The sequence below is a fragment of the Idiotropiscis lumnitzeri genome, chromosome 18, assembly GCF_059441095.1.
Source record: "Idiotropiscis lumnitzeri isolate Australia: NSW breed Sydney's pygmy pipehorse chromosome 18, RoL_Ilum_1.0, whole genome shotgun sequence".
NCBI classification, from domain to species: Eukaryota; Metazoa; Chordata; class Actinopteri; order Syngnathiformes; family Syngnathidae; genus Idiotropiscis; species Idiotropiscis lumnitzeri.
This window is the reverse complement of record NC_142408.1, coordinates 16,344,968-16,415,079: the sequence shown is the minus strand read 5'-3', so window position 1 is coordinate 16,415,079 and position 70,112 is coordinate 16,344,968.

Sequence of the window (70,112 nt, the reverse complement as noted above, 5' to 3'; positions counted from 1 at the left end):
CGTTGCGTTCAGGTCGCAGTAACCCCAGGAGGCGTGGGTTCGAATCCCACCTCAGACAGAGCCCATTGAAAGTAGCAAGCAAGAAAAAAGCAAACACAGTCAAGAGAGCATTACCAGGTGCCAGGATGGCAGAGCGGTCTAAGGCGTTGCGTTCAGGTCGCAGTCTCCCCAGGAGGCATGGGTTCGAATCCCAACTCAGACAGAGCCCATTGAATGTACCAAGCAAGAACAAAGCAAACACAGTCAAGAGAGCATTACCAGGTGCCAGGATGGCAGAGCGGTCTATGGCGTTGCGTTCAGGTCCCAGTCTCCCCAGGAGGCGTGGGTTCGAATCCCACCTCAGACAGAGCCCATTGAAAGTACCAAGCAAGAACAAAGCAAACACAGTAAAGAGAGCATTACCAGGTGCCAGGATGGCAGAGCGGTCTAAGGCGTTGCGTTCAGGTTGCAGTCTCCCCAGGAGGCGTGGGTTCGAATCCCACCTCAGACAGAGCCCATTGAAAGTACCAAGCAAGAAAAAAGCAAACACAGTATAGAGAGCATTACCAGCTGCCAGGATGGCAGAGCGGTCTTAGGCGTTGCGTTCAGGTCGCAGTAACCCCAGGAGGCGTGGGTTCGAATCCCACCTCAGACAGAGCCCATTGAAAAGAGAGCATTACCAGGTGCCAGGATGGCAGAGCGGTCTAAGGCGTTGCGTTCAGGTCGCAGTCACCCCAGGAGGCGTGGGTTCGAATCCCACCTCAGACAGAGCCCATTGAAAGTACCAAGCAAGAACAAAGCAAACACAGTCAAGAGAGCATTACCAGCTGCCAGGATGGCAGAGCGGTCTAAGGCGTTGCGTTCAGGTCGCAGTCTCCCCAGGAGGCATGGGTTCGAATCCCACCTCAGACAGAGCCCATTGAAAAGAGAGCATTACCAGGTGCCAGGATGGCAGAGCGGTCTAAGGCGTTGCGTTCAGGTCGCAGTAATCCCAGGAGGCGTGGGTTCGAATCCCACCTCAGACAGAGCCCATTGAAAGTACCAAGCAAGAACAAAGCAAACACATTCAAGAGAGCATTACCAGGTGCCAGGATGGCAGAGCGGTCTAAGGCGTTGCGTTCAGGTCGCAGTCTCCCCAGGAGGCATGGGTTCGAATCCCAACTCAGACAGAGCCCATTGAAAGTACCAAGCAAGAACAAAGCAAACACAGTCAAGAGAGCATTACCAGGTGCCAGGATGGCAGAGCGGTCTAAGGCGTTGCGTTCAGGTCGCAGTAACCCCAGGAGGCGTGGGTTCGAATCCCACCTCAGACAGAGCCCATTGAAAGTACCAAGCAAGAAAAAAGCAAACACAGTCAAGAGAGAATTACCAGGTGCCAGGATGGCAGAGCGGTCTAAGGCGTTGCGTTCAGGTCGCAGTCTCCCCAGGAGGCATGGGTTCGAATCCCAACTCTGACAGAGCCCATTGAAAGTACCAAGCAAGAACAAAGCAAACACAGTCAAGAGAGCATTACCAGGTGCCAGGATGGCAGAGCGGTCTAAGGCGTTGCGTTCAGGTCCCAGTCTCCCCAGGAGGCGTGGGTTCGAATCCCACCTCAGACAGAGCCCATTGAAAGTACCAAGCAAGAACAAAGCAAACACATTCAAGAGAGTATTACCAGGTGCCAGGATGGCAGAGCGGTCTAAGATGTTGCGTTCAGGTCGCAGTCTCCCCAGGAAGCGTGGGTTCGAATCCCACCTCAGACAGAGCCCATTGAAAGTACCAAGCAAGAAAAAAGCAAACACAGTCAAGAGAGCATTACCAGGTGCCAGGATGGCAGAGCGGTCTAAGGCGTTGCGTTCAGGTCGCAGTCTCCCCAGGAGGCATGGGTTCGAATCCCACCTCAGACAGAGCCCATTGAAAAGAGAGCATTATCAGGTGCCAGGATGGCAGAGCGGTCTAAGGCGTTGGGTTCAGGTCGCAGTCTCCCCAGGAGGCGTGGGTTCGAATCCCAACTCAGACAGAGCCCATTGAAAGTACCAAGCAAGAACAAAGCAAACACAGTCAAGAGAGCATTACCAGTTGCCAGGATGGCAGAGCGGTCTTAGGCGTTGCGTTCAGGTCGCAGTCTCCCCAGGAGGCGTGGGTTCGAATCCCACCTCAGACAGAGCCCATTGAAAGTACCAATCAAGAACAAAGCAAACACATTCAAGAGAGTATTACCAGGTGCCAGGATGGCAGAGCGGTCTAAGATGTTGCGTTCAGGTCGGAGTCTCCCCAGGAAGCGTGGGTTCGAATCCCACCTCAGACAGAGCCCATTGAAAGTACCAAGCAAGAAAAAAGCAAACACAGTCAAGAGAGCATTACCAGGTGCCAGGATGGCAGAGCGGTCTAAGGCGTTGCGTTCAGGTCGCAGTCTCCCCAGGAGGCATGGGTTCGAATCCCACCTCAGACAGAGCCCATTGAAAAGAGAGCATTACCAGGTGCCAGGATGGCAGAGCGGTCTAAGGCGTTGCGTTCAGGTTGCAGTCTCCCCAGGAGGCGTGGGTTCGAATCCCACCTCAGACAGAGCCCATTGAAAGTACCAAGCAAGAAAAAAGCAAACACAGTATAGAGAGCATTACCAGCTGCCAGGATGGCAGAGCGGTCTTAGGCGTTGCGTTCAGGTCGCAGTAACCCCAGGAGGCGTGGGTTCGAATCCCACCTCAGACAGAGCCCATTAAAATTACCAAGCAAGAACAAAATAAACACAGTCATAAGAGCATTACCAGGTGCCAGGATGGCAGTGCGGTCTAAGGCGTTGCGTTCAGGTCGCAGTTTCCCCAGGAGGCGTGGGTTCGAATCCCGCCTCAGACAGAGCCCATTGAAAGTACCAAACAAGAACAAAGCAAACACAGTCAAGAGAGCATTACCAGCTGCCAGGATGGCAGAGCGGTCTAAGGCGTTGCGTTCAGGTCGCAGTCTCCCCAGGAGGCGTGGGTTTGAATCCCGCCTCAGACAGTGCCCATTGAAAGTACCAAGCAAGAACAAAGCAAACACAGTCAAGAGAGCATTACCAGGTGCCAGGATGGCAGTGTGTTCTAAGGCGTTGCGTTCAGGTCGCAGTCACCCCAGGATGCGTGGGTTCGAATCCCACCTCAGACAGAGCCCATTGAAAGTACCAAGCAAGAACAAAGCAAACACAGTCAAGAGAGCATTACCAGTTGCCAGGATGGCAGAGCGGTCTAAGGCGTTGCGTTCAGGTCGCAGTAACCCCAGGAGGCGTGGGTTCGAAACCCACCTCAGACAGAGCCCATTGAAACTACCAAGCAAGAAAAAAGCAAACACAGTCAAGAGAGCATTACCAGTTGCTAGGATGGCAGAGCGGTCTAAGGCGTTGCGTTCAGGTCGCAGTCTCCCCAGGAGGCGTGGGTTCGAATCCCAACTCAGACAGAGCCCATTGAAAGTACCAAGCAAGAACAAAGCAAACACAGTCAAGAGAGCATTACCAGGTGCCAGGATGGCAGAGCGGTCTAAGGCGTTGCGTTCAGGTCCCAGTCTCCCCAGGAGGCGTGGGTTCGAATCCCACCTCAGACAGAGCCCATTGAAAGTACCAAGCAAGAACAAAGCAAACACATTCAAGAGAGTATTACCAGGTGCCAGGATGGCAGAGCGGTCTAAGGCGTTAGGTTCAGGTTGCAGTCTCCCCAGGAGGCGTGGGTTCGAATCCCACCTAAGACAGTGCCCCTTGAAAGTACCAAGCAAGAACAAAGCAAACACATTCAAGAGAGTATTACCAGGTGCCAGGATGGCAGAGCGGTCTAAGGTGTTGCGTTCAGGTCGCAGTCTCCCCAGGAGGCGTGGGTTCGAATCCCACCTCAGACAGAGCTCATTGAAAGTACCAAGCAAGAAAAAAGCAAACACAGTCAAGAGAGCATTACCAGGTGCCAGGATGGCAGAGCGGTCTAAGGTGTTGCGTTCAGGTCGCAGTCACCCCAGGAGGCGTGGGTTCGAATCCCACCTCAGACAGAGCCCATTGAAAGTACCAAGCAAGAACAAAGCAAACACAGTCAAGAGAGCATTACCAGCTGCCAGGATGGCAGAGCGGTCTAAGACGTTGCGTTCAGGTCGCAGTCTCCCCAGGAGGCATGGGTTCGAATCCCACCTCAGACAGAGCCCATTGAAAAGAGAGCATTACCAGGTGCCAGGATGGCAGAGCGGTCTAAGGCGTTGCGTTCAGGTCGCAGTAACCCCAGGAGGCGTGGGTTCGAATCCCACCTCAGACAGAGCCCATTGAAAGTACCAAGCAAGAACAAAGCAAACACATTCAAGAGAGCATTACCAGGTGCCAGGATGGCAGAGCGGTCTAAGGCGTTGCGTTCAGGTCGCAGTCTCCCCAGGAGGCGTGGGTTCGAATCCCGCCTAAGACAGTGCCCATTGAAAGTACCAAGCAAGAACAAAGCAAACACAGTCAAGAGAGCATTACCAGGTGCCAGGATGGCAGAGCGGTCTAAGGCGTTGCGTTCAGGTCGCAGTCTCCCCAGGAGGCGTGGGTTCGAATCCCACCTCAGACAGAGCCCATTGAAAAGAGAGCATTACCAGGTGCCAGGATGGCAGAGCGGTCTAAGGCGTTGCGTTCAGGTCGCAGTCACCCCAGGAGGCGTGGGTTCGAATCCCACCTCAGACAGAGCCCATTGAAAGTACCAAGCAAGAACAAAGCAAACACAGTCAAGAGAGCATTACCAGCTGCCAGGATGGCAGAGCGGTCTAAGGCGTTGCGTTCAGGTCGCAGTCTCCCCAGGAGGCATGGGTTCGAATCCCACCTCAGACAGAGCCCATTGAAAAGAGAGCATTACCAGGTGCCAGGATGGCAGAGCAGTCTAAGGCGTTGCGTTCAGGTCGCAGTAACCCCAGGAGGCGTGGGTTCGAATCCCACCTCAGACAGAGCCCATTGAAAGTACCAAGCAAGAACAAAGCAAACACATTCAAGAGAGCATTACCAGGTGCCAGGATGGCAGAGCGGTCTAAGGCGTTGCGTTCAGGTCGCAGTAACCCCAGGAGGCGTGGGTTCGAATCCCACCTCAGACAGAGCCCATTGAAAGTACCAAGCAAGAAAAAAGCAAACACAGTCAAGAGAGCATTACCAGGTGCCAGGATGGCAGAGCGGTCTAAGGCGTTGCGTTCAGGTCGCAGTCTCCCCAGGAGGCATGGGTTCGAATCCCAACTCAGACAGAGCCCATTGAAAGTACCAAGCAAGAACAAAGCAAACACAGTCAAGAGAGCATTACCAGGTGCCAGGATGGCAGAACGGTCTATGGCGTTGCGTTCAGGTCCCAGTCTCCCCAGGAGGCGTGGGTTCGAATCCCACCTCAGACAGAGCCCATTGAAAGTACCAAGCAAGAACAAAGCAAACACATTCAAGAGAGTATTACCAGGTGCCAGGATGGCAGAGCGGTCTAAGGTGTTGCGTTCAGGTCGCAGTCTCCCCAGGAGGCGTGGGTTCGAATCCCACCTCAGACAGAGCCCATTGAAAGTACCAAGCAAGAAAAAAGCAAACACAGTCAAGAGAGCATTACCAGGTGCCAGGATGGCAGAGCGGTCTAAGGCGTTGCGTTCAGGTCGCAGTCTCCCCAGGAGGCATGGGTTCGAATCCCACCTCAGACAGAGCCCATTGAAAAGAGAGCATTACCAGGTGCCAGGATGGCAGAGCGGTCTAAGGCGTTGGGTTCAGGTCGCAGTCTCCCCAGGAGGCGTGGGTTCGAATCCCAACTCAGACAGAGCCCATTGAAAGTACCAAGCAAGAACAAAGCAAACACAGTCAAGAGAGCATTACCAGGTGCCAGGATGGCAGAGCGGTCTAAGGCGTTGCGTTCAGGTCGCAGTAACCCCAGGAGGCGTGGGTTCGAATCCCACCTCAGACAGAGCCCATTGAAAGTACCAAGCAAGAAAAAAGCAAACACAGTCAAGAGAGCATTACCAGGTGCCAGGATGGCAGAGCGGTCTAAGGCGTTGCGTTCAGGTCGCAGTCTCCCCAGGAGGCATGGGTTCGAATCCCAACTCAGACAGAGCCCATTGAAAGTACCAAGCAAGAACAAAGCAAACACAGTCAAGAGAGCATTACCAGGTGCCAGGATGGCAGAGCGGTCTATGGCGTTGCGTTCAGGTCCCAGTCTCCCCAGGAGGCGTGGGTTCGAATCCCACCTCAGACAGAGCCCATTGAAAGTACCAAGCAAGAACAAAGCAAACACATTCAAGAGAGTATTACCAGGTGCCAGGATGGCAGAGCGGTCTAAGGTGTTGCGTTCAGGTCGCAGTCTCCCCAGGAGGCGTGGGTTCGAATCCCACCTCAGACAGAGCCCATTGAAAGTACCAAGCAAGAAAAAAGCAAACACAGTCAAGAGAGCATTACCAGGTGCCAGGATGGCAGAGCGGTCTAAGGCGTTGCGTTCAGGTCGCAGTCTCCCCAGGAGGCATGGGTTCGAATCCCACCTCAGACAGAGCCCATTGAAAAGAGAGCATTACCAGGTGCCAGGATGGCAGAGCGGTCTAAGGCGTTGGGTTCAGGTCGCAGTCTCCCCAGGAGGCGTGGGTTCGAATCCCAACTCAGACAGAGCCCATTGAAAGTACCAAGCAAGAACAAAGCAAACACAGTCAAGAGAGCATTACCAGGTGCCAGGATGGCAGAGCGGTCTAAGGCGTTGCGTTCAGGTCCCAGTCTCCCCAGGAGGCATGGGTTCGAATCCCACCTCAGACAGAGCCCATTGAAAGTACCAAGCAAGAACAAAGCAAACACATTCAAGAGAGTATTACCAGGTGCCAGGATGGCAGAGCGGTCTAAGGTGTTGCGTTCAGGTCGCAGTCTCCCCAGGAGGCGTGGGTTCGAATCCCACCTCAGACAGAGCCCATTGAAAGTACCAAGCAAGAACAAAGCAAACACAGTAAAGAGAGCATTACCAGGTGCCAGGATGGCAGAGCGGTCTAAGGCGTTGCGTTCAGGTTGCAGTCTCCCCAGGAGGCGTGGGTTCGAATCCCACCTCAGACAGAGCCCATTGAAAGTACCAAGCAAGAAAAAAGCAAACACAGTATCGAGAGCATTACCAGCTGCCAGGATGGCAGAGCGGTCTTAGGCGTTGCGTTCAGGTCGCAGTAACCCCAGGAGGCGTGGGTTCGAATCCCACCTCAGACAGAGCCCATTAAAATTACCAAGCAAGAACAAAATAAACACAGTCATAAGAGCATTACCAGGTGCCAGGATGGCAGTGCGGTCTAAGGCGTTGCGTTCAGGTCGCAGTTTCCCCAGGAGGCGTGGGTTCGAATCCCGCCTCAGACAGAGCCCACTGAAAGTACCAAACAAGAACAAAGCAAACACAGTCAAGAGAGCATTACCAGGTGCCAGGATGGCAGAGCGGTCTAAGGTGTTGCGTTCAGGTCGCAGTCTCCCCAGGAGGCGTGGGTTCGAATCCCACCTCAGACAGAGCCCATTGAAAAGAGAGCATTACCAGGTGCCAGGATGGCAGAGCGGTCTAAGGCGTTGCGTTCAGGTCGCAGTCACCCCAGGAGGCGTGGGTTCGAATCCCACCTCAGACAGAGCCCATTGAAAGTACCAAGCAAGAACAAAGCAAACACATTCAAGAGAGCATTACCAGGTGCCAGGATGGCAGAGCGGTCTAAGGCGTTGCGTTCAGGTCGCAGTCTCCCCAGGAGGCATGGGTTCGAATCCCAACTCAGACAGAGCCCATTGAAAGTACCAAGCAAGAACAAAGCAAACACAGTCAAGAGAGCATTACCAGGTGCCAGGATGGCAGAGCGGTCTAAGGCGTTGCGTTCAGGTCGCAGTAACCCCAGGAGGCGTGGGTTCGAATCCCACCTCAGACAGAGCCCATTGAAAGTACCAAGCAAGAAAAAAGCAAACACAGTATCGAGAGCATTACCAGCTGCCAGGATGGCAGAGCGGTCTTAGGCGTTGCGTTCAGGTCGCAGTAACCCCAGGAGGCGTGGGTTCGAATCCCACCTCAGACAGAGCCCATTAAAATGACCAAGCAAGAACAAAATAAACACAGTCATATGAGCATTACCAGGTGCCAGGATGGCAGTGCGGTCTAAGGCGTTGCGTTCAGGTCGCAGTTTCCCCAGGAGGCGTGGGTTCGAATCCCGCCTCAGACAGAGCCCACTGAAAGTACCAAACAAGAACAAAGCAAACACAGTCAAGAGAGCATTACAAGGTGCCAGGATGGCAGAGCGGTCTAAGGTGTTGCGTTCAGGTCGCAGTCTCCCCAGGAGGCGTGGGTTCGAATCCCACCTCAGACAGAGCCCATTGAAAAGAGAGCATTACCAGGTGCCAGGATGGCAGAGCGGTCTAAGGCGTTGCATTCAGGTCGCAGTCACCCCAGGAGGCGTGGGTTCGAATCCCACCTCAGACAGAGCCCATTGAAAGTACCAAGCAAGCACAAAGCAAACACATTCAAGAGAGCATTACCAGGTGCCAGGATGGCAGAGCGGTCTAAGGCGTTGCGTTCAGGTCGCAGTCTCCCCAGGAGGCATGGGTTCGAATCCCAACTCAGACAGAGCCCATTGAAAGTACCAAGCAAGAACAAAGCAAACACAGTCAAGAGAGCATTACCAGGTGCCAGGATGGCAGAGCGGTCCTAAGGCGTTGCGTTCAGGTCGCAGTAACCCCAGGAGGCGTGGGTTCGAATCCCACCTCAGACAGAGCCCATTGAAAGTACCAAGCAAGAAAAAAGCAAACACAGTCAAGAGAGCATTTCCAGGTGCCAGGATGGCAGAGCGGTCTAAGATGTTGCGTTCAGGTCGCAGTCTCCCCAGGAGGCGTGGGTTCGAATCCCACCTCAGACAGAGCCCATTGAAAGTACCAAGCAAGAACAAAGCAAACACAGTAAAGAGAGCATTACCAGGTGCCAGGATGGCAGAGCGGTCTAAGGCGTTGCGTTCAGGTTGCAGTCTCCCCAGGAGGCGTGGGTTCGAATCCCACCTCAGACAGAGCCCATTGAAAGTACCAAGCAAGAAAAAAGCAAACACAGTATAGAGAGCATTACCAGCTGCCAGGATGGCAGAGCGGTCTTAGGCGTTGCGTTCAGGTCGCAGTAACCCCAGGAGGCGTGGGTTCGAATCCCACCTCAGACAGAGCCCATTAAAATTACCAAGCAAGAACAAAATAAACACAGTCATAAGAGCATTACCAGGTGCCAGGATGGCAGTGCGGTCTAAGGCGTTGCGTTCAGGTCGCAGTTTCCCCAGGAGGCGTGGGTTCGAATCCCGCCTCAGACAGAGCCCACTGAAAGTACCAAACAAGAACAAAGCAAACACAGTCAAGAGAGCATTACCAGGTGCCAGGATGGCAGAGCGGTCTAAGGTGTTGCGTTCAGGTCGCAGTCTCCCCAGGAGGCGTGGGTTCGAATCCCACCTCAGACAGAGCCCATTGAAAAGAGAGCATTACCAGGTGCCAGGATGGCAGAGCGGTCTAAGGCGTTGCGTTCAGGTCGCAGTCACCCCAGGAGGCGTGGGTTCGAATCTCACCTCAGACAGAGCCCATTGAAAGTACCAAGCAAGAACAAAGCAAACACAGTCAAGAGAGCATTACCAGCTGCCAGGATGGCAGAGCGGTCTAAGGCGTTGCGTTCAGGTCGCAGTCTCCCCAGGAGGCATGGGTTCGAATCCCACCTCAGACAGAGCCCATTGAAAGTACCAAGCAAGAACAAAGCAAACACATTCAAGAGAGCATTACCAGGTGCCAGGATGGCAGAGCGGTCTAAGGCGTTGCGTTCAGGTCGCAGTCTCCCCAGGAGGCATGGGTTCGAATCCCAACTCAGACAGAGCCCATTGAAAGTACCAAGCAAGAACAAAGCAAACACAGTCAAGAGAGCATTACCAGGTGCCAGGATGGCAGAGCGGTCTAAGGCGTTGCGTTCAGGTCCCAGTCTCCCCAGGAGGCGTGGGTTCGAATCCCACCTCAGACAGAGCCCATTGAAAGTACCAAGCAAGAAAAAAAGCAAACACATTCAAGAGAGTATTACCAGGTGCCAGGATGGCAGAACGGTCTAAGATGTTGCGTTCAGGTCGCAGTCTCCCCAGGAAGCGTGGGTTCGAATCCCACCTCAGACAGAGCCCATTGAAAGTACCAAGCAAGAAAAAAGCAAACACAGTCAAGAGAGCATTACCAGGTGCCAGGATGGCAGAGCGGTCTAAGGCGTTGCGTTCAGGTCGCAGTCTCCCCACGAGGCATGGGTTCGAATCCCACCTCAGACAGAGCCCATTGAAAAGAGAGCATTACTAGGTGCCAGGATGGCAGAGCGGTCTAAGGCGTTGGGTTCAGGTCGCAGTCTCCCCAGGAGGCGTGGGTTCGAATCCCAACTCAGACAGAGCCCATTGAAAGTACCAAGCAAGAACAAAGCAAACACAGTCAAGAGAGCATTACCAGGTGCCAGGATGGCAGAGCGGTCTAAGGCGTTGCGTTCAGGTCCCAGTCTCCCCAGGAGGCATGGGTTCGAATCCCACCTCAGACAGAGCCCATTGAAAGTACCAAGCAAGAACAAAGCAAACACAGTATAGAGAGCATTACCAGCTGCCAGGATGGCAGAGCGGTCTTAGGCGTTGCGTTCAGGTCGCAGTAACCCCAGGAGGCGTGGGTTCGAATCCCACCTCAGACAGAGCCCATTAAAATTACCAAGCAAGAACAAAATAAACACAGTAAAGAGAGCATTACCAGGTGCCAGGATGGCAGAGCGGTCTAAGGCGTTGCGTTCAGGTTGCAGTCTCCCCAGGAGGCGTGGGTTCGAATCCCACCTCAGACAGAGCCCATTGAAAGTACCAAGCAAGAAAAAAGCAAACACAGTATAGAGAGCATTACCAGCTGCCAGGATGGCAGAACGGTCTTAGGCGTTGCGTTCAGGTCGCAGTAACCCCAGGAGGCGTGGGTTCGAATCCCACCTCAGACAGAGCCCATTAAAATTACCAAGCAAGAACAAAATAAACACAGTCATAAGAGCATTACCAGGTGCCAGGATGGCAGTGCGGTCTAAGGCGTTGCGTTCAGGTCGCAGTTTCCCCAGGAGGCGTGGGTTCGAATCCCGCCTCAGACAGAGCCCACTGAAAGTACCAAACAAGAACAAAGCAAACACAGTCAAGAGAGCATTACCAGGTGCCAGGATGGCAGAGCGGTCTAAGGTGTTGCGTTCAGGTCGCAGTCTCCCCAGGAGGCGTGGGTTCGAATCCCACCTCAGACAGAGCCCATTGAAAAGAGAGCATTACCAGGTGCCAGGATGGCAGAGCGGTCTAAGGCGTTGCGTTCAGGTCGCAGTCACCCCAGGAGGCGTGGGTTCGAATCTCACCTCAGACAGAGCCCATTGAAAGTACCAAGCAAGAACAAAGCAAACACAGTCAAGAGAGCATTACCAGCTGCCAGGATGGCAGAGCGGTCTAAGGCGTTGCGTTCAGGTCGCAGTCTCCCCAGGAGGCATGGGTTCGAATCCCACCTCAGACAGAGCCCATTGAAAGTACCAAGCAAGAACAAAGCAAACACATTCAAGAGAGCATTACCAGGTGCCAGGATGGCAGAGCGGTCTAAAGGCGTTGCGTTCAGGTCACAGTCTCCCCAGGAGGCATGGGTTCGAATCCCAACTCAGACAGAGCTCATTGAAAGTACCAAGCAAGAACAAAGCAAACACAGTCAAGAGAGCATTACCAGGTGCCAGGATGGCAGAGCGGTCTAAGGCGTTGCGTTCAGGTCGCAGTCTCCCCAGGAGGCGTGGGTTCGAATCCCACCTCAGACAGAGCTCATTGAAAGTACCAAGCAAGAAAAAAGCAAACACAGTCAAGAGAGCATTACCAGGTGCCAGGATGGCAGAGCGGTCTAAGGTGTTGCGTTCAGGTCGCAGTCACCCCAGGAGGCGTGGGTTCGAATCCCACCTCAGACAGAGCCCATTGAAAGTACCAAGCAAGAACAAAGCAAACACAGTCAAGAGAGCATTACCAGCTGCCAGGATGGCAGAGCGGTCTAAGACGTTGCGTTCAGGTCGCAGTCTCCCCAGGAGGCATGGGTTCGAATCCCACCTCAGACAGAGCCCATTGAAAAGAGAGCATTACCAGGTGCCAGGATGGCAGAGCGGTCTAAGGCGTTGCGTTCAGGTCGCAGTAACCCCAGGAGGCGTGGGTTCGAATCCCACCTCAGACAGAGCCCATTGAAAGTACCAAGCAAGAACAAAGCAAACACATTCAAGAGAGCATTACCAGGTGCCAGGATGGCAGAGCGGTCTAAGGCGTTGCGTTCAGGTCGCAGTCTCCCCAGGAGGCGTGGGTTCGAATCCCGCCTAAGACAGTGCCCATTGAAAGTACCAAGCAAGAACAAAGCAAACACAGTCAAGAGAGCATTACCAGGTGCCAGGATGGCAGAGCGGTCTAAGGCGTTGCGTTCAGGTCGCAGTCTCCCCAGGAGGCGTGGGTTCGAATCCCACCTCAGACAGAGCCCATTGAAAAGAGAGCATTACCAGGTGCCAGGATGGCAGAGCGGTCTAAGGCGTTGCGTTCAGGTCGCAGTCACCCCAGGAGGCGTGGGTTCGAATCCCACCTCAGACAGAGCCCATTGAAAGTACCAAGCAAGAACAAAGCAAACACAGTCAAGAGAGCATTACCAGCTGCCAGGATGGCAGAGCGGTCTAAGGCGTTGCGTTCAGGTCGCAGTCTCCCCAGGAGGCATGGGTTCGAATCCCACCTCAGACAGAGCCCATTGAAAAGAGAGCATTACCAGGTGCCAGGATGGCAGAGCAGTCTAAGGCGTTGCGTTCAGGTCGCAGTAACCCCAGGAGGCGTGGGTTCGAATCCCACCTCAGACAGAGCCCATTGAAAGTACCAAGCAAGAACAAAGCAAACACATTCAAGAGAGCATTACCAGGTGCCAGGATGGCAGAGCGGTCTAAGGCGTTGCGTTCAGGTCGCAGTAACCCCAGGAGGCGTGGGTTCGAATCCCACCTCAGACAGAGCCCATTGAAAGTACCAAGCAAGAAAAAAGCAAACACAGTCAAGAGAGCATTACCAGGTGCCAGGATGGCAGAGCGGTCTAAGGCGTTGCGTTCAGGTCGCAGTCTCCCCAGGAGGCATGGGTTCGAATCCCAACTCAGACAGAGCCCATTGAAAGTACCAAGCAAGAACAAAGCAAACACAGTCAAGAGAGCATTACCAGGTGCCAGGATGGCAGAGCGGTCTATGGCGTTGCGTTCAGGTCCCAGTCTCCCCAGGAGGCGTGGGTTCGAATCCCACCTCAGACAGAGCCCATTGAAAGTACCAAGCAAGAACAAAGCAAACACATTCAAGAGAGTATTACCAGGTGCCAGGATGGCAGAGCGGTCTAAGGTGTTGCGTTCAGGTCGCAGTCTCCCCAGGAGGCGTGGGTTCGAATCCCACCTCAGACAGAGCCCATTGAAAGTACCAAGCAAGAAAAAAGCAAACACAGTCAAGAGAGCATTACCAGGTGCCAGGATGGCAGAGCGGTCTAAGGCGTTGCGTTCAGGTCGCAGTCTCCCCAGGAGGCATGGGTTCGAATCCCACCTCAGACAGAGCCCATTGAAAAGAGAGCATTACCAGGTGCCAGGATGGCAGAGCGGTCTAAGGCGTTGGGTTCAGGTCGCAGTCTCCCCAGGAGGCGTGGGTTCGAATCCCAACTCAGACAGAGCCCATTGAAAGTACCAAGCAAGAACAAAGCAAACACAGTCAAGAGAGCATTACCAGGTGCCAGGATGGCAGAGCGGTCTAAGGCGTTGCGTTCAGGTCGCAGTAACCCCAGGAGGCGTGGGTTCGAATCCCACCTCAGACAGAGCCCATTGAAAGTACCAAGCAAGAAAAAAGCAAACACAGTCAAGAGAGCATTACCAGGTGCCAGGATGGCAGAGCGGTCTAAGGCGTTGCGTTCAGGTCGCAGTCTCCCCAGGAGGCATGGGTTCGAATCCCAACTCAGACAGAGCCCATTGAAAGTACCAAGCAAGAACAAAGCAAACACAGTCAAGAGAGCATTACCAGGTGCCAGGATGGCAGAGCGGTCTATGGCGTTGCGTTCAGGTCCCAGTCTCCCCAGGAGGCGTGGGTTCGAATCCCACCTCAGACAGAGCCCATTGAAAGTACCAAGCAAGAACAAAGCAAACACATTCAAGAGAGTATTACCAGGTGCCAGGATGGCAGAGCGGTCTAAGGTGTTGCGTTCAGGTCGCAGTCTCCCCAGGAGGCGTGGGTTCGAATCCCACCTCAGACAGAGCCCATTGAAAGTACCAAGCAAGAAAAAAGCAAACACAGTCAAGAGAGCATTACCAGGTGCCAGGATGGCAGAGCGGTCTAAGGCGTTGCGTTCAGGTCGCAGTCTCCCCAGGAGGCATGGGTTCGAATCCCACCTCAGACAGAGCCCATTGAAAAGAGAGCATTACCAGGTGCCAGGATGGCAGAGCGGTCTAAGGCGTTGGGTTCAGGTCGCAGTCTCCCCAGGAGGCGTGGGTTCGAATCCCAACTCAGACAGAGCCCATTGAAAGTACCAAGCAAGAACAAAGCAAACACAGTCAAGAGAGCATTACCAGGTGCCAGGATGGCAGAGCGGTCTAAGGCGTTGCGTTCAGGTCCCAGTCTCCCCAGGAGGCATGGGTTCGAATCCCACCTCAGACAGAGCCCATTGAAAGTACCAAGCAAGAACAAAGCAAACACATTCAAGAGAGTATTACCAGGTGCCAGGATGGCAGAGCGGTCTAAGGTGTTGCGTTCAGGTCGCAGTCTCCCCAGGAGGCGTGGGTTCGAATCCCACCTCAGACAGAGCCCATTGAAAGTACCAAGCAAGAACAAAGCAAACACAGTAAAGAGAGCATTACCAGGTGCCAGGATGGCAGAGCGGTCTAAGGCGTTGCGTTCAGGTTGCAGTCTCCCCAGGAGGCGTGGGTTCGAATCCCACCTCAGACAGAGCCCATTGAAAGTACCAAGCAAGAAAAAAGCAAACACAGTATCGAGAGCATTACCAGCTGCCAGGATGGCAGAGCGGTCTTAGGCGTTGCGTTCAGGTCGCAGTAACCCCAGGAGGCGTGGGTTCGAATCCCACCTCAGACAGAGCCCATTAAAATTACCAAGCAAGAACAAAATAAACACAGTCATAAGAGCATTACCAGGTGCCAGGATGGCAGTGCGGTCTAAGGCGTTGCGTTCAGGTCGCAGTTTCCCCAGGAGGCGTGGGTTCGAATCCCGCCTCAGACAGAGCCCACTGAAAGTACCAAACAAGAACAAAGCAAACACAGTCAAGAGAGCATTACCAGGTGCCAGGATGGCAGAGCGGTCTAAGGTGTTGCGTTCAGGTCGCAGTCTCCCCAGGAGGCGTGGGTTCGAATCCCACCTCAGACAGAGCCCATTGAAAAGAGAGCATTACCAGGTGCCAGGATGGCAGAGCGGTCTAAGGCGTTGCGTTCAGGTCGCAGTCACCCCAGGAGGCGTGGGTTCGAATCCCACCTCAGACAGAGCCCATTGAAAGTACCAAGCAAGAACAAAGCAAACACATTCAAGAGAGCATTACCAGGTGCCAGGATGGCAGAGCGGTCTAAGGCGTTGCGTTCAGGTCGCAGTCTCCCCAGGAGGCATGGGTTCGAATCCCAACTCAGACAGAGCCCATTGAAAGTACCAAGCAAGAACAAAGCAAACACAGTCAAGAGAGCATTACCAGGTGCCAGGATGGCAGAGCGGTCTAAGGCGTTGCGTTCAGGTCGCAGTAACCCCAGGAGGCGTGGGTTCGAATCCCACCTCAGACAGAGCCCATTGAAAGTACCAAGCAAGAAAAAAGCAAACACAGTATCGAGAGCATTACCAGCTGCCAGGATGGCAGAGCGGTCTTAGGCGTTGCGTTCAGGTCGCAGTAACCCCAGGAGGCGTGGGTTCGAATCCCACCTCAGACAGAGCCCATTAAAATGACCAAGCAAGAACAAAATAAACACAGTCATATGAGCATTACCAGGTGCCAGGATGGCAGTGCGGTCTAAGGCGTTGCGTTCAGGTCGCAGTTTCCCCAGGAGGCGTGGGTTCGAATCCCGCCTCAGACAGAGCCCACTGAAAGTACCAAACAAGAACAAAGCAAACACAGTCAAGAGAGCATTACAAGGTGCCAGGATGGCAGAGCGGTCTAAGGTGTTGCGTTCAGGTCGCAGTCTCCCCAGGAGGCGTGGGTTCGAATCCCACCTCAGACAGAGCCCATTGAAAAGAGAGCATTACCAGGTGCCAGGATGGCAGAGCGGTCTAAGGCGTTGCATTCAGGTCGCAGTCACCCCAGGAGGCGTGGGTTCGAATCCCACCTCAGACAGAGCCCATTGAAAGTACCAAGCAAGCACAAAGCAAACACATTCAAGAGAGCATTACCAGGTGCCAGGATGGCAGAGCGGTCTAAGGCGTTGCGTTCAGGTCGCAGTCTCCCCAGGAGGCATGGGTTCGAATCCCAACTCAGACAGAGCCCATTGAAAGTACCAAGCAAGAACAAAGCAAACACAGTCAAGAGAGCATTACCAGGTGCCAGGATGGCAGAGCGGTCCTAAGGCGTTGCGTTCAGGTCGCAGTAACCCCAGGAGGCGTGGGTTCGAATCCCACCTCAGACAGAGCCCATTGAAAGTACCAAGCAAGAAAAAAGCAAACACAGTCAAGAGAGCATTTCCAGGTGCCAGGATGGCAGAGCGGTCTAAGATGTTGCGTTCAGGTCGCAGTCTCCCCAGGAGGCGTGGGTTCGAATCCCACCTCAGACAGAGCCCATTGAAAGTACCAAGCAAGAACAAAGCAAACACAGTAAAGAGAGCATTACCAGGTGCCAGGATGGCAGAGCGGTCTAAGGCGTTGCGTTCAGGTTGCAGTCTCCCCAGGAGGCGTGGGTTCGAATCCCACCTCAGACAGAGCCCATTGAAAGTACCAAGCAAGAAAAAAGCAAACACAGTATAGAGAGCATTACCAGCTGCCAGGATGGCAGAGCGGTCTTAGGCGTTGCGTTCAGGTCGCAGTAACCCCAGGAGGCGTGGGTTCGAATCCCACCTCAGACAGAGCCCATTAAAATTACCAAGCAAGAACAAAATAAACACAGTCATAAGAGCATTACCAGGTGCCAGGATGGCAGTGCGGTCTAAGGCGTTGCGTTCAGGTCGCAGTTTCCCCAGGAGGCGTGGGTTCGAATCCCGCCTCAGACAGAGCCCACTGAAAGTACCAAACAAGAACAAAGCAAACACAGTCAAGAGAGCATTACCAGGTGCCAGGATGGCAGAGCGGTCTAAGGTGTTGCGTTCAGGTCGCAGTCTCCCCAGGAGGCGTGGGTTCGAATCCCACCTCAGACAGAGCCCATTGAAAAGAGAGCATTACCAGGTGCCAGGATGGCAGAGCGGTCTAAGGCGTTGCGTTCAGGTCGCAGTCACCCCAGGAGGCGTGGGTTCGAATCTCACCTCAGACAGAGCCCATTGAAAGTACCAAGCAAGAACAAAGCAAACACAGTCAAGAGAGCATTACCAGCTGCCAGGATGGCAGAGCGGTCTAAGGCGTTGCGTTCAGGTCGCAGTCTCCCCAGGAGGCATGGGTTCGAATCCCACCTCAGACAGAGCCCATTGAAAGTACCAAGCAAGAACAAAGCAAACACATTCAAGAGAGCATTACCAGGTGCCAGGATGGCAGAGCGGTCTAAAGGCGTTGCGTTCAGGTCACAGTCTCCCCAGGAGGCATGGGTTCGAATCCCAACTCAGACAGAGCCCATTGAAAGTACCAAGCAAGAACAAAGCAAACACAGTCAAGAGAGCATTACCAGGTGCCAGGATGGCAGAGCGGTCTAAGGCGTTGCGTTCAGGTCGCAGTAACCCCAGGAGGCGTGGGTTCGAATCCCACCTCAGACAGAGCCCATTGAAAGTACCAAGCAAGAAAAAAGCAAACACAGTCAAGAGAGAATTACCAGGTGCCAGGATGGCAGAGCGGTCTAAGGCGTTGCGTTCAGGTCGCAGTCTCCCCAGGAGGCATGGGTTCGAATCCCAACTCAGACAGAGCCCATTGAAAGTACCAAGCAAGAACAAAGCAAACACAGTCAAGAGAGCATTACCAGGTGCCAGGATGGCAGAGCGGTCTAAGGCGTTGCGTTCAGGTCCCAGTCTCCCCAGGAGGCGTGGGTTCGAATCCCACCTCAGACAGAGCCCATTGAAAGTACCAAGCAAGAAAAAAAGCAAACACATTCAAGAGAGTATTACCAGGTGCCAGGATGGCAGAACGGTCTAAGATGTTGCGTTCAGGTCGCAGTCTCCCCAGGAAGCGTGGGTTCGAATCCCACCTCAGACAGAGCCCATTGAAAGTACCAAGCAAGAAAAAAGCAAACACAGTCAAGAGAGCATTACCAGGTGCCAGGATGGCAGAGCGGTCTAAGGCGTTGCGTTCAGGTCGCAGTCTCCCCACGAGGCATGGGTTCGAATCCCACCTCAGACAGAGCCCATTGAAAAGAGAGCATTACCAGGTGCCAGGATGGCAGAGCGGTCTAAGGCGTTGGGTTCAGGTCGCAGTCTCCCCAGGAGGCGTGGGTTCGAATCCCAACTCAGACAGAGCCCATTGAAAGTACCAAGCAAGAACAAAGCAAACACAGTCAAGAGAGCATTACCAGGTGCCAGGATGGCAGAGCGGTCTAAGGCGTTGCGTTCAGGTCCCAGTCTCCCCAGGAGGCATGGGTTCGAATCCCACCTCAGACAGAGCCCATTGAAAGTACCAAGCAAGAACAAAGCAAACACAGTATAGAGAGCATTACCAGCTGCCAGGATGGCAGAGCGGTCTTAGGCGTTGCGTTCAGGTCGCAGTAACCCCAGGAGGCGTGGGTTCGAATCCCACCTCAGACAGAGCCCATTAAAATTACCAAGCAAGAACAAAATAAACACAGTAAAGAGAGCATTACCAGGTGCCAGGATGGCAGAGCGGTCTAAGGCGTTGCGTTCAGGTTGCAGTCTCCCCAGGAGGCGTGGGTTCGAATCCCACCTCAGACAGAGCCCATTGAAAGTACCAAGCAAGAAAAAAGCAAACACAGTATAGAGAGCATTACCAGCTGCCAGGATGGCAGAACGGTCTTAGGCGTTGCGTTCAGGTCGCAGTAACCCCAGGAGGCGTGGGTTCGAATCCCACCTCAGACAGAGCCCATTAAAATTACCAAGCAAGAACAAAATAAACACAGTCATAAGAGCATTACCAGGTGCCAGGATGGCAGTGCGGTCTAAGGCGTTGCGTTCAGGTCGCAGTTTCCCCAGGAGGCGTGGGTTCGAATCCCGCCTCAGACAGAGCCCACTGAAAGTACCAAACAAGAACAAAGCAAACACAGTCAAGAGAGCATTACCAGGTGCCAGGATGGCAGAGCGGTCTAAGGTGTTGCGTTCAGGTCGCAGTCTCCCCAGGAGGCGTGGGTTCGAATCCCACCTCAGACAGAGCCCATTGAAAAGAGAGCATTACCAGGTGCCAGGATGGCAGAGCGGTCTAAGGCGTTGCGTTCAGGTCGCAGTCACCCCAGGAGGCGTGGGTTCGAATCTCACCTCAGACAGAGCCCATTGAAAGTACCAAGCAAGAACAAAGCAAACACAGTCAAGAGAGCATTACCAGCTGCCAGGATGGCAGAGCGGTCTAAGGCGTTGCGTTCAGGTCGCAGTCTCCCCAGGAGGCATGGGTTCGAATCCCACCTCAGACAGAGCCCATTGAAAGTACCAAGCAAGAACAAAGCAAACACATTCAAGAGAGCATTACCAGGTGCCAGGATGGCAGAGCGGTCTAAAGGCGTTGCGTTCAGGTCACAGTCTCCCCAGGAGGCATGGGTTCGAATCCCAACTCAGACAGAGCCCATTGAAAGTACCAAGCAAGAACAAAGCAAACACAGTCAAGAGAGCATTACCAGGTGCCAGGATGGCAGAGCGGTCTAAGGCGTTGCGTTCAGGTCGCAGTAACCCCAGGAGGCGTGGGTTCGAATCCCACCTCAGACAGAGCCCATTGAAAGTACCAAGCAAGAAAAAAGCAAACACAGTCAAGAGAGAATTACCAGGTGCCAGGATGGCAGAGCGGTCTAAGGCGTTGCGTTCAGGTCGCAGTCTCCCCAGGAGGCATGGGTTCGAATCCCAACTCAGACAGAGCCCATTGAAAGTACCAAGCAAGAACAAAGCAAACACAGTCAAGAGAGCATTACCAGGTGCCAGGATGGCAGAGCGGTCTAAGGCGTTGCGTTCAGGTCCCAGTCTCCCCAGGAGGCGTGGGTTCGAATCCCACCTCAGACAGAGCCCATTGAAAGTACCAAGCAAGAAAAAAAGCAAACACATTCAAGAGAGTATTACCAGGTGCCAGGATGGCAGAGCGGTCTAAGATGTTGCGTTCAGGTCGCAGTCTCCCCAGGAAGCGTGGGTTCGAATCCCACCTCAGACAGAGCCCATTGAAAGTACCAAGCAAGAAAAAAGCAAACACAGTCAAGAGAGCATTACCAGGTGCCAGGATGGCAGAGCGGTCTAAGGCGTTGCGTTCAGGTCGCAGTCTCCCCAGGAGGCATGGGTTCGAATCCCACCTCAGACAGAGCCCATTGAAAAGAGAGCATTACCAGGTGCCAGGATGGCAGAGCGGTCTAAGGCGTTGGGTTCAGGTCGCAGTCTCCCCAGGAGGCGTGGGTTCGAATCCCAACTCAGACAGAGCCCATTGAAAGTACCAAGCAAGAACAAAGCAAACACAGTCAAGAGAGCATTACCAGGTGCCAGGATGGCAGAGCGGTCTAAGGCGTTGCGTTCAGGTCCCAGTCTCCCCAGGAGGCATGGGTTCGAATCCCACCTCAGACAGAGCCCATTGAAAGTACCAAGCAAGAACAAAGCAAACACAGTATAGAGAGCATTACCAGCTTCCAGGATGGCAGAGCGGTCTTAGGCGTTGCGTTCAGGTCGCAGTAACCCCAGGAGGCGTGGGTTCGAATCCCACCTCAGACAGAGCCCATTAAAATTACCAAGCAAGAACAAAATAAACACGGTCATAAGAGCATTACCAGGTGCCAGGATGGCAGTGCGGTCTAAGGCGTTGCGTTCAGGTCGCAGTTTCCCCAGGAGGCGTGGGTTCGAATCCCGCCTCAGACAGAGCCCACTGAAAGTACCAAACAAGAACAAAGCAAACACAGTCAAGAGAGCATTACCAGGTGCCAGGATGGCAGAGCGGTCTAAGGTGTTGCGTTCAGGTCGCAGTCTCCCCAGGAGGCGTGGGTTCGAATCCCACCTCAGACAGAGCCCATTGAAAAGAGAGCATTACCAGGTGCCAGGATGGCAGAGCGGTCTAAGGCGTTGCGTTCAGGTCGCAGTCACCCCAGGAGGCGTGGGTTCGAATCCCACCTCAGACAGAACCCATTGAAAGTACCAAGCAAGAACAAAGCAAACACAGTCAAGAGAGCATTACCAGCTGCCAGGATGGCAGAGCGGTCTAAGGCGTTGCGTTCAGGTCGCAGTCTCCCCAGGAGGCATGGGTTTGAATCCCACCTCAGACAGAGCCCATTGAAAAGAGAGCATTACCAGGTGCCAGGATGGCAGAGCGGTCTAAGGCATTGCGTTCAGGTCGCAGTAACCCCAGGAGGCGTGGGTTCGAATCCCACCTCAGACAGAGCCCATTGAAAGTACCAAGCAAGAACAAAGCAAACACATTCAAGAGAGCATTACCAGGTGCCAGGATGGCAGAGCGGTCTAAGGCGTTGCGTTCAGGTCGCAGTCTCCCCAGGAGGCATGGGTTCGAATCCCAACTCAGACAGAGCCCATTGAAAGTACCAAGCAAGAACAAAGCAAACACAGTCAAGAGAGCATTACCAGGTGCCAGGATGGCAGAGCGGTCTAAGGCGTTGCGTTCAGGTCGCAGTAACCCCAGGAGGCGTGGGTTCGAATCCCACCTCAGACAGAGCCCATTGAAAGTACCAAGCAAGAAAAAAGCAAACACAGTCAAGAGAGCATTACCAGGTGCCAGGATGGCAGAGCGGTCTAAGGCGTTGCGTTCAGGTCGCAGTCTCCCCAGGAGGCATGGGTTCGAATCCCAACTCAGACAGAGCCCATTGAAAGTACCAAGCAAGAACAAAGCAAACACAGTCAAGAGAGCATTACCAGGTGCCAGGATGGCAGAGCGGTCTAAGGCGTTGCGTTCAGGTCCCAGTCTCCCCAGGAGGCGTGGGTTCGAATCCCACCTCAGACAGAGCCCATTGAAAAGAGAGCATTACCAGGTGCCAGGATGGCAGAGCGGTCTAAGGCGTTGCGTTCAGGTCGCAGTCACCCCAGGAGGCGTGGGTTCGAATCCCACCTCAGACAGAGCCCATTGAAAGTACCAAGCAAGAACAAAGCAAAAACATTCAAGAGAGCATTACCAGGTGCCAGGATGGCAGAGCGGTCTAAGGCGTTGCGTTCAGGTCGCAGTCTCCCCAGGAGGCATGGGTTCGAATCCCACCTCAGACAGAGCCCATTGAAAGTACCAAGCAAGAAAAAAGCAAACACAGTATCGAGAGCATTACCAGCTGCCAGGATGGCAGAGCGGTCTTAGGCGTTGCGTTCAGGTCGCAGTAACCCCAGGAGGCGTGGGTTCGAATCCCACCTCAGACAGAGCCCATTAAAATGACCAAGCAAGAACAAAATAAACACAGTCATAAGAGCATTACCAGGTGCCAGGATGGCAGTGCGGTCTAAGGCGTTGCGTTCAGGTCGCAGTTTCCCCAGGAGGCGTGGGTTCGAATCCCGCCTCAGACAGAGCCCACTGAAAGTACCAAACAAGAACAAAGCAAACACAGTCAAGAGAGCATTACCAGGTGCCAGGATGGCAGAGCGGTCTAAGGTGTTGCGTTCAGGTCGCAGTCTCCCCAGGAGGCGTGGGTTCGAATCCCACCTCAGACAGAGCCCATTGAAAAGAAAGCATTACCAGGTGCCAGGATGGCAGAGCGGTCTAAGGCGTTGCATTCAGGTCGCAGTCACCCCAGGAGGCGTGGGTTCGAATCCCACCTCAGACAGAGCCCATTGAAAGTACCAAGCAAGCACAAAGCAAACACATTCAAGAGAGCATTACCAGGTGCCAGGATGGCAGAGCGGTCTAAGGCGTTGCGTTCAGGTCGCAGTCACCCCAGGAGGCGTGGGTTCGAATCCCACCTCAGACAGAACCCATTGAAAGTACCAAGCAAGAACAAAGCAAACACAGTCAAGAGAGCATTACCAGCTGCCAGGATGGCAGAGCGGTCTAAGCCGTTGCGTTCAGGTCGCAGTCTCCCCAGGAGGCATGGGTTTGAATCCCACCTCAGACAGAGCCCATTGAAAAGAGAGCATTACCAGGTGCCAGGATGGCAGAGCGGTCTAAGGCATTGCGTTCAGGTCGCAGTAACCCCAGGAGGCGTGGGTTCGAATCCCACCTCAGACAGAGCCCATTGAAAGTACCAAGCAAGAACAAAGCAAACACATTCAAGAGAGCATTACCAGGTGCCAGGATGGCAGAGCGGTCTAAGGCGTTGCGTTCAGGTCGCAGTCTCCCCAGGAGGCATGGGTTCGAATCCCAACTCAGACAGAGCCCATTGAAAGTACCAAGCAAGAACAAAGCAAACACAGTCAAGAGAGCATTACCAGGTGCCAGGATGGCAGAGCGGTCTAAGGCGTTGCGTTCAGGTCGCAGTAACCCCAGGAGGCGTGGGTTCGAATCCCACCTCAGACAGAGCCCATTGAAAGTACCAAGCAAGAAAAAAGCAAACACAGTCAAGAGAGCATTACCAGGTGCCAGGATGGCAGAGCGGTCTAAGGCGTTGCGTTCAGGTCGCAGTCTCCCCAGGAGGCATGGGTTCGAATCCCAACTCAGACAGAGCCCATTGAAAGTACCAAGCAAGAACAAAGCAAACACAGTCAAGAGAGCATTACCAGGTGCCAGGATGGCAGAGCGGTCTAAGGCGTTGCGTTCAGGTCCCAGTCTCCCCAGGAGGCGTGGGTTCGAATCCCACCTCAGACAGAGCCCATTGAAAAGAGAGCATTACCAGGTGCCAGGATGGCAGAGCGGTCTAAGGCGTTGCGTTCAGGTCGCAGTCACCCCAGGAGGCGTGGGTTCGAATCCCACCTCAGACAGAGCCCATTGAAAGTACCAAGCAAGAACAAAGCAAACACATTCAAGAGAGCATTACCAGGTGCCAGGATGGCAGAGCGGTCTAAGGCGTTGCGTTCAGGTCGCAGTCTCCCCAGGAGGCATGGGTTCGAATCCCACCTCAGACAGAGCCCATTGAAAGTACCAAGCAAGAAAAAAGCAAACACAGTATCGAGAGCATTACCAGCTGCCAGGATGGCAGAGCGGTCTTAGGCGTTGCGTTCAGGTCGCAGTAACCCCAGGAGGCGTGGGTTCGAATCCCACCTCAGACAGAGCCCATTAAAATGACCAAGCAAGAACAAAATAAACACAGTCATAAGAGCATTACCAGGTGCCAGGATGGCAGTGCGGTCTAAGGCGTTGCGTTCAGGTCGCAGTTTCCCCAGGAGGCGTGGGTTCGAATCCCGCCTCAGACAGAGCCCACTGAAAGTACCAAACAAGAACAAAGCAAACACAGTCAAGAGAGCATTACCAGGTGCCAGGATGGCAGAGCGGTCTAAGGTGTTGCGTTCAGGTCGCAGTCTCCCCAGGAGGCGTGGGTTCGAATCCCACCTCAGACAGAGCCCATTGAAAAGAAAGCATTACCAGGTGCCAGGATGGCAGAGCGGTCTAAGGCGTTGCATTCAGGTCGCAGTCACCCCAGGAGGCGTGGGTTCGAATCCCACCTCAGACAGAGCCCATTGAAAGTACCAAGCAAGCACAAAGCAAACACATTCAAGAGAGCATTACCAGGTGCCAGGATGGCAGAGCGGTCTAAGGCGTTGCGTTCAGGTCGCAGTCTCCCCAGGAGGCATGGGTTCGAATCCCAACTCAGACAGAGCCCATTGAAAGTACCAAGCAAGAACAAAGCAAACACAGTCAAGAGAGCATTACCAGGTGCCAGGATGGCAGAGCGGTCTAAGGCGTTGCGTTCAGGTCGCAGTAACCCCAGGAGGCGTGGGTTTGAATCCCACCTCAGACAGAGCCCATTGAAAGTACCAAGCAAGAAAAAAGCAAACACAGTCAAGAGAGCATTTCCAGGTGCCAGGATGGCAGAGCGGTCTAAGATGTTGCGTTCAGGTCGCAGTCTCCCCAGGAGGCGTGGGTTTGAATCCCACCTCAGACAGAGCCCATTGAAAGTACCAAGCAAGAACAAAGCAAACACATTCAAGAGAGTATTACCAGGTGCCAGGATGGCAGAGCGGTCTAAGGTGTTGCGTTCAGGTCGCAGTCTCCCCAGGAGGCGTGGGTTCGAATCCCACCTCAGACAGAGCCCATTGAAAGTACCAAGCAAGAACAAAGCAAACACAGTAAAGAGAGCATTACCAGGTGCCAGGATGGCAGAGCGGTCTAAGGCGTTGCGTTCAGGTTGCAGTCTCCCCAGGAGGCGTGGGTTCGAATCCCACCTCAGACAGAGCCCATTGAAAGTACCAAGCAAGAACAAAGCAAACACATTCAAGAGAGCATTACCAGGTGCCAGGATGGCAGAGCGGTCTAAAGGCGTTGCGTTCAGGTCACAGTCTCCCCAGGAGGCATGGGTTCGAATCCCAACTCAGACAGAGCCCATTGAAAGTACCAAGCAAGAACAAAGCAAACACAGTCAAGAGAGCATTACCAGGTGCCAGGATGGCAGAGCGGTCTAAGGCGTTGCGTTCAGGTCGCAGTAACCCCAGGAGGCGTGGGTTCGAATCCCACCTCAGACAGAGCCCATTAAAATTACCAAGCAAGAACAAAATAAACACAGTCATAAGAGCATTACCAGGTGCCAGGATGGCAGTGCGGTCTAAGGCGTTGCGTTCAGGTCGCAGTTTCCCCAGGAGGCGTGGGTTCGAATCCCGCCTCAGACAGAGCCCACTGAAAGTACCAAACAAGAACAAAGCAAACACAGTCAAGAGAGCATTACCAGGTGCCAGGATGGCAGAGCGGTCTAAGGTGTTGCGTTCAGGTCGCAGTCTCCCCAGGAGGCGTGGGTTCGAATCCCACCTCAGACAGAGCCCATTGAAAAGAGAGCATTACCAGGTGCCAGGATGGCAGAGCGGTCTAAGGCGTTGCGTTCAGGTCGCAGTCACCCCAGGAGGCGTGGGTTCGAATCTCACCTCAGACAGAGCCCATTGAAAGTACCAAGCAAGAACAAAGCAAACACAGTCAAGAGAGCATTACCAGCTGCCAGGATGGCAGAGCGGTCTAAGGCGTTGCGTTCAGGTCGCAGTCTCCCCAGGAGGCATGGGTTCGAATCCCACCTCAGACAGAGCCCATTGAAAGTACCAAGCAAGAACAAAGCAAACACATTCAAGAGAGCATTACCAGGTGCCAGGATGGCAGAGCGGTCTAAAGGCGTTGCGTTCAGGTCACAGTCTCCCCAGGAGGCATGGGTTCGAATCCCAACTCAGACAGAGCCCATTGAAAGTACCAAGCAAGAACAAAGCAAACACAGTCAAGAGAGCATTACCAGGTGCCAGGATGGCAGAGCGGTCTAAGGCGTTGCGTTCAGGTCGCAGTAACCCCAGGAGGCGTGGGTTCGAATCCCACCTCAGACAGAGCCCATTGAAAGTACCAAGCAAGAAAAAAGCAAACACAGTCAAGAGAGAATTACCAGGTGCCAGGATGGCAGAGCGGTCTAAGGCGTTGCGTTCAGGTCGCAGTCTCCCCAGGAGGCATGGGTTCGAATCCCAACTCAGACAGAGCCCATTGAAAGTACCAAGCAAGAACAAAGCAAACACATTCAAGAGAGCATTACCAGGTGCCAGGATGGCAGAGCGGTCTAAGGTGTTGCGTTCAGGTCGCAGTCTCCCCAGGAGGCGTGGGTTCGAATCCCACCTCAGACAGAGCCCATTGAAAAGAGAGCATTACCAGGTGCCAGGATGGCAGAGCGGTCTAAGGCGTTGCGTTCAGGTCGCAGTCACCCCAGGAGGCGTGGGTTCGAATCTCACCTCAGACAGAGCCCATTGAAAGTACCAAGCAAGAACAAAGCAAACACAGTCAAGAGAGCATTACCAGCTGCCAGGATGGCAGAGCGGTCTAAGGCGTTGCGTTCAGGTCGCAGTCTCCCCAGGAGGCATGGGTTCGAATCCCACCTCAGACAGAGCCCATTGAAAGTACCAAGCAAGAACAAAGCAAACACATTCAAGAGAGCATTACCAGGTGCCAGGATGGCAGAGCGGTCTAAAGGCGTTGCGTTCAGGTCACAGTCTCCCCAGGAGGCATGGGTTCGAATCCCAACTCAGACAGAGCCCATTGAAAGTACCAAGCAAGAACAAAGCAAACACAGTCAAGAGAGCATTACCAGGTGCCAGGATGGCAGAGCGGTCTAAGGCGTTGCGTTCAGGTCGCAGTAACCCCAGGAGGCGTGGGTTCGAATCCCACCTCAGACAGAGCCCATTGAAAGTACCAAGCAAGAAAAAAGCAAACACAGTCAAGAGAGAATTACCAGGTGCCAGGATGGCAGAGCGGTCTAAGGCGTTGCGTTCAGGTCGCAGTCTCCCCAGGAGGCATGGGTTCGAATCCCAACTCAGACAGAGCCCATTGAAAGTACCAAGCAAGAACAAAGCAAACACAGTCAAGAGAGCATTACCAGGTGCCAGGATGGCAGAGCGGTCTAAGGCGTTGCGTTCAGGTCCCAGTCTCCCCAGGAGGCGTGGGTTCGAATCCCACCTCAGACAGAGCCCATTGAAAGTACCAAGCAAGAAAAAAAGCAAACACATTCAAGAGAGTATTACCAGGTGCCAGGATGGCAGAGCGGTCTAAGATGTTGCGTTCAGGTCGCAGTCTCCCCAGGAAGCGTGGGTTCGAATCCCACCTCAGACAGAGCCCATTGAAAGTACCAAGCAAGAAAAAAGCAAACACAGTCAAGAGAGCATTACCAGGTGCCAGGATGGCAGAGCGGTCTAAGGCGTTGCGTTCAGGTCGCAGTCTCCCCAGGAGGCATGGGTTCGAATCCCACCTCAGACAGAGCCCATTGAAAAGAGAGCATTACCAGGTGCCAGGATGGCAGAGCGGTCTAAGGCGTTGGGTTCAGGTCGCAGTCTCCCCAGGAGGCGTGGGTTCGAATCCCAACTCAGACAGAGCCCATTGAAAGTACCAAGCAAGAACAAAGCAAACACAGTCAAGAGAGCATTACCAGGTGCCAGGATGGCAGAGCGGTCTAAGGCGTTGCGTTCAGGTCCCAGTCTCCCCAGGAGGCATGGGTTCGAATCCCACCTCAGACAGAGCCCATTGAAAGTACCAAGCAAGAACAAAGCAAACACAGTATAGAGAGCATTACCAGCTGCCAGGATGGCAGAGCGGTCTTAGGCGTTGCGTTCAGGTCGCAGTAACCCCAGGAGGCGTGGGTTCGAATCCCACCTCAGACAGAGCCCATTAAAATTACCAAGCAAGAACAAAATAAACACGGTCATAAGAGCATTACCAGGTGCCAGGATGGCAGTGCGGTCTAAGGCGTTGCGTTCAGGTCGCAGTTTCCCCAGGAGGCGTGGGTTCGAATCCCGCCTCAGACAGAGCCCACTGAAAGTACCAAACAAGAACAAAGCAAACACAGTCAAGAGAGCATTACCAGGTGCCAGGATGGCAGAGCGGTCTAAGGTGTTGCGTTCAGGTCGCAGTCTCCCCAGGAGGCGTGGGTTCGAATCCCACCTCAGACAGAGCCCATTGAAAAGAGAGCATTACCAGGTGCCAGGATGGCAGAGCGGTCTAAGGCGTTGCGTTCAGGTCGCAGTCACCCCAGGAGGCGTGGGTTCGAATCCCACCTCAGACAGAACCCATTGAAAGTACCAAGCAAGAACAAAGCAAACACAGTCAAGAGAGCATTACCAGCTGCCAGGATGGCAGAGCGGTCTAAGGCGTTGCGTTCAGGTCGCAGTCTCCCCAGGAGGCATGGGTTTGAATCCCACCTCAGACAGAGCCCATTGAAAAGAGAGCATTACCAGGTGCCAGGATGGCAGAGCGGTCTAAGGCATTGCGTTCAGGTCGCAGTAACCCCAGGAGGCGTGGGTTCGAATCCCACCTCAGACAGAGCCCATTGAAAGTACCAAGCAAGAACAAAGCAAACACATTCAAGAGAGCATTACCAGGTGCCAGGATGGCAGAGCGGTCTAAGGCGTTGCGTTCAGGTCGCAGTCTCCCCAGGAGGCATGGGTTCGAATCCCAACTCAGACAGAGCCCATTGAAAGTACCAAGCAAGAACAAAGCAAACACAGTCAAGAGAGCATTACCAGGTGCCAGGATGGCAGAGCGGTCTAAGGCGTTGCGTTCAGGTCGCAGTAACCCCAGGAGGCGTGGGTTCGAATCCCACCTCAGACAGAGCCCATTGAAAGTACCAAGCAAGAAAAAAGCAAACACAGTCAAGAGAGCATTACCAGGTGCCAGGATGGCAGAGCGGTCTAAGGCGTTGCGTTCAGGTCGCAGTCTCCCCAGGAGGCATGGGTTCGAATCCCAACTCAGACAGAGCCCATTGAAAGTACCAAGCAAGAACAAAGCAAACACAGTCAAGAGAGCATTACCAGGTGCCAGGATGGCAGAGCGGTCTAAGGCGTTGCGTTCAGGTCCCAGTCTCCCCAGGAGGCGTGGGTTCGAATCCCACCTCAGACAGAGCCCATTGAAAAGAGAGCATTACCAGGTGCCAGGATGGCAGAGCGGTCTAAGGCGTTGCGTTCAGGTCGCAGTCACCCCAGGAGGCGTGGGTTCGAATCCCACCTCAGACAGAGCCCATTGAAAGTACCAAGCAAGAACAAAGCAAACACATTCAAGAGAGCATTACCAGGTGCCAGGATGGCAGAGCGGTCTAAGGCGTTGCGTTCAGGTCGCAGTCTCCCCAGGAGGCATGGGTTCGAATCCCACCTCAGACAGAGCCCATTGAAAGTACCAAGCAAGAAAAAAGCAAACACAGTATCGAGAGCATTACCAGCTGCCAGGATGGCAGAGCGGTCTTAGGCGTTGCGTTCAGGTCGCAGTAACCCCAGGAGGCGTGGGTTCGAATCCCACCTCAGACAGAGCCCATTAAAATGACCAAGCAAGAACAAAATAAACACAGTCATAAGAGCATTACCAGGTGCCAGGATGGCAGTGCGGTCTAAGGCGTTGCGTTCAGGTCGCAGTTTCCCCAGGAGGCGTGGGTTCGAATCCCGCCTCAGACAGAGCCCACTGAAAGTACCAAACAAGAACAAAGCAAACACAGTCAAGAGAGCATTACCAGGTGCCAGGATGGCAGAGCGGTCTAAGGTGTTGCGTTCAGGTCGCAGTCTCCCCAGGAGGCGTGGGTTCGAATCCCACCTCAGACAGAGCCCATTGAAAAGAAAGCATTACCAGGTGCCAGGATGGCAGAGCGGTCTAAGGCGTTGCATTCAGGTCGCAGTCACCCCAGGAGGCGTGGGTTCGAATCCCACCTCAGACAGAGCCCATTGAAAGTACCAAGCAAGCACAAAGCAAACACATTCAAGAGAGCATTACCAGGTGCCAGGATGGCAGAGCGGTCTAAGGCGTTGCGTTCAGGTCGCAGTCTCCCCAGGAGGCATGGGTTCGAATCCCACCTCAGACAGAGCCCATTGAAAGTACCAAGCAAGAACAAAGCAAACACATTCAAGAGAGCATTACCAGGTGCCAGGATGGCAGAGCGGTCTAAAGGCGTTGCGTTCAGGTCACAGTCTCCCCAGGAGGCATGGGTTCGAATCCCAACTCAGACAGAGCCCATTGAAAGTACCAAGCAAGAAAAAAGCAAACACAGTATCGAGAGCATTACCAGCTGCCAGGATGGCAGAGCGGTCTTAGGCGTTGCGTTCAGGTCGCAGTAACCCCAGGAGGCGTGGGTTCGAATCCCACCTCAGACAGAGCCCATTAAAATTACCAAGCAAGAACAAAATAAACACAGTCATAAGAGCATTACCAGGTGCCAGGATGGCAGTGCGGTCTAAGGCGTTGCGTTCAGGTCGCAGTTTCCCCAGGAGGCGTGGGTTCGAATCCCGCCTCAGACAGAGCCCACTGAAAGTACCAAACAAGAACAAAGCAAACACAGTCAAGAGAGCATTACCAGGTGCCAGGATGGCAGAGCGGTCTAAGGTGTTGCGTTCAGGTCGCAGTCTCCCCAGGAGGCGTGGGTTCGAATCCCACCTCAGACAGAGCCCATTGAAAAGAGAGCATTACCAGGTGCCAGGATGGCAGAGCGGTCTAAGGCGTTGCGTTCAGGTCGCAGTCACCCCAGGAGGCGTGGGTTCGAATCCCACCTCAGACAGAGCCCATTGAAAGTACCAAGCAAGAACAAAGCAAACACATTCAAGAGAGCATTACCAGGTGCCAGGATGGCAGAGCGGTCTAAGGCGTTGCGTTCAGGTCGCAGTCTCCCCAGGAGGCATGGGTTCGAATCCCAACTCAGACAGAGCCCATTGAAAGTACCAAGCAAGAACAAAGCAAACACAGTCAAGAGAGCATTACCAGGTGCCAGGATGGCAGAGCGGTCTAAGGCGTTGCGTTCAGGTCGCAGTAACCCCAGGAGGCGTGGGTTCGAATCCCACCTCAGACAGAGCCCATTGAAAGTACCAAGCAAGAAAAAAGCAAACACAGTATCGAGAGCATTACCAGCTGCCAGGATGGCAGAGCGGTCTTAGGCGTTGCGTTCAGGTCGCAGTAACCCCAGGAGGCGTGGGTTCGAATCCCACCTCAGACAGAGCCCATTAAAATGACCAAGCAAGAACAAAATAAACACAGTCATATGAGCATTACCAGGTGCCAGGATGGCAGTGCGGTCTAAGGCGTTGCGTTCAGGTCGCAGTTTCCCCAGGAGGCGTGGGTTCGAATCCCGCCTCAGACAGAGCCCACTGAAAGTACCAAACAAGAACAAAGCAAACACAGTCAAGAGAGCATTACAAGGTGCCAGGATGGCAGAGCGGTCTAAGGTGTTGCGTTCAGGTCGCAGTCTCCCCAGGAGGCGTGGGTTCGAATCCCACCTCAGACAGAGCCCATTGAAAAGAGAGCATTACCAGGTGCCAGGATGGCAGAGCGGTCTAAGGCGTTGCATTCAGGTCGCAGTCACCCCAGGAGGCGTGGGTTCGAATCCCACCTCAGACAGAGCCCATTGAAAGTACCAAGCAAGCACAAAGCAAACACATTCAAGAGAGCATTACCAGGTGCCAGGATGGCAGAGCGGTCTAAGGCGTTGCGTTCAGGTCGCAGTCTCCCCAGGAGGCATGGGTTCGAATCCCAACTCAGACAGAGCCCATTGAAAGTACCAAGCAAGAACAAAGCAAACACAGTCAAGAGAGCATTACCAGGTGCCAGGATGGCAGAGCGGTCTAAGGCGTTGCGTTCAGGTCGCAGTAACCCCAGGAGGCGTGGGTTCGAATCCCACCTCAGACAGAGCCCATTGAAAGTACCAAGCAAGAAAAAAGCAAACACAGTCAAGAGAGCATTTCCAGGTGCCAGGATGGCAGAGCGGTCTAAGATGTTGCGTTCAGGTCGCAGTCTCCCCAGGAGGCGTGGGTTCGAATCCCACCTCAGACAGAGCCCATTGAAAGTACCAAGCAAGAACAAAGCAAACACAGTAAAGAGAGCATTACCAGGTGCCAGGATGGCAGAGCGGTCTAAGGCGTTGCGTTCAGGTTGCAGTCTCCCCAGGAGGCGTGGGTTCGAATCCCACCTCAGACAGAGCCCATTGAAAGTACCAAGCAAGAAAAAAGCAAACACAGTATAGAGAGCATTACCAGCTGCCAGGATGGCAGAGCGGTCTTAGGCGTTGCGTTCAGGTCGCAGTAACCCCAGGAGGCGTGGGTTCGAATCCCACCTCAGACAGAGCCCATTAAAATTACCAAGCAAGAACAAAATAAACACAGTCATAAGAGCATTACCAGGTGCCAGGATGGCAGTGCGGTCTAAGGCGTTGCGTTCAGGTCGCAGTTTCCCCAGGAGGCGTGGGTTCGAATCCCGCCTCAGACAGAGCCCACTGAAAGTACCAAACAAGAACAAAGCAAACACAGTCAAGAGAGCATTACCAGGTGCCAGGATGGCAGAGCGGTCTAAGGTGTTGCGTTCAGGTCGCAGTCTCCCCAGGAGGCGTGGGTTCGAATCCCACCTCAGACAGAGCCCATTGAAAAGAGAGCATTACCAGGTGCCAGGATGGCAGAGCGGTCTAAGGCGTTGCGTTCAGGTCGCAGTCACCCCAGGAGGCGTGGGTTCGAATCTCACCTCAGACAGAGCCCATTGAAAGTACCAAGCAAGAACAAAGCAAACACAGTCAAGAGAGCATTACCAGCTGCCAGGATGGCAGAGCGGTCTAAGGCGTTGCGTTCAGGTCGCAGTCTCCCCAGGAGGCATGGGTTCGAATCCCACCTCAGACAGAGCCCATTGAAAGTACCAAGCAAGAACAAAGCAAACACATTCAAGAGAGCATTACCAGGTGCCAGGATGGCAGAGCGGTCTAAAGGCGTTGCGTTCAGGTCACAGTCTCCCCAGGAGGCATGGGTTCGAATCCCAACTCAGACAGAGCCCATTGAAAGTACCAAGCAAGAACAAAGCAAACACAGTCAAGAGAGCATTACCAGGTGCCAGGATGGCAGAGCGGTCTAAGGCGTTGCGTTCAGGTCGCAGTAACCCCAGGAGGCGTGGGTTCGAATCCCACCTCAGACAGAGCCCATTGAAAGTACCAAGCAAGAAAAAAGCAAACACAGTCAAGAGAGAATTACCAGGTGCCAGGATGGCAGAGCGGTCTAAGGCGTTGCGTTCAGGTCGCAGTCTCCCCAGGAGGCATGGGTTCGAATCCCAACTCAGACAGAGCCCATTGAAAGTACCAAGCAAGAACAAAGCAAACACAGTCAAGAGAGCATTACCAGGTGCCAGGATGGCAGAGCGGTCTAAGGCGTTGCGTTCAGGTCCCAGTCTCCCCAGGAGGCGTGGGTTCGAATCCCACCTCAGACAGAGCCCATTGAAAGTACCAAGCAAGAAAAAAAGCAAACACATTCAAGAGAGTATTACCAGGTGCCAGGATGGCAGAGCGGTCTAAGATGTTGCGTTCAGGTCGCAGTCTCCCCAGGAAGCGTGGGTTCGAATCCCACCTCAGACAGAGCCCATTGAAAGTACCAAGCAAGAAAAAAGCAAACACAGTCAAGAGAGCATTACCAGGTGCCAGGATGGCAGAGCGGTCTAAGGCGTTGCGTTCAGGTCGCAGTCTCCCCACGAGGCATGGGTTCGAATCCCACCTCAGACAGAGCCCATTGAAAAGAGAGCATTACCAGGTGCCAGGATGGCAGAGCGGTCTAAGGCGTTGGGTTCAGGTCGCAGTCTCCCCAGGAGGCGTGGGTTCGAATCCCAACTCAGACAGAGCCCATTGAAAGTACCAAGCAAGAACAAAGCAAACACAGTCAAGAGAGCATTACCAGGTGCCAGGATGGCAGAGCGGTCTAAGGCGTTGCGTTCAGGTCCCAGTCTCCCCAGGAGGCATGGGTTCGAATCCCACCTCAGACAGAGCCCATTGAAAGTACCAAGCAAGAACAAAGCAAACACAGTATAGAGAGCATTACCAGCTGCCAGGATGGCAGAGCGGTCTTAGGCGTTGCGTTCAGGTCGCAGTAACCCCAGGAGGCGTGGGTTCGAATCCCACCTCAGACAGAGCCCATTAAAATTACCAAGCAAGAACAAAATAAACACAGTAAAGAGAGCATTACCAGGTGCCAGGATGGCAGAGCGGTCTAAGGCGTTGCGTTCAGGTTGCAGTCTCCCCAGGAGGCGTGGGTTCGAATCCCACCTCAGACAGAGCCCATTGAAAGTACCAAGCAAGAAAAAAGCAAACACAGTATAGAGAGCATTACCAGCTGCCAGGATGGCAGAACGGTCTTAGGCGTTGCGTTCAGGTCGCAGTAACCCCAGGAGGCGTGGGTTCGAATCCCACCTCAGACAGAGCCCATTAAAATTACCAAGCAAGAACAAAATAAACACAGTCATAAGAGCATTACCAGGTGCCAGGATGGCAGTGCGGTCTAAGGCGTTGCGTTCAGGTCGCAGTTTCCCCAGGAGGCGTGGGTTCGAATCCCGCCTCAGACAGAGCCCACTGAAAGTACCAAACAAGAACAAAGCAAACACAGTCAAGAGAGCATTACCAGGTGCCAGGATGGCAGAGCGGTCTAAGGTGTTGCGTTCAGGTCGCAGTCTCCCCAGGAGGCGTGGGTTCGAATCCCACCTCAGACAGAGCCCATTGAAAAGAGAGCATTACCAGGTGCCAGGATGGCAGAGCGGTCTAAGGCGTTGCGTTCAGGTCGCAGTCACCCCAGGAGGCGTGGGTTCGAATCTCACCTCAGACAGAGCCCATTGAAAGTACCAAGCAAGAACAAAGCAAACACAGTCAAGAGAGCATTACCAGCTGCCAGGATGGCAGAGCGGTCTAAGGCGTTGCGTTCAGGTCGCAGTCTCCCCAGGAGGCATGGGTTCGAATCCCACCTCAGACAGAGCCCATTGAAAGTACCAAGCAAGAACAAAGCAAACACATTCAAGAGAGCATTACCAGGTGCCAGGATGGCAGAGCGGTCTAAAGGCGTTGCGTTCAGGTCACAGTCTCCCCAGGAGGCATGGGTTCGAATCCCAACTCAGACAGAGCCCATTGAAAGTACCAAGCAAGAACAAAGCAAACACAGTCAAGAGAGCATTACCAGGTGCCAGGATGGCAGAGCGGTCTAAGGCGTTGCGTTCAGGTCGCAGTAACCCCAGGAGGCGTGGGTTCGAATCCCACCTCAGACAGAGCCCATTGAAAGTACCAAGCAAGAAAAAAGCAAACACAGTCAAGAGAGAATTACCAGGTGCCAGGATGGCAGAGCGGTCTAAGGCGTTGCGTTCAGGTCGCAGTCTCCCCAGGAGGCATGGGTTCGAATCCCAACTCAGACAGAGCCCATTGAAAGTACCAAGCAAGAACAAAGCAAACACAGTCAAGAGAGCATTACCAGGTGCCAGGATGGCAGAGCGGTCTAAGGCGTTGCGTTCAGGTCCCAGTCTCCCCAGGAGGCGTGGGTTCGAATCCCACCTCAGACAGAGCCCATTGAAAGTACCAAGCAAGAAAAAAAGCAAACACATTCAAGAGAGTATTACCAGGTGCCAGGATGGCAGAGCGGTCTAAGATGTTGCGTTCAGGTCGCAGTCTCCCCAGGAAGCGTGGGTTCGAATCCCACCTCAGACAGAGCCCATTGAAAGTACCAAGCAAGAAAAAAGCAAACACAGTCAAGAGAGCATTACCAGGTGCCAGGATGGCAGAGCGGTCTAAGGCGTTGCGTTCAGGTCGCAGTCTCCCCAGGAGGCATGGGTTCGAATCCCACCTCAGACAGAGCCCATTGAAAAGAGAGCATTACCAGGTGCCAGGATGGCAGAGCGGTCTAAGGCGTTGGGTTCAGGTCGCAGTCTCCCCAGGAGGCGTGGGTTCGAATCCCAACTCAGACAGAGCCCATTGAAAGTACCAAGCAAGAACAAAGCAAACACAGTCAAGAGAGCATTACCAGGTGCCAGGATGGCAGAGCGGTCTAAGGCGTTGCGTTCAGGTCCCAGTCTCCCCAGGAGGCATGGGTTCGAATCCCACCTCAGACAGAGCCCATTGAAAGTACCAAGCAAGAACAAAGCAAACACAGTATAGAGAGCATTACCAGCTGCCAGGATGGCAGAGCGGTCTTAGGCGTTGCGTTCAGGTCGCAGTAACCCCAGGAGGCGTGGGTTCGAATCCCACCTCAGACAGAGCCCATTAAAATTACCAAGCAAGAACAAAATAAACACGGTCATAAGAGCATTACCAGGTGCCAGGATGGCAGTGCGGTCTAAGGCGTTGCGTTCAGGTCGCAGTTTCCCCAGGAGGCGTGGGTTCGAATCCCGCCTCAGACAGAGCCCACTGAAAGTACCAAACAAGAACAAAGCAAACACAGTCAAGAGAGCATTACCAGGTGCCAGGATGGCAGAGCGGTCTAAGGTGTTGCGTTCAGGTCGCAGTCTCCCCAGGAGGCGTGGGTTCGAATCCCACCTCAGACAGAGCCCATTGAAAAGAGAGCATTACCAGGTGCCAGGATGGCAGAGCGGTCTAAGGCGTTGCGTTCAGGTCGCAGTCACCCCAGGAGGCGTGGGTTCGAATCCCACCTCAGACAGAACCCATTGAAAGTACCAAGCAAGAACAAAGCAAACACAGTCAAGAGAGCATTACCAGCTGCCAGGATGGCAGAGCGGTCTAAGGCGTTGCGTTCAGGTCGCAGTCTCCCCAGGAGGCATGGGTTTGAATCCCACCTCAGACAGAGCCCATTGAAAAGAGAGCATTACCAGGTGCCAGGATGGCAGAGCGGTCTAAGGCATTGCGTTCAGGTCGCAGTAACCCCAGGAGGCGTGGGTTCGAATCCCACCTCAGACAGAGCCCATTGAAAGTACCAAGCAAGAACAAAGCAAACACATTCAAGAGAGCATTACCAGGTGCCAGGATGGCAGAGCGGTCTAAGGCGTTGCGTTCAGGTCGCAGTCTCCCCAGGAGGCATGGGTTCGAATCCCAACTCAGACAGAGCCCATTGAAAGTACCAAGCAAGAACAAAGCAAACACAGTCAAGAGAGCATTACCAGGTGCCAGGATGGCAGAGCGGTCTAAGGCGTTGCGTTCAGGTCGCAGTAACCCCAGGAGGCGTGGGTTCGAATCCCACCTCAGACAGAGCCCATTGAAAGTACCAAGCAAGAAAAAAGCAAACACAGTCAAGAGAGCATTACCAGGTGCCAGGATGGCAGAGCGGTCTAAGGCGTTGCGTTCAGGTCGCAGTCTCCCCAGGAGGCATGGGTTCGAATCCCAACTCAGACAGAGCCCATTGAAAGTACCAAGCAAGAACAAAGCAAACACAGTCAAGAGAGCATTACCAGGTGCCAGGATGGCAGAGCGGTCTAAGGCGTTGCGTTCAGGTCCCAGTCTCCCCAGGAGGCGTGGGTTCGAATCCCACCTCAGACAGAGCCCATTGAAAAGAGAGCATTACCAGGTGCCAGGATGGCAGAGCGGTCTAAGGCGTTGCGTTCAGGTCGCAGTCACCCCAGGAGGCGTGGGTTCGAATCCCACCTCAGACAGAGCCCATTGAAAGTACCAAGCAAGAACAAAGCAAACACATTCAAGAGAGCATTACCAGGTGCCAGGATGGCAGAGCGGTCTAAGGCGTTGCGTTCAGGTCGCAGTCTCCCCAGGAGGCATGGGTTCGAATCCCACCTCAGACAGAGCCCATTGAAAGTACCAAGCAAGAAAAAAGCAAACACAGTATCGAGAGCATTACCAGCTGCCAGGATGGCAGAGCGGTCTTAGGCGTTGCGTTCAGGTCGCAGTAACCCCAGGAGGCGTGGGTTCGAATCCCACCTCAGACAGAGCCCATTAAAATGACCAAGCAAGAACAAAATAAACACAGTCATAAGAGCATTACCAGGTGCCAGGATGGCAGTGCGGTCTAAGGCGTTGCGTTCAGGTCGCAGTTTCCCCAGGAGGCGTGGGTTCGAATCCCGCCTCAGACAGAGCCCACTGAAAGTACCAAACAAGAACAAAGCAAACACAGTCAAGAGAGCATTACCAGGTGCCAGGATGGCAGAGCGGTCTAAGGTGTTGCGTTCAGGTCGCAGTCTCCCCAGGAGGCGTGGGTTCGAATCCCACCTCAGACAGAGCCCATTGAAAAGAAAGCATTACCAGGTGCCAGGATGGCAGAGCGGTCTAAGGCGTTGCATTCAGGTCGCAGTCACCCCAGGAGGCGTGGGTTCGAATCCCACCTCAGACAGAGCCCATTGAAAGTACCAAGCAAGCACAAAGCAAACACATTCAAGAGAGCATTACCAGGTGCCAGGATGGCAGAGCGGTCTAAGGCGTTGCGTTCAGGTCGCAGTCTCCCCAGGAGGCATGGGTTCGAATCCCAACTCAGACAGAGCCCATTGAAAGTACCAAGCAAGAACAAAGCAAACACAGTCAAGAGAGCATTACCAGGTGCCAGGATGGCAGAGCGGTCTAAGGCGTTGCGTTCAGGTCGCAGTAACCCCAGGAGGCGTGGGTTCGAATCCCACCTCAGACAGAGCCCATTGAAAGTACCAAGCAAGAAAAAAGCAAACACAGTCAAGAGAGCATTTCCAGGTGCCAGGATGGCAGAGCGGTCTAAGATGTTGCGTTCAGGTCGCAGTCTCCCCAGGAGGCGTGGGTTTGAATCCCACCTCAGACAGAGCCCATTGAAAGTACCAAGCAAGAACAAAGCAAACACATTCAAGAGAGTATTACCAGGTGCCAGGATGGCAGAGCGGTCTAAGGTGTTGCGTTCAGGTCGCAGTCTCCCCAGGAGGCGTGGGTTCGAATCCCACCTCAGACAGAGCCCATTGAAAGTACCAAGCAAGAACAAAGCAAACACAGTAAAGAGAGCATTACCAGGTGCCAGGATGGCAGAGCGGTCTAAGGCGTTGCGTTCAGGTTGCAGTCTCCCCAGGAGGCGTGGGTTCGAATCCCACCTCAGACAGAGCCCATTGAAAGTACCAAGCAAGAAAAAAGCAAACACAGTATAGAGAGCATTACCAGCTGCCAGGATGGCAGAGCGGTCTTAGGCGTTGCGTTCAGGTCGCAGTAACCCCAGGAGGCGTGGGTTCGAATCCCACCTCAGACAGAGCCCATTAAAATTACCAAGCAAGAACAAAATAAACACAGTCATAAGAGCATTACCAGGTGCCAGGATGGCAGTGCGGTCTAAGGCGTTGCGTTCAGGTCGCAGTTTCCCCAGGAGGCGTGGGTTCGAATCCCGCCTCAGACAGAGCCCACTGAAAGTACCAAACAAGAACAAAGCAAACACAGTCAAGAGAGCATTACCAGGTGCCAGGATGGCAGAGCGGTCTAAGGTGTTGCGTTCAGGTCGCAGTCTCCCCAGGAGGCGTGGGTTCGAATCCCACCTCAGACAGAGCCCATTGAAAAGAGAGCATTACCAGGTGCCAGGATGGCAGAGCGGTCTAAGGCGTTGCGTTCAGGTCGCAGTCACCCCAGGAGGCGTGGGTTCGAATCTCACCTCAGACAGAGCCCATTGAAAGTACCAAGCAAGAACAAAGCAAACACAGTCAAGAGAGCATTACCAGCTGCCAGGATGGCAGAGCGGTCTAAGGCGTTGCGTTCAGGTCGCAGTCTCCCCAGGAGGCATGGGTTCGAATCCCACCTCAGACAGAGCCCATTGAAAGTACCAAGCAAGAACAAAGCAAACACATTCAAGAGAGCATTACCAGGTGCCAGGATGGCAGAGCGGTCTAAAGGCGTTGCGTTCAGGTCACAGTCTCCCCAGGAGGCATGGGTTCGAATCCCAACTCAGACAGAGCCCATTGAAAGTACCAAGCAAGAACAAAGCAAACACAGTCAAGAGAGCATTACCAGGTGCCAGTATGGCAGAGCGGTCTAAGGCGTTGCGTTCAGGTCGCAGTAACCCCAGGAGGCGTGGGTTCGAATCCCACCTCAGACAGAGCCCATTGAAAGTACCAAGCAAGAAAAAAGCAAACACAGTCAAGAGAGAATTACCAGGTGCCAGGATGGCAGAGCGGTCTAAGGCGTTGCGTTCAGGTCGCAGTCTCCCCAGGAGGCATGGGTTCGAATCCCACCTCAGACAGAGCCCATTGAAAAGAGAGCATTACCAGGTGCCAGGATGGCAGAGCGGTCTAAGGCGTTGCGTTCAGGTCGCAGTCACCCCAGGAGGCGTGGGTTCGAATCCCACCTCAGACAGAACCCATTGAAAGTACCAAGCAAGAACAAAGCAAACACAGTCAAGAGAGCATTACCAGCTGCCAGGATGGCAGAGCGGTCTAAGGCGTTGCGTTCAGGTCGCAGTCTCCCCAGGAGGCATGGGTTTGAATCCCACCTCAGACAGAGCCCATTGAAAAGAGAGCATTACCAGGTGCCAGGATGGCAGAGCGGTCTAAGGCATTGCGTTCAGGTCGCAGTAACCCCAGGAGGCGTGGGTTCGAATCCCACCTCAGACAGAGCCCATTGAAAGTACCAAGCAAGAACAAAGCAAACACATTCAAGAGAGCATTACCAGGTGCCAGGATGGCAGAGCGGTCTAAGGCGTTGCGTTCAGGTCGCAGTCTCCCCAGGAGGCATGGGTTCGAATCCCAACTCAGACAGAGCCCATTGAAAGTACCAAGCAAGAACAAAGCAAACACAGTCAAGAGAGCATTACCAGGTGCCAGGATGGCAGAGCGGTCTAAGGCGTTGCGTTCAGGTCGCAGTAACCCCAGGAGGCGTGGGTTCGAATCCCACCTCAGACAGAGCCCATTGAAAGTACCAAGCAAGAAAAAAGCAAACACAGTCAAGAGAGCATTACCAGGTGCCAGGATGGCAGAGCGGTCTAAGGCGTTGCGTTCAGGTCGCAGTCTCCCCAGGAGGCATGGGTTCGAATCCCAACTCAGACAGAGCCCATTGAAAGTACCAAGCAAGAACAAAGCAAACACAGTCAAGAGAGCATTACCAGGTGCCAGGATGGCAGAGCGGTCTAAGGCGTTGCGTTCAGGTCCCAGTCTCCCCAGGAGGCGTGGGTTCGAATCCCACCTCAGACAGAGCCCATTGAAAAGAGAGCATTACCAGGTGCCAGGATGGCAGAGCGGTCTAAGGCGTTGCGTTCAGGTCGCAGTCTCCCCAGGAGGCATGGGTTCGAATCCCAACTCAGACAGAGCCCATTGAAAGTACCAAGCAAGAACAAAGCAAACACAGTCAAGAGAGCATTACCAGGTGCCAGGATGGCAGAGCGGTCTAAGGCGTTGCGTTCAGGTCGCAGTAACCCCAGGAGGCGTGGGTTCGAATCCCACCTCAGACAGAGCCCATTGAAAGTACCAAGCAAGAAAAAAGCAAACACAGTCAAGAGAGCATTACCAGGTGCCAGGATGGCAGAGCGGTCTAAGGCGTTGCGTTCAGGTCGCAGTCTCCCCAGGAGGCATGGGTTCGAATCCCAACTCAGACAGAGCCCATTGAAAGTACCAAGCAAGAACAAAGCAAACACAGTCAAGAGAGCATTACCAGGTGCCAGGATGGCAGAGCGGTCTAAGGCGTTGCGTTCAGGTCCCAGTCTCCCCAGGAGGCGTGGGTTCGAATCCCACCTCAGACAGAGCCCATTGAAAAGAGAGCATTACCAGGTGCCAGGATGGCAGAGCGGTCTAAGGCGTTGCGTTCAGGTCGCAGTCACCCCAGGAGGCGTGGGTTCGAATCCCACCTCAGACAGAGCCCATTGAAAGTACCAAGCAAGAACAAAGCAAACACATTCAAGAGAGCATTACCAGGTGCCAGGATGGCAGAGCGGTCTAAGGCGTTGCGTTCAGGTCGCAGTCTCCCCAGGAGGCATGGGTTCGAATCCCACCTCAGACAGAGCCCATTGAAAGTACCAAGCAAGAAAAAAGCAAACACAGTATCGAGAGCATTACCAGCTGCCAGGATGGCAGAGCGGTCTTAGGCGTTGCGTTCAGGTCGCAGTAACCCCAGGAGGCGTGGGTTCGAATCCCACCTCAGACAGAGCCCATTAAAATGACCAAGCAAGAACAAAATAAACACAGTCATAAGAGCATTACCAGGTGCCAGGATGGCAGTGCGGTCTAAGGCGTTGCGTTCAGGTCGCAGTTTCCCCAGGAGGCGTGGGTTCGAATCCCGCCTCAGACAGAGCCCACTGAAAGTACCAAACAAGAACAAAGCAAACACAGTCAAGAGAGCATTACCAGGTGCCAGGATGGCAGAGCGGTCTAAGGTGTTGCGTTCAGGTCGCAGTCTCCCCAGGAGGCGTGGGTTCGAATCCCACCTCAGACAGAGCCCATTGAAAAGAAAGCATTACCAGGTGCCAGGATGGCAGAGCGGTCTAAGGCGTTGCATTCAGGTCGCAGTCACCCCAGGAGGCGTGGGTTCGAATCCCACCTCAGACAGAGCCCATTGAAAGTACCAAGCAAGCACAAAGCAAACACATTCAAGAGAGCATTACCAGGTGCCAGGATGGCAGAGCGGTCTAAGGCGTTGCGTTCAGGTCGCAGTCTCCCCAGGAGGCATGGGTTCGAATCCCACCTCAGACAGAACCCATTGAAAGTACCAAGCAAGAACAAAGCAAACACAGTCAAGAGAGCATTACCAGCTGCCAGGATGGCAGAGCGGTCTAAGGCGTTGCGTTCAGGTCGCAGTCTCCCCAGGAGGCATGGGTTTGAATCCCACCTCAGACAGAGCCCATTGAAAAGAGAGCATTACCAGGTGCCAGGATGGCAGAGCGGTCTAAGGCATTGCGTTCAGGTCGCAGTAACCCCAGGAGGCGTGGGTTCGAATCCCACCTCAGACAGAGCCCATTGAAAGTACCAAGCAAGAACAAAGCAAACACATTCAAGAGAGCATTACCAGGTGCCAGGATGGCAGAGCGGTCTAAGGCGTTGCGTTCAGGTCGCAGTCTCCCCAGGAGGCATGGGTTCGAATCCCAACTCAGACAGAGCCCATTGAAAGTACCAAGCAAGAACAAAGCAAACACAGTCAAGAGAGCATTACCAGGTGCCAGGATGGCAGAGCGGTCTAAGGCGTTGCGTTCAGGTCGCAGTAACCCCAGGAGGCGTGGGTTCGAATCCCACCTCAGACAGAGCCCATTGAAAGTACCAAGCAAGAAAAAAGCAAACACAGTCAAGAGAGCATTACCAGGTGCCAGGATGGCAGAGCGGTCTAAGGCGTTGCGTTCAGGTCGCAGTCTCCCCAGGAGGCATGGGTTCGAATCCCAACTCAGACAGAGCCCATTGAAAGTACCAAGCAAGAACAAAGCAAACACAGTCAAGAGAGCATTACCAGGTGCCAGGATGGCAGAGCGGTCTAAGGCGTTGCGTTCAGGTCCCAGTCTCCCCAGGAGGCGTGGGTTCGAATCCCACCTCAGACAGAGCCCATTGAAAAGAGAGCATTACCAGGTGCCAGGATGGCAGAGCGGTCTAAGGCGTTGCGTTCAGGTCGCAGTCACCCCAGGAGGCGTGGGTTCGAATCCCACCTCAGACAGAGCCCATTGAAAGTACCAAGCAAGAACAAAGCAAACACATTCAAGAGAGCATTACCAGGTGCCAGGATGGCAGAGCGGTCTAAGGCGTTGCGTTCAGGTCGCAGTCTCCCCAGGAGGCATGGGTTCGAATCCCACCTCAGACAGAGCCCATTGAAAGTACCAAGCAAGAAAAAAGCAAACACAGTATCGAGAGCATTACCAGCTGCCAGGATGGCAGAGCGGTCTTAGGCGTTGCGTTCAGGTCGCAGTAACCCCAGGAGGCGTGGGTTCGAATCCCACCTCAGACAGAGCCCATTAAAATGACCAAGCAAGAACAAAATAAACACAGTCATAAGAGCATTACCAGGTGCCAGGATGGCAGTGCGGTCTAAGGCGTTGCGTTCAGGTCGCAGTTTCCCCAGGAGGCGTGGGTTCGAATCCCGCCTCAGACAGAGCCCACTGAAAGTACCAAACAAGAACAAAGCAAACACAGTCAAGAGAGCATTACCAGGTGCCAGGATGGCAGAGCGGTCTAAGGTGTTGCGTTCAGGTCGCAGTCTCCCCAGGAGGCGTGGGTTCGAATCCCACCTCAGACAGAGCCCATTGAAAAGAAAGCATTACCAGGTGCCAGGATGGCAGAGCGGTCTAAGGCGTTGCATTCAGGTCGCAGTCACCCCAGGAGGCGTGGGTTCGAATCCCACCTCAGACAGAGCCCATTGAAAGTACCAAGCAAGCACAAAGCAAACACATTCAAGAGAGCATTACCAGGTGCCAGGATGGCAGAGCGGTCTAAGGCGTTGCGTTCAGGTCGCAGTCTCCCCAGGAGGCATGGGTTCGAATCCCAACTCAGACAGAGCCCATTGAAAGTACCAAGCAAGAACAAAGCAAACACAGTCAAGAGAGCATTACCAGGTGCCAGGATGGCAGAGCGGTCTAAGGCGTTGCGTTCAGGTCGCAGTAACCCCAGGAGGCGTGGGTTCGAATCCCACCTCAGACAGAGCCCATTGAAAGTACCAAGCAAGAAAAAAGCAAACACAGTCAAGAGAGCATTTCCAGGTGCCAGGATGGCAGAGCGGTCTAAGATGTTGCGTTCAGGTCGCAGTCTCCCCAGGAGGCGTGGGTTTGAATCCCACCTCAGACAGAGCCCATTGAAAGTACCAAGCAAGAACAAAGCAAACACATTCAAGAGAGTATTACCAGGTGCCAGGATGGCAGAGCGGTCTAAGGTGTTGCGTTCAGGTCGCAGTCTCCCCAGGAGGCGTGGGTTCGAATCCCACCTCAGACAGAGCCCATTGAAAGTACCAAGCAAGAACAAAGCAAACACAGTAAAGAGAGCATTACCAGGTGCCAGGATGGCAGAGCGGTCTAAGGCGTTGCGTTCAGGTTGCAGTCTCCCCAGGAGGCGTGGGTTCGAATCCCACCTCAGACAGAGCCCATTGAAAGTACCAAGCAAGAAAAAAGCAAACACAGTATAGAGAGCATTACCAGCTGCCAGGATGGCAGAGCGGTCTTAGGCGTTGCGTTCAGGTCGCAGTAACCCCTGGAGGCGTGGGTTCGAATCCCACCTCAGACAGAGCCCATTAAAATTACCAAGCAAGAACAAAATAAACACAGTCATAAGAGCATTACCAGGTGCCAGGATGGCAGTGCGGTCTAAGGCGTTGCGTTCAGGTCGCAGTTTCCCCAGGAGGCGTGGGTTCGAATCCCGCCTCAGACAGAGCCCACTGAAAGTACCAAACAAGAACAAAGCAAACACAGTCAAGAGAGCATTACCAGGTGCCAGGATGGCAGAGCGGTCTAAGGTGTTGCGTTCAGGTCGCAGTCTCCCCAGGAGGCGTGGGTTCGAATCCCACCTCAGACAGAGCCCATTGAAAAGAGAGCATTACCAGGTGCCAGGATGGCAGAGCGGTCTAAGGCGTTGCGTTCAGGTCGCAGTCACCCCAGGAGGCGTGGGTTCGAATCTCACCTCAGACAGAGCCCATTGAAAGTACCAAGCAAGAACAAAGCAAACACAGTCAAGAGAGCATTACCAGCTGCCAGGATGGCAGAGCGGTCTAAGGCGTTGCGTTCAGGTCGCAGTCTCCCCAGGAGGCATGGGTTCGAATCCCACCTCAGACAGAGCCCATTGAAAGTACCAAGCAAGAACAAAGCAAACACATTCAAGAGAGCATTACCAGGTGCCAGGATGGCAGAGCGGTCTAAAGGCGTTGCGTTCAGGTCACAGTCTCCCCAGGAGGCATGGGTTCGAATCCCAACTCAGACAGAGCCCATTGAAAGTACCAAGCAAGAACAAAGCAAACACAGTCAAGAGAGCATTACCAGGTGCCAGTATGGCAGAGCGGTCTAAGGCGTTGCGTTCAGGTCGCAGTAACCCCAGGAGGCGTGGGTTCGAATCCCACCTCAGACAGAGCCCATTGAAAGTACCAAGCAAGAAAAAAGCAAACACAGTCAAGAGAGAATTACCAGGTGCCAGGATGGCAGAGCGGTCTAAGGCGTTGCGTTCAGGTCGCAGTCTCCCCAGGAGGCATGGGTTCGAATCCCAACTCAGACAGAGCCCATTGAAAGTACCAAGCAAGAACAAAGCAAACACAGTCAAGAGAGCATTACCAGGTGCCAGGATGGCAGAGCGGTCTAAGGCGTTGCGTTCAGGTCCCAGTCTCCCCAGGAGGCGTGGGTTCGAATCCCACCTCAGACAGAGCCCATTGAAAGTACCAAGCAAGAAAAAAAGCAAACACATTCAAGAGAGTATTACCAGGTGCCAGGATGGCAGAGCGGTCTAAGATGTTGCGTTCAGGTCGCAGTCTCCCCAGGAAGCGTGGGTTCGAATCCCACCTCAGACAGAGCCCATTGAAAGTACCAAGCAAGAAAAAAGCAAACACAGTCAAGAGAGCATTACCAGGTGCCAGGATGGCAGAGCGGTCTAAGGCGTTGCGTTCAGGTCGCAGTCTCCCCACGAGGCATGGGTTCGAATCCCACCTCAGACAGAGCCCATTGAAAAGAGAGCATTACCAGGTGCCAGGATGGCAGAGCGGTCTAAGGCGTTGGGTTCAGGTCGCAGTCTCCCCAGGAGGCGTGGGTTCGAATCCCAACTCAGACAGAGCCCATTGAAAGTACCAAGCAAGAACAAAGCAAACACAGTCAAGAGAGCATTACCAGGTGCCAGGATGGCAGAGCGGTCTAAGGCGTTGCGTTCAGGTCCCAGTCTCCCCAGGAGGCATGGGTTCGAATCCCACCTCAGACAGAGCCCATTGAAAGTACCAAGCAAGAACAAAGCAAACACAGTATAGAGAGCATTACCAGCTGCCAGGATGGCAGAGCGGTCTTAGGCGTTGCGTTCAGGTCGCAGTAACCCCAGGAGGCGTGGGTTCGAATCCCACCTCAGACAGAGCCCATTAAAATTACCAAGCAAGAACAAAATAAACACAGTAAAGAGAGCATTACCAGGTGCCAGGATGGCAGAGCGGTCTAAGGCGTTGCGTTCAGGTTGCAGTCTCCCCAGGAGGCGTGGGTTCGAATCCCACCTCAGACAGAGCCCATTGAAAGTACCAAGCAAGAAAAAAGCAAACACAGTATAGAGAGCATTACCAGCTGCCAGGATGGCAGAGCGGTCTTAGGCGTTGCGTTCAGGTCGCAGTAACCCCAGGAGGCGTGGGTTCGAATCCCACCTCAGACAGAGCCCATTAAAATTACCAAGCAAGAACAAAATAAACACAGTCATAAGAGCATTACCAGGTGCCAGGATGGCAGTGCGGTCTAAGGCGTTGCGTTCAGGTCGCAGTTTCCCCAGGAGGCGTGGGTTCGAATCCCGCCTCAGACAGAGCCCACTGAAAGTACCAAACAAGAACAAAGCAAACACAGTCAAGAGAGCATTACCAGGTGCCAGGATGGCAGAGCGGTCTAAGGTGTTGCGTTCAGGTCGCAGTCTCCCCAGGAGGCGTGGGTTCGAATCCCACCTCAGACAGAGCCCATTGAAAAGAGAGCATTACCAGGTGCCAGGATGGCAGAGCGGTCTAAGGCGTTGCGTTCAGGTCGCAGTCACCCCAGGAGGCGTGGGTTCGAATCTCACCTCAGACAGAGCCCATTGAAAGTACCAAGCAAGAACAAAGCAAACACAGTCAAGAGAGCATTACCAGCTGCCAGGATGGCAGAGCGGTCTAAGGCGTTGCGTTCAGGTCGCAGTCTCCCCAGGAGGCATGGGTTTGAATCCCACCTCAGACAGAGCCCATTGAAAAGAGAGCATTACCAGGTGCCAGGATGGCAGAGCGGTCTAAGGCATTGCGTTCAGGTCGCAGTAACCCCAGGAGGCGTGGGTTCGAATCCCACCTCAGACAGAGCCCATTGAAAGTACCAAGCAAGAACAAAGCAAACACATTCAAGAGAGCATTACCAGGTGCCAGGATGGCAGAGCGGTCTAAGGCGTTGCGTTCAGGTCGCAGTCTCCCCAGGAGGCGTGGGTTTGAATCCCAACTCAGACAGAGCCCATTGAAAGTACCAAGCAAGAACAAAGCAAACACAGTCAAGAGAGCATTACCAGGTGCCAGGATGGCAGAGCGGTCTAAGGCGTTGCGTTCAGGTCGCAGTAACCCCAGGAGGCGTGGGTTCGAATCCCACCTCAGACAGAGCCCATTGAAAGTACCAAGCAAGAAAAAAGCAAACACAGTCAAGAGAGCATTACCAGGTGCCAGGATGGCAGAGCGGTCTAAGGCGTTGCGTTCAGGTCGCAGTCTCCCCAGGAGGCATGGGTTCGAATCCCAACTCAGACAGAGCCCATTGAAAGTACCAAGCAAGAACAAAGCAAACACAGTCAAGAGAGCATTACCAGGTGCCAGGATGGCAGAGCGGTCTAAGGCGTTGCGTTCAGGTCCCAGTCTCCCCAGGAGGCGTGGGTTCGAATCCCACCTCAGACAGAGCCCATTGAAAGTACCAAGCAAGAACAAAGCAAACACATTCAAGAGAGTATTACCAGGTGCCAGGATGGCAGAGCGGTCTAAGATGTTGCGTTCAGGTCGCAGTCTCCCCAGGAAGCGTGGGTTCGAATCCCACCTCAGACACAGCCCATTGAAAGTACCAAGCAAGAAAAAAGCAAACACAGTCAAGAGAGCATTACCAGGTGCCAGGATGGCAGTGCGGTCTAAGGCGTTGCGTTCAGGTCGCAGTTTCCCCAGGAGGCGTGGGTTCGAATCCCGCCTCAGACAGAGCCCACTGAAAGTACCAAACAAGAACAAAGCAAACACAGTCAAGAGAGCATTACCAGGTGCCAGGATGGCAGAGCGGTCTAAGGTGTTGCGTTCAGGTCGCAGTCTCCCCAGGAGGCGTGGGTTCGAATCCCACCTCAGACAGAGCCCATTGAAAAGAGAGCATTACCAGGTGCCAGGATGGCAGAGCGGTCTAAGGCGTTGCGTTCAGGTCGCAGTCACCCCAGGAGGCGTGGGTTCGAATCTCACCTCAGACAGAGCCCATTGAAAGTACCAAGCAAGAACAAAGCAAACACAGTCAAGAGAGCATTACCAGCTGCCAGGATGGCAGAGCGGTCTAAGGCGTTGCGTTCAGGTCGCAGTCTCCCCAGGAGGCATGGGTTTGAATCCCACCTCAGACAGAGCCCATTGAAAAGAGAGCATTACCAGGTGCCAGGATGGCAGAGCGGTCTAAGGCATTGCGTTCAGGTCGCAGTAACCCCAGGAGGCGTGGGTTCGAATCCCACCTCAGACAGAGCCCATTGAAAGTACCAAGCAAGAACAAAGCAAACACATTCAAGAGAGCATTACCAGGTGCCAGGATGGCAGAGCGGTCTAAGGCGTTGCGTTCAGGTCGCAGTCTCCCCAGGAGGCGTGGGTTTGAATCCCAACTCAGACAGAGCCCATTGAAAGTACCAAGCAAGAACAAAGCAAACACAGTCAAGAGAGCATTACCAGGTGCCAGGATGGCAGAGCGGTCTAAGGCGTTGCGTTCAGGTCGCAGTAACCCCAGGAGGCGTGGGTTCGAATCCCACCTCAGACAGAGCCCATTGAAAGTACCAAGCAAGAAAAAAGCAAACACAGTCAAGAGAGCATTACCAGGTGCCAGGATGGCAGAGCGGTCTAAGGCGTTGCGTTCAGGTCGCAGTCTCCCCAGGAGGCATGGGTTCGAATCCCAACTCAGACAGAGCCCATTGAAAGTACCAAGCAAGAACAAAGCAAACACAGTCAAGAGAGCATTACCAGGTGCCAGGATGGCAGAGCGGTCTAAGGCGTTGCGTTCAGGTCCCAGTCTCCCCAGGAGGCGTGGGTTCGAATCCCACCTCAGACAGAGCCCATTGAAAGTACCAAGCAAGAACAAAGCAAACACATTCAAGAGAGTATTACCAGGTGCCAGGATGGCAGAGCGGTCTAAGATGTTGCGTTCAGGTCGCAGTCTCCCCAGGAAGCGTGGGTTCGAATCCCACCTCAGACAGAGCCCATTGAAAGTACCAAGCAAGAAAAAAGCAAACACAGTCAAGAGAGCATTACCAGGTGCCAGGATGGCAGAGCGGTCTAAGGCGTTGCGTTCAGGTCGCAGTCTCCCCAGGAGGCATGGGTTCGAATCCCACCTCAGACAGAGCCCATTGAAAAGAGAGCATTACCAGGTGCCAGGATGGCAGAGCGGTCTAAGGCGTTGGGTTCAGGTCGCAGTCTCCCCAGGAGGCGTGGGTTCGAATCCCAACTCAGACAGAGCCCATTGAAAGTACCAAGCAAGAACAAAGCAAACACAGTCAAGAGAGCATTACCAGGTGCCAGGATGGCAGAGCGGTCTAAGGCGTTGCGTTCAGGTCCCAGTCTCCCCAGGAGGCATGGGTTCGAATCCCACCTCAGACAGAGCCCATTGAAAGTACCAAGCAAGAACAAAGCAAACACATTCAAGAGAGTATTACCAGGTGCCAGGATGGCAGAGCGGTCTAAGGTGTTGCGTTCAGGTCGCAGTCTCCCCAGGAGGCGTGGGTTCGAATCCCACCTCAGACAGAGCCCATTGAAAGTACCAAGCAAGAAAAAAGCAAACACAGTATAGAGAGCATTACCAGCTGCCAGGATGGCAGAGCGGTCTTAGGCGTTGCGTTCAGGTCGCAGTAACCCCAGGAGGCGTGGGTTCGAATCCCACCTCAGACAGAGCCCATTAAAATTACCAAGCAAGAACAAAATAAACACAGTCATAAGAGCATTACCAGGTGCCAGGATGGCAGTGCGGTCTAAGGCGTTGCGTTCAGGTCGCAGTTTCCCCAGGAGGCGTGGGTTCGAATCCCGCCTCAGACAGAACCCATTGAAAGTACTAAAAAAGAACAAAGCAAACACAGTCAAGAGAGCATTACCAGGTGCCAGGATGGCAGAGCGGTCTAAGGTGTTGCGTTCAGGTCGCAGTCTCCCCAGGAGGCGTGGGTTCGAATCCCACCTCAGACAGAGCCCATTGAAAGTACCAAGCAAGAAAAAAGCAAACACAGTCAAGAGAGCATTACCAGGTGCCAGGATGGCAGTGTGTTCTAAGGCGTTGCGTTCAGGTCGCAGTCACCCCAGGAGGCGTGGGTTCGAATCCCACCTCAGACAGAGCCCATTGAAAGTACCAAGCAAGAACAAAGCAAACACAGTCAAGAGAGCATTACCAGTTGCCAGGATGGCAGAGCGGTCTAAGGCGTTGCGTTCAGGTCGCAGTCTCCCCAGGAGGCATGGGTTCGAATCCCACCTCAGACAGAACCCATTGAAAAGAGAGCATTACCAGGTGCCAGGATGGCAGAGCGGTCTAAGGCGTTGCGTTCAGGTCGCAGTCACCCCAGGAGGCGTGGGTTCGAATCCCACCTCAGACAGAGCCCATTGAAAGTACACAGCAAGAACAAAGCAAACACAGTCAAGAGAGCATTACCAGCTGCCAGGATGGCAGAGCGGTCTAAGGCTTTGCGTTCAGGTCGCAGTCTCCCCAGGAGGCATGGGTTCGAATCCCACCTCAGACAGAGCCCATTGAAAAGAGAGCATTACCAGGTGCCAGGATAGCAGAGCGGTCTAAGGCGTTGCATTAAGGTCGCAGTAACCCCAGGAGGCGTGGGTTCGAATCCCACCTCAGACAGAGCCCATTGAAAGTACCAAGCAAGAACAAAGCAAACACATTCAAGAGAGCATTACCAGGTGCCAGGATGGCAGAGCGGTCTAAGGCATTGCGTTCAGGTCGCAGTCTCCCCAGGAGGCATGGGTTCGAATCCCGCCTCAGACAGTGCCCATTGAAAGTACCAAGCAAGAACAAAGCAAACACAGTCAAGAGAGCATTACCAGGTGCCAGGATGGCAGTGTGTTCTAAGGCGTTGCGTTCAGGTCGCAGTCACCCCAGGAGGCGTGGGTTCGAATCCCACCTCAGACAGAGCCCATTGAAAGTACCAAGCAAGAACAAAGCAAACACAGTCAAGAGAGCATTACCAGTTGCCAGGATGGCAGAGCGGTCTAAGGCGTTGCGTTCAGGTTGCAGTCTCCCCAGGTGGCGTGGGTTCGAATCCCACCTAAGACAGTGCCCCTTGAAAGTACCAAGCAAGAACAAAGCAAACACATTTAAGAGAGTATTACCAGGTGCCAGGATGGCAGAGCGGTCTAAGGTGTTGCGTTCAGGTCGCAGTCTCCCCAGGAGGCGTGGGTTCGAATCCCACCTCAGACAGTGCCCATTGAAAGTACCAAGCAAGAACAAAGCAAACACAGTCAAGAGAGCATTACCAGGTGCCAGGATGGCAGTGTGTTCTAAGGCGTTGCGTTCAGGTCGCAGTCTCCCCAGGAGGCGTGGGTTCGAATCCCACCTCAGACAGAGCCCATTGAAAGTACCAAGCAAGAAAAAAGCAAACACAGTCAAGAGAGCATTACCAGGTGCCAGGATGGCAGAGCGGTCTAAGGCGTTGCATTCAGGTCGCAGTCTCCCCAGGAGGCATGGGTTCGAATCCCAACTCAGACAGAGCCCATTGAAAGTACCAAGCAAGAACAAAGCAAACACAGTCAAGAGAGCATTACCAGGTGCCAGGATGGCAGAGCGGTCTAAGGCGTTGCGTTCAGGTCCCAGTCTCCCCAGGAGGCGTGGGTTCGAATCCCACCTCAGACAGAGCCCATTGAAAGTACCAAGCAAGAACAAAGCAAACACATTCAAGAGAGTATTACCAGGTGCCAGGATGGCAGAGCGGTCTAAGGTGTTGCGTTCAGGTCGCAGTCTCCCCAGGAGGCGTGGGTTCGAATCCCACCTCAGACAGAGCCCATTGAAAGTACCAAGCAAGAAAAAAGCAAACACAGTCAAGAGAGCATTACCAGGTGCCAGGATGGCTGAGCGGTCTAAGGCGTTGCGTTCAGGTCGCAGTCTCCCCAGGAGGCATGGGTTCGAATCCCAACTCAGACAAAGCCCATTGAAAGTACCAAGCAAGAACAAAGCAAACACAGTCAAGAGAGCATTACCAGGTGCCAGGATGGCAGAGCGGTCTAAGGCGTTGCGTTCAGGTCCCAGTCTCCCCAGGAGGCGTGGGTTCGAATCCCACCTCAGACAGAGCCCATATAAAGTACCAAGCAAGAACAAAGCAAACACATTCAAGAGAGTATTACCAGGTGCCAGGATGGCAGAGCGGTCTAAGGTGTTGCGTTCAGGTCGCAGTCTCCCCAGGAGGCGTGGGTTCGAATCCCACCTCAGACAGAGCCCATTGAAAGTACCAAGCAAGAAAAAAGCAAACACAGTCAAGAGAGCATTACCAGGTGCCAGGATGGCAGAGCGGTCTAAGGCGTTGCGTTCAGGTCGCAGTCTCCCCAGGAGGCATGGGTTCGAATCCCACCTCAGACAGAGCCCATTGAAAATAGAGCTTACCAGGTGCCAGGATGGCAGAGCGGTCTAAGGCGTTGGGTTCAGGTCGCAGTCTCCCCAGGAGGCGTGGGTTCGAATCCCACCTCAGACAGAGCCCATTGAAAGTACCAAGCAAGAACAAAGCAAATACAGTAAAGAGAGCATTACCAGGTGCCAGGTTGGCAGAGCGGTCTAAGGCGTTGCGTTCAGGTCGCAGTCTCCCCAGGATGCATGGGTTCGAATCCCACCTCAGACAGAGCCCATTGAAAAGAGAGCATTACCAGGTGCCAGGATGGCAGAGCGGTCTAAGGCGTTGGGTTCAGGTCGCAGTCTCCCCAGGAGGCGTGGGTTCGAATCCCAACTCAGACAGAGCCCATTGAAAGTACCAAGCAAGAACAAAGCAAACACAGTCAAGAGAGCATTACCAGGTGCCAGGATGGCAGAGCGGTCTAAGGCGTTGCGTTCAGGTCGCAGTCACCCCAGGAGGCGTGGGTTCGAATCCCACCTCAGACAGAGCCCATTGAAAGTACCAAGCAAGAACAAAGCAAACACAGTCAAGAGAGCATTACCAGTTGCCAGGATGGCAGAGCGGTCTAAGGCGTTGCGTTCAGGTCGCAGTCTCCCCAGGAGGCATGGGTTCGAATCCCACCTCAGACAGAACCCATTGAAAAGAGAGCATTACCAGGTGCCAGGATGGCAGAGCGGTCTAAGGCGTTGCGTTCAGGTCGCAGTCACCCCAGGAGGCGTGGGTTCGAATCCCACCTCAGACAGAGCCCATTGAAAGTACACAGCAAGAACAAAGCAAACACAGTCAAGAGAGCATTACCAGCTGCCAGGATGGCAGAGCGGTCTAAGGCGTTGCATTCAGGTCGCAGTCTCCCCAGGAGGCATGGGTTCGAATCCCAACTCAGACAGAGCCCATTGAAAGTACCAAGCAAGAACAAAGCAAACACAGTCAAGAGAGCATTACCAGGTGCCAGGATGGCAGAGCGGTCTAAGGCGTTGCGTTCAGGTCGCAGTCTCCCCAGGAGGCATGGGTTCGAATCCCACCTCAGACAGAACCCATTGAAAAGAGAGCATTACCAGGTGCCAGGATGGCAGAGCGGTCTAAGGCGTTGCGTTCAGGTCGCAGTCACCCCAGGAGGCGTGGGTTCGAATCCCACCTCAGACAGAGCCCATTGAAAGTACACAGCAAGAACAAAGCAAACACAGTCAAGAGAGCATTACCAGCTGCCAGGATGGCAGAGCGGTCTAAGGCTTTGCGTTCAGGTCGCAGTCTCCCCAGGAGGCATGGGTTCGAATCCCACCTCAGACAGAGCCCATTGAAAAGAGAGCATTACCAGGTGCCAGGATAGCAGAGCGGTCTAAGGCGTTGCATTAAGGTCGCAGTAACCCCAGGAGGCGTGGGTTCGAATCCCACCTCAGACAGAGCCCATTGAAAGTACCAAGCAAGAACAAAGCAAACACATTCAAGAGAGCATTACCAGGTGCCAGGATGGCAGAGCGGTCTAAGGCATTGCGTTCAGGTCGCAGTCTCCCCAGGAGGCATGGGTTCGAATCCCGCCTCAGACAGTGCCCATTGAAAGTACCAAGCAAGAACAAAGCAAACACAGTCAAGAGAGCATTACCAGGTGCCAGGATGGCAGTGTGTTCTAAGGCGTTGCGTTCAGGTCGCAGTCACCCCAGGAGGCGTGGGTTCGAATCCCACCTCAGACAGAGCCCATTGAAAGTACCAAGCAAGAACAAAGCAAACACAGTCAAGAGAGCATTACCAGTTGCCAGGATGGCAGAGCGGTCTAAGGCGTTGCGTTCAGGTTGCAGTCTCCCCAGGTGGCGTGGGTTCGAATCCCACCTAAGACAGTGCCCCTTGAAAGTACCAAGCAAGAACAAAGCAAACACATTTAAGAGAGTATTACCAGGTGCCAGGATGGCAGAGCGGTCTAAGGTGTTGCGTTCAGGTCGCAGTCTCCCCAGGAGGCGTGGGTTCGAATCCCACCTCAGACAGTGCCCATTGAAAGTACCAAGCAAGAACAAAGCAAACACAGTCAAGAGAGCATTACCAGGTGCCAGGATGGCAGTGTGTTCTAAGGCGTTGCGTTCAGGTCGCAGTCTCCCCAGGAGGCGTGGGTTCGAATCCCACCTCAGACAGAGCCCATTGAAAGTACCAAGCAAGAAAAAAGCAAACACAGTCAAGAGAGCATTACCAGGTGCCAGGATGGCAGAGCGGTCTAAGGCGTTGCATTCAGGTCGCAGTCTCCCCAGGAGGCATGGGTTCGAATCCCAACTCAGACAGAGCCCATTGAAAGTACCAAGCAAGAACAAAGCAAACACAGTCAAGAGAGCATTACCAGGTGCCAGGATGGCAGAGCGGTCTAAGGCGTTGCGTTCAGGTCCCAGTCTCCCCAGGAGGCGTGGGTTCGAATCCCACCTCAGACAGAGCCCATTGAAAGTACCAAGCAAGAACAAAGCAAACACATTCAAGAGAGTATTACCAGGTGCCAGGATGGCAGAGCGGTCTAAGGTGTTGCGTTCAGGTCGCAGTCTCCCCAGGAGGCGTGGGTTCGAATCCCACCTCAGACAGAGCCCATTGAAAGTACCAAGCAAGAAAAAAGCAAACACAGTCAAGAGAGCATTACCAGGTGCCAGGATGGCTGAGCGGTCTAAGGCGTTGCGTTCAGGTCGCAGTCTCCCCAGGAGGCATGGGTTCGAATCCCAACTCAGACAAAGCCCATTGAAAGTACCAAGCAAGAACAAAGCAAACACAGTCAAGAGAGCATTACCAGGTGCCAGGATGGCAGAGCGGTCTAAGGCGTTGCGTTCAGGTCCCAGTCTCCCCAGGAGGCGTGGGTTCGAATCCCACCTCAGACAGAGCCCATATAAAGTACCAAGCAAGAACAAAGCAAACACATTCAAGAGAGTATTACCAGGTGCCAGGATGGCAGAGCGGTCTAAGGTGTTGCGTTCAGGTCGCAGTCTCCCCAGGAGGCGTGGGTTCGAATCCCACCTCAGACAGAGCCCATTGAAAGTACCAAGCAAGAAAAAAGCAAACACAGTCAAGAGAGCATTACCAGGTGCCAGGATGGCAGAGCGGTCTAAGGCGTTGCGTTCAGGTCGCAGTCTCCCCAGGAGGCATGGGTTCGAATCCCACCTCAGACAGAGCCCATTGAAAATAGAGCTTACCAGGTGCCAGGATGGCAGAGCGGTCTAAGGCGTTGGGTTCAGGTCGCAGTCTCCCCAGGAGGCGTGGGTTCGAATCCCACCTCAGACAGAGCCCATTGAAAGTACCAAGCAAGAACAAAGCAAATACAGTAAAGAGAGCATTACCAGGTGCCAGGTTGGCAGAGCGGTCTAAGGCGTTGCGTTCAGGTCGCAGTCTCCCCAGGATGCATGGGTTCGAATCCCACCTCAGACAGAGCCCATTGAAAAGAGAGCATTACCAGGTGCCAGGATGGCAGAGCGGTCTAAGGCGTTGGGTTCAGGTCGCAGTCTCCCCAGGAGGCGTGGGTTCGAATCCCAACTCAGACAGAGCCCATTGAAAGTACCAAGCAAGAACAAAGCAAACACAGTCAAGAGAGCATTACCAGGTGCCAGGATGGCAGAGCGGTCTAAGGCGTTGCGTTCAGGTCGCAGTCACCCCAGGAGGCGTGGGTTCGAATCCCACCTCAGACAGAGCCCATTGAAAGTACCAAGCAAGAACAAAGCAAACACAGTCAAGAGAGCATTACCAGTTGCCAGGATGGCAGAGCGGTCTAAGGCGTTGCGTTCAGGTCGCAGTCTCCCCAGGAGGCATGGGTTCGAATCCCACCTCAGACAGAACCCATTGAAAAGAGAGCATTACCAGGTGCCAGGATGGCAGAGCGGTCTAAGGCGTTGCGTTCAGGTCGCAGTCACCCCAGGAGGCGTGGGTTCGAATCCCACCTCAGACAGAGCCCATTGAAAGTACACAGCAAGAACAAAGCAAACACAGTCAAGAGAGCATTACCAGCTGCCAGGATGGCAGAGCGGTCTAAGGCGTTGCATTCAGGTCGCAGTCTCCCCAGGAGGCATGGGTTCGAATCCCAACTCAGACAGAGCCCATTGAAAGTACCAAGCAAGAACAAAGCAAACACAGTCAAGAGAGCATTACCAGGTGCCAGGATGGCAGAGCGGTCTAAGGCGTTGCGTTCAGGTCCCAGTCTCCCCAGGAGGCGTGGGTTCGAATCCCACCTCAGACAGAGCCCATTGAAAGTACCAAGCAAGAACAAAGCAAACACATTCAAGAGAGTATTACCAGGTGCCAGGATGGCAGAGCGGTCTAAGGTGTTGCGTTCAGGTCGCAGTCTCCCCAGGAGGCGTGGGTTCGAATCCCACCTCAGACAGAGCCCATTGAAAGTACCAAGCAAGAAAAAAGCAAACACAGTCAAGAGAGCATTACCAGGTGCCAGGATGGCTGAGCGGTCTAAGGCGTTGCGTTCAGGTCGCAGTCTCCCCAGGAGGCATGGGTTCGAATCCCAACTCAGACAAAGCCCATTGAAAGTACCAAGCAAGAACAAAGCAAACACAGTCAAGAGAGCATTACCAGGTGCCAGGATGGCAGAGCGGTCTAAGGCGTTGCGTTCAGGTCCCAGTCTCCCCAGGAGGCGTGGGTTCGAATCCCACCTCAGACAGAGCCCATATAAAGTACCAAGCAAGAACAAAGCAAACACATTCAAGAGAGTATTACCAGGTGCCAGGTTGGCAGAGCGGTCTAAGGCGTTGCGTTCAGGTCGCAGTCTCCCCAGGATGCATGGGTTCGAATCCCACCTCAGACAGAGCCCATTGAAAAGAGAGCATTACCAGGTGCCAGGATGGCAGAGCGGTCTAAGGCGTTGGGTTCAGGTCGCAGTCTCCCCAGGAGGCATGGGTTCGAATCCCAACTCAGACAAAGCCCATTGAAAGTACCAAGCAAGAAAAAAGCAAACACAGTCAAGAGAGCATTACCAGGTGCCAGGATGGCAGTGTGTTCTAAGGCGTTGCGTTCAGGTCGCAGTCACCCCAGGAGGCGTGGGTTCGAATCCCACCTCAGACAGAGCCCATTGAAAGTACCAAGCAAGAACAAAGCAAACACAGTCAAGAGAGCATTACCAGTTGCCAGGATGGCAGAGCGGTCTAAGGCGTTGCGTTCAGGTCGCAGTCTCCCCAGGAGGCATGGGTTCGAATCCCACCTCAGACAGAACCCATTGAAAAGAGAGCATTACCAGGTGCCAGGATGGCAGAGCGGTCTAAGGCGTTGCGTTCAGGTCGCAGTCACCCCAGGAGGCGTGGGTTCGAATCCCACCTCAGACAGAGCCCATTGAAAGTACACAGCAAGAACAAAGCAAACACAGTCAAGAGAGCATTACCAGCTGCCAGGATGGCAGAGCGGTCTAAGGCTTTGCGTTCAGGTCGCAGTCTCCCCAGGAGGCATGGGTTCGAATCCCACCTCAGACAGAGCCCATTGAAAAGAGAGCATTACCAGGTGCCAGGATAGCAGAGCGGTCTAAGGCGTTGCATTAAGGTCGCAGTAACCCCAGGAGGCGTGGGTTCGAATCCCACCTCAGACAGAGCCCATTGAAAGTACCAAGCAAGAACAAAGCAAACACATTCAAGAGAGCATTACCAGGTGCCAGGATGGCAGAGCGGTCTAAGGCATTGCGTTCAGGTCGCAGTCTCCCCAGGAGGCGTGGGTTCGAATCCCACCTCAGACAGAGCCCATTGAAAGTACCAAGCAAGAAAAAAGCAAACACAGTCAAGAGAGCATTACCAGGTGCCAGGATGGCAGTGTGTTCTAAGGCGTTGCGTTCAGGTCGCAGTCACCCCAGGAGGCGTGGGTTCGAATCCCACCTCAGACAGAGCCCATTGAAAGTACCAAGCAAGAACAAAGCAAACACAGTCAAGAGAGCATTACCAGTTGCCAGGATGGCAGAGCGGTCTAAGGCGTTGCGTTCAGGTCGCAGTCTCCCCAGGAGGCATGGGTTCGAATCCCACCTCAGACAGAACCCATTGAAAAGAGAGCATTACCAGGTGCCAGGATGGCAGAGCGGTCTAAGGTGTTGCGTTCAGGTCGCAGTCTCCCCAGGAGGCGTGGGTTCGAATCCCACCTCAGACAGAGCCCATTGAAAGTACCAAGCAAGAAAAAAGCAAACACAGTCAAGAGAGCATTACCAGGTGCCAGGATGGCTGAGCGGTCTAAGGCGTTGCGTTCAGGTCGCAGTCTCCCCAGGAGGCATGGGTTCGAATCCCAACTCAGACAAAGCCCATTGAAAGTACCAAGCAAGAACAAAGCAAACACAGTCAAGAGAGCATTACCAGGTGCCAGGATGGCAGAGCGGTCTAAGGCGTTGCGTTCAGGTCCCAGTCTCCCCAGGAGGCGTGGGTTCGAATCCCACCTCAGACAGAGCCCATATAAAGTACCAAGCAAGAACAAAGCAAACACATTCAAGAGAGTATTACCAGGTGCCAGGATGGCAGAGCGGTCTAAGGTGTTGCGTTCAGGTCGCAGTCTCCCCAGGAGGCGTGGGTTCGAATCCCACCTCAGACAGAGCCCATTGAAAGTACCAAGCAAGAAAAAAGCAAACACAGTCAAGAGAGCATTACCAGGTGCCAGGATGGCAGAGCGGTCTAAGGCGTTGCGTTCAGGTCGCAGTCTCCCCAGGAGGCATGGGTTCGAATCCCACCTCAGACAGAGCCCATTGAAAATAGAGCTTACCAGGTGCCAGGATGGCAGAGCGGTCTAAGGCGTTGGGTTCAGGTCGCAGTCTCCCCAGGAGGCGTGGGTTCGAATCCCACCTCAGACAGAGCCCATTGAAAGTACCAAGCAAGAACAAAGCAAATACAGTAAAGAGAGCATTACCAGGTGCCAGGTTGGCAGAGCGGTCTAAGGCGTTGCGTTCAGGTCGCAGTCTCCCCAGGATGCATGGGTTCGAATCCCACCTCAGACAGAGCCCATTGAAAAGAGAGCATTACCAGGTGCCAGGATGGCAGAGCGGTCTAAGGCGTTGGGTTCAGGTCGCAGTCTCCCCAGGAGGCGTGGGTTCGAATCCCAACTCAGACAGAGCCCATTGAAAGTACCAAGCAAGAACAAAGCAAACACAGTCAAGAGAGCATTACCAGGTGCCAGGATGGCAGAGCGGTCTAAGGCGTTGCGTTCAGGTCGCAGTCACCCCAGGAGGCGTGGGTTCGAATCCCACCTCAGACAGAGCCCATTGAAAGTACCAAGCAAGAACAAAGCAAACACAGTCAAGAGAGCATTACCAGTTGCCAGGATGGCAGAGCGGTCTAAGGCGTTGCGTTCAGGTCGCAGTCTCCCCAGGAGGCATGGGTTCGAATCCCACCTCAGACAGAACCCATTGAAAAGAGAGCATTACCAGGTGCCAGGATGGCAGAGCGGTCTAAGGCGTTGCGTTCAGGTCGCAGTCACCCCAGGAGGCGTGGGTTCGAATCCCACCTCAGACAGAGCCCATTGAAAGTACACAGCAAGAACAAAGCAAACACAGTCAAGAGAGCATTACCAGCTGCCAGGATGGCAGAGCGGTCTAAGGCTTTGCGTTCAGGTCGCAGTCTCCCCAGGAGGCATGGGTTCGAATCCCACCTCAGACAGAGCCCATTGAAAAGAGAGCATTACCAGGTGCCAGGATAGCAGAGCGGTCTAAGGCGTTGCATTAAGGTCGCAGTAACCCCAGGAGGCGTGGGTTCGAATCCCACCTCAGACAGAGCCCATATAAAGTACCAAGCAAGAACAAAGCAAACACATTCAAGAGAGTATTACCAGGTGCCAGGTTGGCAGAGCGGTCTAAGGCGTTGCGTTCAGGTCGCAGTCTCCCCAGGAGGCATGGGTTCGAATCCCAACTCAGACAAAGCCCATTGAAAGTACCAAGCAAGAACAAAGCAAACACAGTCAAGAGAGCATTACCAGGTGCCAGGATGGCAGAGCGGTCTAAGGCGTTGCGTTCAGGTCCCAGTCTCCCCAGGAGGCGTGGGTTCGAATCCCACCTCAGACAGAGCCCATATAAAGTACCAAGCAAGAACAAAGCAAACACATTCAAGAGAGTATTACCAGGTGCCAGGTTGGCAGAGCGGTCTAAGGCGTTGCGTTCAGGTCGCAGTCTCCCCAGGATGCATGGGTTCGAATCCCACCTCAGACAGAGCCCATTGAAAAGAGAGCATTACCAGGTGCCAGGATGGCAGAGCGGTCTAAGGCGTTGGGTTCAGGTCGCAGTCTCCCCAGGAGGCATGGGTTCGAATCCCAACTCAGACAAAGCCCATTGAAAGTACCAAGCAAGAACAAAGCAAACACAGTCAAGAGAGCATTACCAGTTGCCAGGATGGCAGAGCGGTCTAAGGCGTTGCGTTCAGGTCGCAGTCTCCCCAGGAGGCATGGGTTCGAATCCCACCTCAGACAGAACCCATTGAAAAGAGAGCATTACCAGGTGCCAGGATGGCAGAGCGGTCTAAGGCGTTGCGTTCAGGTCGCAGTCACCCCAGGAGGCGTGGGTTCGAATCCCACCTCAGACAGAGCCCATTGAAAGTACACAGCAAGAACAAAGCAAACACAGTCAAGAGAGCATTACCAGCTGCCAGGATGGCAGAGCGGTCTAAGGCTTTGCGTTCAGGTCGCAGTCTCCCCAGGAGGCATGGGTTCGAATCCCACCTCAGACAGAGCCCATTGAAAAGAGAGCATTACCAGGTGCCAGGATAGCAGAGCGGTCTAAGGCGTTGCATTAAGGTCGCAGTAACCCCAGGAGGCGTGGGTTCGAATCCCACCTCAGACAGAGCCCATTGAAAGTACCAAGCAAGAACAAAGCAAACACATTCAAGAGAGCATTACCAGGTGCCAGGATGGCAGAGCGGTCTAAGGCATTGCGTTCAGGTCGCAGTCTCCCCAGGAGGCGTGGGTTCGAATCCCACCTCAGACAGAGCCCATTGAAAGTACCAAGCAAGAAAAAAGCAAACACAGTCAAGAGAGCATTACCAGGTGCCAGGATGGCAGTGTGTTCTAAGGCGTTGCGTTCAGGTCGCAGTCACCCCAGGAGGCGTGGGTTCGAATCCCACCTCAGACAGAGCCCATTGAAAGTACCAAGCAAGAACAAAGCAAACACAGTCAAGAGAGCATTACCAGTTGCCAGGATGGCAGAGCGGTCTAAGGCGTTGCGTTCAGGTCGCAGTCTCCCCAGGAGGCATGGGTTCGAATCCCACCTCAGACAGAACCCATTGAAAAGAGAGCATTACCAGGTGCCAGGATGGCAGAGCGGTCTAAGGCGTTGCGTTCAGGTCGCAGTCACCCCAGGAGGCGTGGGTTCGAATCCCACCTCAGACAGAGCCCATTGAAAGTACACAGCAAGAACAAAGCAAACACAGTCAAGAGAGCATTACCAGCTGCCAGGATGGCAGAGCGGTCTAAGGCTTTGCGTTCAGGTCGCAGTCTCCCCAGGAGGCATGGGTTCGAATCCCACCTCAGACAGAGCCCATTGAAAAGAGAGCATTACCAGGTGCCAGGATAGCAGAGCGGTCTAAGGCGTTGCATTCAGGTCGCAGTAACCCCAGGAGGCGTGGGTTCGAATCCCACCTCAGACAGAGCCCATTGAAAGTACCAAGCAAGAACAAAGCAAACACATTCAAGAGAGCATTACCAGGTGCCAGGATGGCAGAGCGGTCTAAGGCGTTGCGTTCAGGTCGCAGTCTCCCCAGGAGGCATGGGTTCGAATCCCGCCTCAGACAGTGCCCATTGAAAGTACCAAGCAAGAACAAAGCAAACACAGTCAAGAGAGCATTACCAGGTGCCAGGATGGCAGTGTGTTCTAAGGCGTTGCGTTCAGGTCGCAGTCACCCCAGGAGGCGTGGGTTCGAATCCCACCTCAGACAGAGCCCATTGAAAGTACCAAGCAAGAACAAAGCAAACACAGTCAAGAGAGCATTACCAGTTGCCAGGATGGCAGAGCGGTCTAAGGCGTTGCTTTCAGGTCGCAGTCTCCCCAGGAGGTGTGGGTTCGAATCCCACCTCAGACAGAGCCCATTGAAAATACCAAGCAAGAACAAAGCAAACACAGTCAAGAGAGCATTACCAGGTGCCAGGATGGCAGAGCGGTCTAAGGCGTTGCGTTCAGGTCCCAGTCTCCCCAGGAGGCATGGGTTCGAATCCCACCTCAGACAGAGCCCATTGAAAGTACCAAGCAAGAACAAAGCAAACACATTCAAGAGAGTATTACCAGGTGCCAGGATGGCAGAGCGGTCTAAGGTGTTGCGTTCAGGTCGCAGTCTCCCCAGGAGGCGTGGGTTCGAATCCCACCTCAGACAGAGCCCATTGAAAGTACCAAGCAAGAAAAAAGCAAACACAGTATAGAGAGCATTACCAGCTGCCAGGATGGCAGAGCGGTCTTAGGCGTTGCGTTCAGGTCGCAGTAACCCCAGGAGGCGTGGGTTCGAATCCCACCTCAGACAGAGCCCATTAAAATTACCAAGCAAGAACAAAATAAACACAGTCATAAGAGCATTACCAGGTGCCAGGATGGCAGTGCGGTCTAAGGCGTTGCGTTCAGGTCGCAGTTTCCCCAGGAGGCGTGGGTTCGAATCCCGCCTCAGACAGAACCCATTGAAAGTACTAAAAAAGAACAAAGCAAACACAGTCAAGAGAGCATTACCAGGTGCCAGGATGGCAGAGCGGTCTAAGGTGTTGCGTTCAGGTCGCAGTCTCCCCAGGAGGCGTGGGTTCGAATCCCACCTCAGACAGAGCCCATTGAAAGTACCAAGCAAGAAAAAAGCAAACACAGTCAAGAGAGCATTACCAGGTGCCAGGATGGCAGTGTGTTCTAAGGCGTTGCGTTCAGGTCGCAGTCACCCCAGGAGGCGTGGGTTCGAATCCCACCTCAGACAGAGCCCATTGAAAGTACCAAGCAAGAACAAATCAAACACAGTAAAGAGAGCATTACCAGTTGCCAGGATGGCAGAGCGGTCTAAGGCGTTGCGTTCAGGTCGCAGTCTCCCCAGGAGGCATGGGTTCGAATCCCACCTCAGACAGAACCCATTGAAAAGAGAGCATTACCAGGTGCCAGGATGGCAGAGCGGTCTAAGGCGTTGCGTTCAGGTCGCAGTTTCCCCAGGAGGCGTGGGTTCGAATCCCGCCTCAGACAGAGCCCACTGAAAGTACCAAACAAGAACAAAGCAAACACAGTCAAGAGAGCATTACCAGGTGCCAGGATGGCAGAGCGGTCTAAGGCGTTGCGTTCAGGTTGCAGTCTCCCCAGGAGGCGTGGGTTCGAATCCCACCTCAGACAGAGCCCATTGAAAGTACCAAGCAAGAAAAAAGCAAACACAGTATAGAGAGCATTACCAGCTGCCAGGATGGCAGAACGGTCTTAGGCGTTGCGTTCAGGTCGCAGTAACCCCAGGAGGCGTGGGTTCGAATCCCACCTCAGACAGAGCCCATTAAAATTACCAAGCAAGAACAAAATAAACACAGTCATAAGAGCATTACCAGGTGCCAGGATGGCAGTGCGGTCTAAGGCGTTGCGTTCAGGTCGCAGTTTCCCCAGGAGGCGTGGGTTCGAATCCCGCCTCAGACAGAGCCCACTGAAAGTACCAAACAAGAACAAAGCAAACACAGTCAAGAGAGCATTACCAGGTGCCAGGATGGCAGAGCGGTCTAAGGTGTTGCGTTCAGGTCGCAGTCTCCCCAGGAGGCGTGGGTTCGAATCCCACCTCAGACAGAGCCCATTGAAAAGAGAGCATTACCAGGTGCCAGGATGGCAGAGCGGTCTAAGGCGTTGCGTTCAGGTCGCAGTCACCCCAGGAGGCGTGGGTTCGAATCTCACCTCAGACAGAGCCCATTGAAAGTACCAAGCAAGAACAAAGCAAACACAGTCAAGAGAGCATTACCAGCTGCCAGGATGGCAGAGCGGTCTAAGGCGTTGCGTTGAGGTCGCAGTCTCCCCAGGAGGCATGGGTTCGAATCCCACCTCAGACAGAGCCCATTGAAAGTACCAAGCAAGAACAAAGCAAACACATTCAAGAGAGCATTACCAGGTGCCAGGATGGCAGAGCGGTCTAAAGGCGTTGCGTTCAGGTCACAGTCTCCCCAGGAGGCGTGGGTTCGAATCCCGCCTCAGACAGAGCCCACTGAAAGTACCAAACAAGAACAAAGCAAACACAGTCAAGAGAGCATTACCAGGTGCCAGGATGGCAGAGCGGTCTAAGGTGTTGCGTTCAGGTCGCAGTCTCCCCAGGAGGCGTGGGTTCGAATCCCACCTCAGACAGAGCCCATTGAAAAGAGAGCATTACCAGGTGCCAGGATGGCAGAGCGGTCTAAGGCGTTGCGTTCAGGTCGCAGTCACCCCAGGAGGCGTGGGTTCGAATCTCACCTCAGACAGAGCCCATTGAAAGTACCAAGCAAGAACAAAGCAAACACAGTCAAGAGAGCATTACCAGCTGCCAGGATGGCAGAGCGGTCTAAGGCGTTGCGTTCAGGTCGCAGTCTCCCCAGGAGGCATGGGTTCGAATCCCACCTCAGACAGAGCCCATTGAAAGTACCAAGCAAGAACAAAGCAAACACATTCAAGAGAGCATTACCAGGTGCCAGGATGGCAGAGCGGTCTAAAGGCGTTGCGTTCAGGTCACAGTCTCCCCAGGAGGCATGGGTTCGAATCCCAACTCAGACAGAGCCCATTGAAAGTACCAAGCAAGAACAAAGCAAACACAGTCAAGAGAGCATTACCAGGTGCCAGGATGGCAGAGCGGTCTAAGGCGTTGCGTTCAGGTCGCAGTAACCCCAGGAGGCGTGGGTTCGAATCCCACCTCAGACAGAGCCCATTGAAAGTACCAAGCAAGAAAAAAGCAAACACAGTCAAGAGAGAATTACCAGGTGCCAGGATGGCAGAGCGGTCTAAGGCGTTGCGTTCAGGTCGCAGTCTCCCCAGGAGGCATGGGTTCGAATCCCAACTCAGACAGAGCCCATTGAAAGTACCAAGCAAGAACAAAGCAAACACAGTCAAGAGAGCATTACCAGGTGCCAGGATGGCAGAGCGGTCTAAGGCGTTGCGTTCAGGTCCCAGTCTCCCCAGGAGGCGTGGGTTCGAATCCCACCTCAGACAGAGCCCATTGAAAGTACCAAGCAAGAAAAAAAGCAAACACATTCAAGAGAGTATTACCAGGTGCCAGGATGGCAGAGCGGTCTAAGATGTTGCGTTCAGGTCGCAGTCTCCCCAGGAAGCGTGGGTTCGAATCCCACCTCAGACAGAGCCCATTGAAAGTACCAAGCAAGAAAAAAGCAAACACAGTCAAGAGAGCATTACCAGGTGCCAGGATGGCAGAGCGGTCTAAGGCGTTGCGTTCAGGTCGCAGTCTCCCCAGGAGGCATGGGTTCGAATCCCACCTCAGACAGAGCCCATTGAAAAGAGAGCATTACCAGGTGCCAGGATGGCAGAGCGGTCTAAGGCGTTGGGTTCAGGTCGCAGTCTCCCCAGGAGGCGTGGGTTCGAATCCCAACTCAGACAGAGCCCATTGAAAGTACCAAGCAAGAACAAAGCAAACACAGTCAAGAGAGCATTACCAGGTGCCAGGATGGCAGAGCGGTCTAAGGCGTTGCGTTCAGGTCCCAGTCTCCCCAGGAGGCATGGGTTCGAATCCCACCTCAGACAGAGCCCATTGAAAGTACCAAGCAAGAACAAAGCAAACACAGTATAGAGAGCATTACCAGCTGCCAGGATGGCAGAGCGGTCTTAGGCGTTGCGTTCAGGTCGCAGTAACCCCAGGAGGCGTGGGTTCGAATCCCACCTCAGACAGAGCCCATTAAAATTACCAAGCAAGAACAAAATAAACACGGTCATAAGAGCATTACCAGGTGCCAGGATGGCAGTGCGGTCTAAGGCGTTGCGTTCAGGTCGCAGTTTCCCCAGGAGGCGTGGGTTCGAATCCCGCCTCAGACAGAGCCCACTGAAAGTACCAAACAAGAACAAAGCAAACACAGTCAAGAGAGCATTACCAGGTGCCAGGATGGCAGAGCGGTCTAAGGTGTTGCGTTCAGGTCGCAGTCTCCCCAGGAGGCGTGGGTTCGAATCCCACCTCAGACAGAGCCCATTGAAAAGAGAGCATTACCAGGTGCCAGGATGGCAGAGCGGTCTAAGGCGTTGCGTTCAGGTCGCAGTCACCCCAGGAGGCGTGGGTTCGAATCCCACCTCAGACAGAACCCATTGAAAGTACCAAGCAAGAACAAAGCAAACACAGTCAAGAGAGCATTACCAGCTGCCAGGATGGCAGAGCGGTCTAAGGCGTTGCTTTCAGGTCGCAGTCTCCCCAGGAGGCATGGGTTTGAATCCCACCTCAGACAGAGCCCATTGAAAAGAGAGCATTACCAGGTGCCAGGATGGCAGAGCGGTCTAAGGCATTGCGTTCAGGTCGCAGTAACCCCAGGAGGCGTGGGTTCGAATCCCACCTCAGACAGAGCCCATTGAAAGTACCAAGCAAGAACAAAGCAAACACATTCAAGAGAGCATTACCAGGTGCCAGGATGGCAGAGCGGTCTAAGGCGTTGCGTTCAGGTCGCAGTCTCCCCAGGAGGCATGGGTTCGAATCCCAACTCAGACAGAGCCCATTGAAAGTACCAAGCAAGAACAAAGCAAACACAGTCAAGAGAGCATTACCAGGTGCCAGGATGGCAGAGCGGTCTAAGGCGTTGCGTTCAGGTCGCAGTAACCCCAGGAGGCGTGGGTTCGAATCCCACCTCAGACAGAGCCCATTGAAAGTACCAAGCAAGAAAAAAGCAAACACAGTCAAGAGAGCATTACCAGGTGCCAGGATGGCAGAGCGGTCTAAGGCGTTGCGTTCAGGTCGCAGTCTCCCCAGGAGGCATGGGTTCGAATCCCAACTCAGACAGAGCCCATTGAAAGTACCAAGCAAGAACAAAGCAAACACAGTCAAGAGAGCATTACCAGGTGCCAGGATGGCAGAGCGGTCTAAGGCGTTGCGTTCAGGTCCCAGTCTCCCCAGGAGGCGTGGGTTCGAATCCCACCTCAGACAGAGCCCATTGAAAAGAGAGCATTACCAGGTGCCAGGATGGCAGAGCGGTCTAAGGCGTTGCGTTCAGGTCGCAGTCACCCCAGGAGGCGTGGGTTCGAATCCCACCTCAGACAGAGCCCATTGAAAGTACCAAGCAAGAACAAAGCAAACACATTCAAGAGAGCATTACCAGGTGCCAGGATGGCAGAGCGGTCTAAGGCGTTGCGTTCAGGTCGCAGTCTCCCCAGGAGGCATGGGTTCGAATCCCAACTCAGACAGAGCCCATTGAAAGTACCAAGCAAGAACAAAGCAAACACAGTCAAGAGAGCATTACCAGGTGCCAGGATGGCAGAGCGGTCTAAGGCGTTGCGTTCAGGTCGCAGTAACCCCAGGAGGCGTGGGTTCGAATCCCACCTCAGACAGAGCCCATTGAAAGTACCAAGCAAGAAAAAAGCAAACACAGTATCGAGAGCATTACCAGCTGCCAGGATGGCAGAGCGGTCTTAGGCGTTGCGTTCAGGTCGCAGTAACCCCAGGAGGCGTGGGTTCGAATCCCACCTCAGACAGAGCCCATTAAAATGACCAAGCAAGAACAAAATAAACACAGTCATAAGAGCATTACCAGGTGCCAGGATGGCAGTGCGGTCTAAGGCGTTGCGTTCAGGTCGCAGTTTCCCCAGGAGGCGTGGGTTCGAATCCCGCCTCAGACAGAGCCCACTGAAAGTACCAAACAAGAACAAAGCAAACACAGTCAAGAGAGCATTACCAGGTGCCAGGATGGCAGAGCGGTCTAAGGTGTTGCGTTCAGGTCGCAGTCTCCCCAGGAGGCGTGGGTTCGAATCCCACCTCAGACAGAGCCCATTGAAAAGAGAGCATTACCAGGTGCCAGGATGGCAGAGCGGTCTAAGGCGTTGCATTCAGGTCGCAGTCACCCCAGGAGGCGTGGGTTCGAATCCCACCTCAGACAGAGCCCATTGAAAGTACCAAGCAAGCACAAAGCAAACACATTCAAGAGAGCATTACCAGGTGCCAGGATGGCAGAGCGGTCTAAGGCGTTGCGTTCAGGTCGCAGTCTCCCCAGGAGGCATGGGTTCGAATCCCAACTCAGACAGAGCCCATTGAAAGTACCAAGCAAGAACAAAGCAAACACAGTCAAGAGAGCATTACCAGGTGCCAGGATGGCAGAGCGGTCTAAGGCGTTGCGTTCAGGTCGCAGTAACCCCAGGAGGCGTGGGTTCGAATCCCACCTCAGACAGAGCCCATTGAAAGTACCAAGCAAGAAAAAAGCAAACACAGTCAAGAGAGCATTTCCAGGTGCCAGGATGGCAGAGCGGTCTAAGATGTTGCGTTCAGGTCGCAGTCTCCCCAGGAGGCGTGGGTTTGAATCCCACCTCAGACAGA